Raw genomic sequence first — 72,089 nt, 5'->3', positions numbered from 1 at the left:
CCAATTTCTAATGATATTACGTGACAAGAACTAATTGTCTAAAAAATAGAAATAATAAGAAAGCAAATAAAGAATCAATTGCCTAAACGATTATAATCTTAGTGATTAAGTTATATAAAATCAACATTCAATATTAAAAAGTATTTGTTATCATCGTTATTTTAATTTCCATTTCTTGTATAAAAAAATGGTATTTTTTGAATTATTTATCCAAACGCTACAACTTTAAAATAAGTACTCCTATAACTAAAAATTCAAATACAAAATAACTTATTTAAGCTGCTATTAATAAAAATCTTTATGTTATAGGCTCTTTTTCCAAAAGAACTTATTTAAGTTGTTTATCTAAATTAAATTAAGCCTTAGTATATTTGGGTTTATGCTGATAAGAAATGAAAAATCCTATGATCATGCATGTAAATCTATTTATCTCTTCAAGATTTTCATGCAAGAAAAATCTCTGATTTTACAACATATCTTCCTATATATTCCAAAAATTCAAATATTAACATCTTCCTTAACAATCAACTTAGAAAAACTATATATATTTAAGGTTAACCAGTATTAGTATTAGCAATGGTATTTCACCGTTTCCGGCCCGAAACGGTTTTCTTCACAGCCCCAACCGAAACTAAGAACTGATCGAGGGACGATAAGGTCCTCATGTCGTCCGGAGGGAAATAGCTGGCAGCTTTTCCCATGACTGAAGAGAATAGAAGGGAAAGTGATGGCCAAGTGGGGTTGGTATCGACCAAGAACTCGTCCAAGAATGCGAACGCCGCCCGGAAATCGGACCGGCTTGCATTTATTGGAGCTGCAAAATGAGCAGGGATAATTCTCTTGAACCTCCAATCTCGCGAGATTCTATCAACCCACTCTCTAACCTGGACAACAGTGAACACAAATTCTGAATCCAAAACTCGAAAACACCAACAAACACATCTCTTAGGCTTACTTGTCTTACAAGTCACAACAACAAACGTGTCGGAGTTTGAATGCAAGGGTGTAAAAAGGAGGTGGAAATGCTTATATTCACACAAAGATGTCTTTATGTGAAAATGATAGTTGAAAACTAATAGATAGTTTGTTATATTTGACTAAACTGCTTAATATAATACGTGTCAACATCTTAACTATCATCTTTACATAAATACATCTTCATGTGAGTAGTCACCTTTTTCCCGGTAAAAGATACTTTTGAAACATCAAGACTACTCAATTTATGTGTCTATCATAATCATAACCACCTATAGAAAATAACACAAGGTTGAGCAGCTTATAAATTGGTAGCTATATATCAGGTAACAAGATTAAGAATTTAGGATATTCAAATAAAACAAATGATACTTCAGAAAGAGGATTACCTTTTCAGGAACTTTGCTGAAGACCAGTGTCTTCACAATTGGTGAAACAATCAGTTTCTGCGACATCTGTGCAAAGCTAGCATTAGGTTCTAAAAGATTCGATGGACCAAGAAACAAGATTTGTAGAACCATTCTTTCCCATCCTGCAGAGTAAAGCTATAGGATTTAAATTCAACCTCAAATGAAAGTAGTATGCATTCTGCAAGTGTGGGAGGGAAAAGATGCCGACCTTTTTGCCTGTTCGTCTTGTTGTCAACTACGGGTTCGTTCGGTACCTCTTTCCCTTTACTAAGAATTTTTACAGCCAAACCATTTTTAGCAGATGCTAACAGTGATTCTTTGCTTATACACTCCGGTGGCTGTCTCGGAACGAAAATAACAGCATCTGTCACCAATAGTGTTCTTGAAGGCTTGTGATAGAAAGCTACTTCGACGTAAGGACCAATTCCTGATAGATAAGAGAGGAAATGAAAAAACTTGTGGATTTATAAAGAGAATGTCTAGAAAACATGCGACAGCAGATGATCATTACCAACTTCTGGTGAGCTTAGAACTTTTTGCTCTATTTCACCAGCCCAAGGAGCGGATGAATCCTCGTCTTTCAATGTTTTAGCACGAAAAATGCCCAAGAATTCCAGTGGCAAGTTCAACGGCCAACTCCATTGCCTCGGCGCCACCCATACCTGAGCACGGGGGAATTTCCGAGAAAACGGACCAACAAATATTTTGTGTTCATAAGCAAAAGTAGGGAGGATAATATATTCAACTGGAGCTCCCAATTCCTTAATGAGCTGCGGGCGTGCGCACACACACACGCACAAAAAGGTTCACATGTTAAGAAAGCATAATTCCAAAAAGGTTCAAAAGCCATGAACCAAATGAACTCAAGCTAGTTCCACACAAGCAATATGTTGGATCAAAGTAAGAGAATTGGAAATGAACATGAACCTGAATACATTCATCAGTTGGAGCTATTGGTGCATGGATCCATAAGCCACCAGATTTGAGTTTGATAACCGTCATTCTTATGTTTGTGGAAACACTGCTGAAGCCTAATGCCTGCTCTTGTTCAAATAGCCATATACAACCCTTCACAGCCTACAACCATGATTTAAACAAAGGGAGAAATAATCATAAAGTGTTTCAAAAACACATCTTCTAGCGAGACTCCAATATATACCAACATGATTGAGCATTAATTACATGAGACTCCAAATTGAAACAATAAAATGTAGAAGCCATAGTGGTTTGCACATTCAGACCGTATCCAAATGCAACTTAAAAGAATTGCACAATAACTGCATAGAAATTAAACAGGATGATTTTTAGTTTATTCATGAAAAAGATCAAAAGCAAATGAAATTCAGAGAAAGCAAAGATGATAGACCTCAGTCCTAATAGTGCGCCTGTTGAGGAATGGACCAAGTGGGAAAGGGAAGCCAGTGAAGTTGAAGTAAAACCTGCCACTACTTCCATTACTGTTGCTTTTTGTTACAGTACTAGTAGGGGTGGCTGTGGAAGCCACAACCAAATTGGTTAACTCTCTTCTTTGTTGTTGTTGTTGGCTTGGTTTCACATGATGCAAGAATAGACCCTTCAAAGATCCTCTATAAAAACTTGAACTTGAGTCTCCAAGGTAGATGGGGTTCTGCAAAATGGTTGATTTCGGAGAAGAGACAGCAATGGTGGCTGCCACCATTTTTTTGGTTTCCAAGGTTTGATTGATGCGTTAACAGTGTACTTGTTTTTGTTGGGTGCTCTTGTCTTGTTTGGATGTGTTCCGAATTGGAGATGCTGTTGGCTTTGCTTTTGCCACGTGGATGTTTATGAGCCTCAGATTTAATTGTGGAAACGGTGAACTAAACTATGCAAGTCTTACTTATGGAGGGAAAATGAACTAGAATTGTGTTTTATTTTTTGGTGACTAAGTAGAATTGTGTTTGACCTTTGATAGAATTCCTTGTTCTAGAACAATGTAGGCTTTTTCTTTCTTTTGCTTATTTATTTAGAATTTCTGTTTTATTTGCTCCAAATTAAAGGGCTCTACAATATTCCCATTGGCAACTATAATTGAAATTTTTGTTATTAAAATAAAATTTTATCATGTAAAAAATTTAATATAATAATTTAACCATATTCATAATTTTAAAATTAGTAATTTTGTTTAACGTTACAATATGCAATTAGTTGTCTGTATTTTTAAATTTATCAAAATGTTACAGCCATACATGAAATGTAAATCTCTCATAATTATGCAATAAATCTCTTAGAGAATGTTCACTTATGAGACCAATAAATTGCTTTTTCTGTGAAAAGTGAAAATACAAAAGATGCAAAAATAAACATCCGCTTTAGCTTTTCTTTCATTGTAAAGGGATTCTGACTTTAAGATCGACCATCCAGCACAGCCAAGCGCAGGAAGATCACTAATTTTAATATTAACAAAATAATGCTTCCAGATATAAGCAACACAACTGATATAACTACAACTTACAAACATAAAAGTTTAACAGTATAGAAAGGACTATCCATTTGTCCGTACAAAGTATAAGTTGTATTGATAAATCACTATTAGCCACCAAAATGGGGCCTAAACATTTTTATCACACCTACAAATGAACCAAGCTCTACCAGAGCTAAAATCAATACTCAATTATACTGAGGCTCTATATGGAAAAGAGAAAAGATGCAACCTGTAAAAGGAATTGGCTAATTACAAAGTAAAAGATATCAGATAAAGGGTGCCACTGGGGGAAGCAAACATTAGTCATAATGCTTGCGAAATTGGCACTTTCTGCTTCACGGTTTCAAGTGACAATTTCTCTGATAAGCCAATCCAAACTAGGATATGAGAAGTATAAGATGAGAAATGACGGGAGAGCAAAGAGAATCGTAACTAGTATATACAGAGCCAAGATGGCAGCACTAGCTGGTATCGCATATAAGATGATCAAAAGAAATATAATGACCAATGGGAACTTAGCTGTCAATTGGACAACAAAAACCAGCGACTTCCGAAGAGAAGCATGCAGCCTTTCCATACTGAGATAGTCGCCGGTATTGCCATGATAAGGGCCAGAACCAGATGTCTCTGGGTGGTGAACTTGGCTCCTCCGGGCATTTCCATGGCTTACATAGCTTCCCATGGTTAAATTGTCTTTAATTGGCCAATGTTGTTGATTATCACCACCACAATTTGAGTGCGATTTCCCTCTATCACCATTCATGCTCTCAACCATCCAAAGAAGAAAGTAGTTCTTGCGAGGGAATTTAATATTCCCTTGATAAACCAGACGGAAAGATAGAAGGTTGCACCACGGGCAGGAGATAAAGAGAGGAAGTTGAATTGGCAGCGTTGGGAACTTCACAACAGCCCATTGCAGTCCCAGGATACAATTTTTACAAAGGGTGTGGCCACACCACAATACATAGGGCACATTTTCAACAATGTTGAAAGATTCCCAGCATATTGGGCATTCCAACCCTTCTTCTCTCCCAACAACCGAATTCTCATCATCAGAACATTCCGATGCAGAATGAGTTGGCTTTGTGGAATCATTTTTCTGCCGCACACTTCCAGCAATACAGTTTGAAGCAAAGTTCCACATTCTCAATCACAATAGGTAAAATGACCAAGCATAACGGATCATTTGGACTTCAATGGGATCATTAGTGGTCCACTCTAGGCATCCAATCTGAAAAAGCCAAACAGGATAGAGTCACATAAGTGTAGCCAGGTAAAACCTAGAAAAGTTATTTTCAGGGAGAAAAGAAAAACAAAAAACAAAAGAAAGAACATTAACCACAATAACATCTTCCCTCAAAACTAAATCATGTTGGAAGAATAGAAAACCAAACATACATTAGAAGTAAATATTATATACGCATCTTGCTAAGCAATGATCATATGCAATACACCAATAATATTAATCTAATTCATGCATCTGATACACATTCTATTAGCTATAAAAGATGCTCATAATACATGTCTTCCTCTCTTCAATTTGACTATAAATAACAAAACAAACATGTAAAAAAAGTCCTTTCTAATTCATTTTCAAGCAAGGGGCCGTGTTCTTCCATAGTGAAAGATCCTAGTACATGCATTTTTTTAGTACACCACAATAGGTATCATCCATATGTGCCACTCTGTCAGTTGTCAAAACACCAACCCCCCCCCCCCCCCCCCCCGACTTTTCCTTTGGGAGTGATAGGTCAACACACAGTTCATCATAGGCTCACTCATTCATTTGATTAGTAACTTCTCTAAACATTATGATTAAAAAAAGAGCTAAATACTATAATCCGCATTTATTTTCCCTAAATACAAGATAGAATGGTTCAATTATTTTTATGTTGGATCACAGAGATAACAATCAAACAAGATGATGGCCTATGAATTCAATACTTGTAGCATTGTGCTTAAATAACTCCACCATGATTGAACGAGAGCTTTCAGCATAATCAGGATTTAATTAAGACTGCTGAAAATCGTTCCTTAATCCTACATACATAACAACCAAGGGAACAGAGGAACTCAATCAAATTGTCTCAGAAAAGCATCAAGTAAGGTAGAAAAGTTCCAGACAGCAAGAATGCCTAATTACGCACAGATTATTCACTATTCAAAACTGGAGTATGATTATGGAGCTTGCTCAAATAAAAGAACATCAAGTTGATGGAAGAGAACTAAAAATAGCTCAACTACTCAATCCAATTAACAACTAGAAATGTGAATAAATATGTTTGACAAGCATTCACATCTGAATGGACTCAACTGTCGAACATAACCAGTAGCCATGGTAGCGTCAGAAATCAATCACCACTTAACTGGCCATCCACACCAAAGGATGGAGGGTATTAGCGGAAAGGGAAGGGAAGAGAGCAATAACGTTTCATATATCAGCTAGTTCAATTAGTTTTTTGATATAAGTTTGAATACATCATCGAAAGTATAGGAACATCTGAATGCAAAGCCTGATAGATATTGAAGGCCAATGCCAGAATCTCAGCTCTCAATTGTTATTGGCAACGTACAGCACTGAAAGCACCATGGAAATAGGTGAATAAGAGACTCTAATTTGTTGCCTTTCCATCTCAATTACTAACAAGTAGAAACATACATCCGTTCCTTTTTATTTGATCAAAGGATGTACCAGATTTTTGCGGTGTTGTGGAGGGAGTATTTGAGTAGCTGGCACACTCCTAAGTCCTAAGCATCAGAAGACACAAACCACCACCTAGAAAAGAAGATACTAGAAGCAAAGCATGAAGAGACCAAACCAAACCAAACTAATCCAATCAAATCAAATCAAAGCAATCGATTCCTCAATTAGCTAACAGTTAAGTCCAACCTACTAACCAATAACTTCATAGCAGAAAACGTAATTTTGCCCCCTCTTCAAACTATTTCTTATGAACTCCCTTATACAAATTAGATTCGTGTATCAAATTTCAGCTTTTTAACCAAACCAGTGCAACTATCAACGATGTGATGAAAAAAAAAAACATACAAAAAAAAGGAACTTATTTAAACTTGGAAACTGAATTAGTCCATTAACTGATCAATTAACAAAATGAATCGCAAATTGTAAAAGAACAAACAAACAAAAAAGAAAGGCGTAATCAAAATAAGATAGGGTAAATTAAAAAAAAAAAATCAAATTGGATTTGAAGGAAAAGAAGATACCGTATCAGGCGCAAAAGTAGAGAAAGAGGAAATCAGAGCAGAGAGCAGAAGAGAAAGGAGTGGCAGTGAGCGGAAGGAGGTGAGAAACGTGATTTGATTCAATTCGATTCCAACCTACTCGCAATTACACCGCGTCGTGTTCGTAGGCCCCGTTTGCTTCTAATTCATCTCAAATTCTCACTTCTCAACCCTTTCTTTTATTTTTATTTTATTTTATTTATTTTTTGTCAATGGCCGGTTGGACCATTAATTTGTGTCACTGGTCTAGCTGATGTCATCTGAATCTGATTAAGCTTAGATGGCAAGAAAGTGTAATATCGTAATATAAAAAGAATTAAATTGTTCAAACTCGTTATTTTGAAAATAATCAGCATAACTCTAATTAAGTAATCATGTAAAGGATAAATTACTTACAACAAAATTATTTGAAAAAAAAAATCGGTAAATTTCTTTATTTCAATTTAGTTATATTTTTGTCTCATTTTGTTTTCATATAAATCGTTATAAATTGACACGATTTATAATTTTTATATAAATTATTGCACTTTGATACGATTTTGTAGATGGTCTCATTTTTAGAGTTATCACCACCTTTGGTCATTGACATTTAGTAAAGACATACATTAAACGTATTATTTTTGTATTTTTTTTAATAAGATCAAAATAATGCCAAAAAAATTAAATAAAAAAAATTATTGAATAATTGAATTTAACTCATTTTGATAGTTCTCCAATAACCAACCGCCCAAATAAAAATAAAATTCTAAGTCGAGAATCACTCAATTCAAAAGAAAATAATAATGTAGAGAAATCAAAATCAAAATTAGAATTAAAAATTGGATCAATTCAAGAGAAAGGAACCCAAAAAGATTAGAGCTAAGAAAAAGCTCAATTGGATGAAAGATTCTGTTGTAGATAAAGGAGTAGTTGTGTATGAAAAACATGAGATCACATCTGACGTGAAGAGTTTGTTACGGAAATAAGAGAATTTAGAGCAAGAAGATTATTTTTTAGTAGAGAAGAATTTTAAAAGAGTTTTTTAAGAGTTTTTCTAACTCGAATAAAGGATTTTACATCGTTTGTAATACTCAAATTCGTCCCTGAAAGAGCACGCGGTCTTTATTTTCGTCCCCGAATGATTTTTTTAATCAAATTAGTCCCTAAAAGAATTATTTTAAATCACGTTCGTCCTTCCGTTAACCAGGTAACATCGCCGTTAGAAATCTGCTGACGTGGAATGTGAGCTGGCAATACGAGTAACACTTGGCATGGTGTATATGTTGCTGACGAGATATGTTTAGGGTATTGCATCAATTTGGTCCCTAAGTGTCAACTTTCTAAACTGCTTGATGCATTGCTTCAAGCTCGCCGTGACTGACAGAAGGGTTCCTACACCCTTCTCACTTATGATCTTACCACCGGTGGCAGTGTACCTAAGAGTCGGATAAACAACTTCCTACATAACACATGGTCAAGAAACATTATACCTTTAGTTATATGTTCTATGGGAAGGCTCTCATTGTCGAGCTTGAGCATGTACTTCTGATCACAAAACTCAATCAACTGCTTCCTCAGCGAGGCTGCATCAGCCCTAGGCCCTCTAACACCAACCAAGATATGACCACCATATCTTATATAATCCATCTTCCTTGTTTTATAAAAACGTTAACCAGAAGCGGGCTAAGAATCCCACAATGCCCCCAATTAGGAACCTTCTCGGCCTCCTCGGGCGCAAACCCGAAGAATGTATCCAACCAATAAGGATCAGGCTTAGGCTCATCCTCAGCCAACACCCTCTTCTTCTGGTACTTCCTCTTCTTTTTCTTCTGGGGCTTCTCAACCTCGGTCTTCACCACCGGAGTAACTAATGCGTCCTTTATCAAATCAACCACAAGCATATCCCTCACATCCCTCATCACAGAACCGACCACCATTCCAACCTTCATTCCATCCAAAAGGGTACTCAAATCACCTTTCATATACCATAAATACCCTGCAAAACTCCTCCTAATAACCCTCAACACAGTGTGAGGAGTCCTACCGGGGCGAAAGGCAAAACTCTTGCTCGAAAACCGAGCCTCATAAATTGGCTCCAAGATCATCAGCAACACCTCCTGAACAATCTTGTCATGAAAAGGGGTCGGTTGTGTGGTGGTTAATATGGCTTTGATTTTTCTCTTCGATAGGGATTCATAATCGGTGGTGTCTTTGGGGGACTTAATGAAGAACTTGAGGCACTGGCCCTATCGGAATTGGCGGTCAAGGACGGCGTTACGGAGGGAGAGGAGGTCGTTGAGGGCGGAAGAGGGGACGGAGGAGCGAGGAAGGTAGGAGACGGTGTCGTCGGCGATGACCTTCTGGTAGGCGAGGAGCCAGAGGTCGAGGCGGCAGAAGGAAGGGGAGAGGTTGGTGACGGTGGCGTTGGGGTGGTGGAAGTTGTCGATCCAGGAGTTGGAGAGGAATGCGATTGGGTCGCCCTTGAAGACGGAGGGGGTGGGATCAGGTGGATGCCGGTGTAGCGGAGAAATTAAAAGGGCGCGGTGGTGTTGGTGCAGGTGCAGGTGCAGGGAAGGGGTTATAGTGGGTAGTGTCCGCATGCGAGTATTGGTGCAAAAGAGGTTGAAGAAGTGGGTGATGCGTCGGTGATGATGCATATAGTTGTATGCATGCTATATCATGTATCCAAGATAAGAATGATAACGCATCAGTTGGGTCTGCTACAACGCTCAAGCAAGGCAATCGTGTTCTTCAGAGGTTGGGATTAGGGTTTATTTATTTAACACTTAGGGACCAAATTGATACAATATCTTAAACATATCTCGTCAGCAACACACACACCATGCCAGGTGTTACTCGTATTGCCAGCTCACATTCCACGTCAGCAGATTTCTAACGGCGACGTCACTTGGTTAATGGAAGGGCGAACATGATTTAAAATAATTCTTTCAGGGACTAATTTGATTAAAAAAATTATTCGGGGACAAAAATGAAGATCGCGTGATCTTTCAGGGACGAGTTTGAGTATTAACCCATAAAATTTCATTTGTTTCTTTCCAATTTTGCGAATACTATCATTTGGTGCTTTCATCGAGAGAATGGCAAGTCCCAATAAACTCAACCATCATGCTGAACTCGCAACTCTACAAAGAAGTCATGTGGAGATTTCTCACCAGTTTTCAATCACAATGAGAGGATGAATAACTTGGAGGGCTCATTACATAAGAGGCGTGCTCAAGGAAGCACTCAAAAAGAAGCAAGTGAAAGCCGAATCGGATGGAGAAGATACTCCCTACACCTTCTTCCACCATGCTGCAAGCTTTAATTACCAGTTTCGTCGAGGTATTAATGCTGAACTCTCTATTTTTTATGGTGAAAATGTTGAGGAATGGGTCTTTAAAGTGCATGAATATTTTGAATGATTGTTGGTAGCCGTTGACATGAGAGTGGGTATGATTTCTTTCCATTTAACTGGACTTGCATATTTTTGGTATCATTGGGGAGTCAACAACAAAATCAATTATACTTGGGAGTCTTTTCTAAATGTTTTATTGGTGCATTTTGGACACAATCATTTTTATGACCCTAAAATGGCTCTTAAAAAGCTGAAGCAAATGACTACGGTAGCCGAATACCAAAGTCAATTTGAGGAACTCAATAATCAAGTACCAGGATTAAGTGAGAATTGGGTGATTTCTTTATTTGTTGTTAGATTACAGGATTATTTGAAATGTGAATTGCTATTAGCTAAATCTTCTTATGTTACTACAGTATCCTTAGCTAAATTTTATGAGTAAAAATATGCTACACACTATCACCAAAAACCCACGATCATAAACATAAAATACCCCAACCATAGCACTAGCCCAACCTACGCAAATACCAATCCACAACCTACCCAATAGCCCAATCGAAACTCAAAACCCAACCTCATACCGTCTCATACAACCCACCACAAACTCAAAATAACAAAAACAAAAATACAAGCAACCCACCCTTCAATGAGCTCTCAGCAACAGAGATTAAATTTAAACGAGAAAAAGGATTGTGCTATTATTGTGAGGATAAGTGGTCCTCGGGCCATCGTTGCAAAACCTCGTGTTACTTGTTAATCGGGGAAGAAGATATGTATAAAACTCTCTAGAATCCAGATCCGACCATTGTTCAACTAAATGGAGAGGACAAGCCGGTGGTGGTGGATTTGGTGCAACTGAAAATTAGTTTCATCGCCATGTTGGGTCAATACCTACCCACAACCTTCTGGTTGAAAGGGACATACCTCGGAAATCCGATGATGGTCTTCATTGATAGGGTAGCTCCCATAATTTTGTGAAAGCAAGAGTTACAAAGAAGCTAAAAGATCCAATCCAACAAACGCACATCATTGCAAGTACTTGTTGGTAATGATGTTATTAGTTGCATGGCTCTTAGTGATGACATTCCTTTAGTGATGCAAGGATATCAATTCACAATTAGCACCTATGTGCTGGACCTTTAGGGAGCAGATATTGTTTTGGGGGTTCACTAGCTCATGTGTTTGGGCTATGTGACAACGTAATATGGACTCCTAACCATGAAATTTGTTGTCAATGACTTATCCATCAAGCTGCAAAGTGATATATTATTGCAGTCCGAAACTCTAAGTAATCAGATGCTGCAAAAGATGGTGAGTTCCGAGGTAGTGTCCATCTTGTATCATTTGAAGTTTGTGGAAGGAACGGCAAATCTTAGTCTAGTGGTTTCTATGGATGTGCAACAAGTTTTAGATGAGCACAATGAGGTGCTTGAAGAGTCGAGACAGCTCCCGCCTCACCGTAACGTCGACCACCAAATTAATCTTGTTCTAGACTCACAACTGGTGAGTGTGCGGCCGTATAAATATCTTCACTTCCAGAAGGAGATGGAAAGATTAGTGGCTGAAATACTTGACTCGAGGGTGATACGAGAGAGTCAAGGTGCCTTCTATAGCCCAGTTATACTTGTAAAAAAAAAGGATGGCAATTGACGTTTTTGTGTGGATTATTGGGCTTTGAATTCCATCACGGTCAAGGAAAAATTTCCTATCCTGACACTAGAAGAGATTTTAGACGAGATTTTTGGGGTTGAATACTTTTCGAAAATTGACTTATGCTCGGGTTATCATTAAATTCGAATGAATAAAAAGGCAATTCCGATGACCGCTTTTCGAACTCACCAAGGCCACTACGAGTTTGTGGTAATGCCGTTTGGGCTAACCAACGCACCATCCACCTTCCAAGCGACTATGAACAAGGTTTTCCAGCCCTATTTGCGCAAATTTATTGTTGTGTTCTTTGACGATATACTCGTCTACAGCAAAACATAGGAAGAGCATCTCACTGACCTCGGGATTACACTTGGTATATAGGGGTGGTAAACGGGAAAGCCCGTCCTGCCTAATGAGGCGGTCATAAAATATCACCCCGCCCCGCCTAACGGCGGGCTGGCGAGCTCTCTTTTTTTTACTATTAAATATTAAATAATACATATAATTTTATAACTATTTTAATAAATTTATAATTTCTAAAGACATAAAAAAATTATAATTTATAAATTCACAAACATTAAAGTCTTTGTAATTATAAATATGTAATAAACATAATCATAAACCAAGTTTTTTGAAATAAAATAAATAAAATCAACATTATCCAAAGCAAAATAAACATTGTCCAAAATATATAATTAAGCATCTATAAGTTTAAAACATAATCAATCAAACGTAAAATATAATCCAAAATATTAAATTAGAACATCTTAAATTCTCATCTTCATTCTCTTGTAGATTAATAACATCATTGGAACCAACTCCTGAAGAATAACCTCCTCTTTTTGCAATATCTTCCTCATCTAAATCTTTCTCTAGAAAAAAGTAAATAAATATATTAGAAAGATAATACATAATAATAAAAAAATCATTCAGGTAGGTATGTTATAAATATAATTATACCATAATCAGCATATCCACGTATCCAATTTCAAGTGTAAATTAGAGCTTCAACATTTTCTGGCAATAAATGACTTCTATACTTAATTAAAACATGAGAACCCATGCTAAATGCAGATTCTGAAGCCACGGTGATAATAGAAATGCTCAACAAATCTCGTGCCATTAGTGATAGTGTTAGAAAACGATGATGGTTGTCTTTCCATCATTACAAAATATCTCTACTTGCATCATTGCAAAACGATGTTGCCTCACTCAAATAAACATCAAGTTGGTTCTTTCTACTTTTCTCTTCAACTTCTTGATTACGGGACATCAAATTTTTTGAATCGCAAACAATATATGAATAAAAATAATATGAACAATAAAAATTACATATAACCAAGTAGAGTAAATATAAGAAAAAAAATACTTACACCAACAATTTTAATAAGCTGAGTTCCTATTGTAGAAGATGTCGCTTGAAAAACCATACTTGGAGTTTGAGAAGCACTTTCTATAATTGTAGAGGAATTGTGGTCATAAACTTCAAAGAGCTTCTATAACTTACTCTTCACATGCTCCACCTTGTCTTTAGCACTAATATGATCAATCTCATTATAGCAATGAACCAAAATGTTGAGTTTAAATCTAGGATCAAGAACTGTCCTAAATACAAGAACAACACTATATTCATCTCAATATTTCTTGAACTTGATCATCATTTGTTCTCTCATGGTCCTTATAAGCACTTTATCATTCTTCAGACTATTCATCAAAATAAGCTGAATTTGCCAAATTTGTAAAAAATACAAATCAGATATTGGGTAAGAAGTTCCAGACATCAACTTAGTAGTTCTGTAAAACGATAACAAGAAATTACATATCTTTTCAGTTTTTTTCACTCATATGATGAAGGATAAATATTCCTAAATCCAGCTTCTTTTCCTTTATACATTTCAAAAGCTTTCTTATATGAAATAACACTTGCAAGCATTGTATAAAGTGAATTCTACCTAGTAGGAACATCTAAACATAGTGCATTTGTAACTCAAGTCCCTCAATATCTGAAAAACATTCTTTAAATTTAACCCTCCGACTTTTAGATTTTCTTAAATACTGTCATGGTTCGATATTCTGGTGTCCTAGGCGTAGAGGAACCACACCAATCCATCCCGAACTTGGTAGTTAAACTCTACTGCGGTGACAATACTGTAGGGGAGGTCCTGCGGAAAAATAGCTCGGCGCCAGGATGATAAAAAGCTTAAGACCTCTCTTATTACTTTTTCAATATGAAAAAGTAATAAGAATTCAAAATGAAAAAGGTCGTCTTATTCAAAACCCCAATTATGAAATCCCTTCTCGCCCACTTCACACCTCGGAACGCACCGTTCTTATAGAGAGAGAGAGGCGCTTTCACATCTTCTTAAGCCGAAATGAAATGGCTGGGGAGAGGGAAGGTTCCCTTTTTATGCACTACATTACCATCTATTTTTATTCCATCTTGAACAATAAGATTTAAAATATGAACAGAGCAACAAACATGAAAGAATTCACCACCATATAACAACGAATCATGCACATCCAAAGTACTTTTCAAGTGATCAACATAAATATCATTAGAAGAAGCATTATCCAAAGTAATAGAAAAACTCTTTTTGTCAATTTTTCACTCATTCTAAAGTGTAAAAATTTTAGAAGACAACTCAAATCCTGTGTAGGAGAAGGCATATGACAAAAATTGAGAATTTTACTCTGTAATTTCCAGTTTTCATCAACAAAATGTGCAATCAAACATATAAACCCTTCATTGTTCATGGATGTCGAAAGATCAAATGTTAAGCAAATTCTATTTGGAATAGAAACTAAAATTTTTTTAAGTTTCGCAGCTTCTCTCTTGTGAACTTTCACTATGTCAGACTTAACTGTATTCCTAGTAGGAAGTTTCAAAGTTAGACTTATATATTTCACCCAATTTCTAACTCTCATATCATCAACCATATTGAATGGCTTATCCCCAGCAACTGCATAAGAAACAAGCATATCCCTAGTGACTCCTAAATCAATCTTAAGTAAACCCATTTTATTTTGCAATTCCGCTATAGTCTGACCAATATCTTCAAGCTTAATTTGAGTACAACTATCAAGATGTCGTTTTAGAGTAGATGTGTCATATCGGTTACCCCCAACTTTAAACACCTTCTTGCATTCTTTACACTTAGAACGTTCTACTCCATCCTTATCTGGACCGAATTTTTTGAAGAAATTCCAAACATCAGATGTTGCTGGTTTGGCCCTTTTCGAACTAAGTTCATCAACCTCGACCTGAGCTTTCTCAGAACCAGCTCCAGCAGTAACAAGATTACTCACAATTTCAGAATTCATATTTTCTGAAATAAAAGCAAATATTAAAACAAGTATTATACATTCTGATTTAATCAAACCATTATCAAACAAAACAAAACACAGCAAATAATAAAAAATCTGCATCCAATTTTAGATTTGTCAAAATAGTAAAATTTAATCAAAGCAAACAAACCTAAACTTATCTAAATCTTTGATCTGATACAAACCTAAACTTATGCTAATGTTTAATTTATTCATGCATACTATTTTGAAAAAAAGATAAAAAAATTCAAAACGTTAATCGAAAAACCAACATACCAAAAATCCAGAATAACAGTGGCGATGACTAAGACAGAGGAGGCGAGGAGCAACAGTGACGGCCAGACAACAGACCCAGAGATGACATAGGAGCAGCGTCGATGGCTAGGAGCCCAGGACTGAAACAAGGGGAACGATGGCTAGACGGAGCAAATGTAGTGGCTAGGACCCAAGAGGATCGAGGAGCGACGGTGGGAGCAGCCTATGACGAGGAGCATCGCGATTGTGGTGCCGGACTGCTAGGTGTGACTATGTGAGATTGGAAGCGTTAGTGTGAGTGTCAGAGAAGAGCAACGGGCCAACGACACCGGCGATGGCAACGACAAGGGTGCCAGTAGGGACATCGGATGATGGACGCGGCAGGGTTGGGAATGGCGGCTGGTGTGAGTGTGATTGTGGGAGAGGCTCAGTGTGTTGTGAGTATGAGCGAGTGAGTCTGAGGGAGTAAGGGAAAGTCAATTAGGGTGGGTAGGGTTTTATTGGGTCGGGTCGGGTTGGGAAAGGTGGGTTTTGGATCGAAAAAATTGCAAAAGAAGCCCCTGGTAAAAAAAAATACACTAAGCCCACCTTGCTAAATCCCACAATTTAAGCGGTGCAGGTTAGACGGGTTTTTAATGTGTGGTGGTCTCAATTTTCCAACTCGATCTGTCTTTTTTAGTGGGTTACGTGGGCTGGCCCAGCGGGTTTAGACCCGTTTGCCACCCCTATTTGTATATTGGCACAACAGCAGTTATTTGCCAAGAGATCCAAGTGTCTCTTTTGTAAAAAATAGGTGGACTACCTTGGCCACATTGTGTGTGCTGAAAAGGTGAAGATTGATCCGTCCAAGATAGAAGCTATCGTCGCTTAGCCAAAGCCTACTTCTCTTAAACAACTTTGTGGGTTTCTTGGCTTGACTGGGTATTATTGAAAATTTATTGCAAGGTATGCTTAGATAGCTTATCCACTAACTTAGTTGCTTAAAAAAAACAACTTTCATTAGGGTGTGGAAGCGGACCAGGCATTTTCAAGCCTCAAGTCAGCCATGATGCAAACCCATATTTTAGCCCTCTTAAATTTTGCTGAACCTTTTACGGTTGAAACTGATGCGTCACATCGGAGAATCAATGCAGTTTTGACATAGCAGGATCATCCTCTTGCTTATTTCAGCAAAAAACTAAGCCCAAAGATGACACTTGCCTCGATCTATATTAGGAAACTCTACGCGATTACTCAAGCGGTGGCTAAGTGGAGACACTACCTCTTAGAGAGGAAGTTCGTTATTAAGATTGATCACCAAGGGCTTAAAGAGCTTATGTCACATGTTGTTTTGACTCAGGAACAATAGTATTACCTAGGGCTGACAATGGGTAGGATAGGGTAACCATACCCGTGGGTTGAAAATTTTATTAAAACTCTACCCAACCCTATACGCGGGTTGAAAATTTCTCAACCCTAATTCTACCCGCACCTTAAAGTTCTAAACCCTATCCTACCCGCAGAAACATCAAATTTTTTCAAAGCAAATATAAAATTTAATCATTCCGAATTTCATACATATTAATAAAATAAAAAAAAACTAAATTAAAATTAAAATTAAAAATAATAAATCTTAAAGAAATCCAACATAAAATTACAAATATACATATTATTATAAATATACAAATGCTCTAAATTATTAAATTAATTAAGTATTTTAGTGGTTGCTCACTTATTGCAAATTATTACATGAGGGAGGTTGTGGGTTCAACTCTCACCTCCTTCACTATATACCTAATTTTTATAAAATGTGTGTTATATATGAGATGCGGATAAGGTAGGATAGGGTACACCCTAAATCCGTACCCTGCCCTACCAGCAGGCATTCCCGGACCGATCTCTACCATACCCACAACACTTTGGCATGAGAAGGACTACCATACCCACAACACTTGTGGCATGAGAAGGACTATTGTTGTATCAAGACATAGTTTGGGTTCTAAATCATTTTGGATTGTGCGAATTATTGTTGCAAGAGTTTCATTCGTCCTTAAGAAGGGGTCATGGTGGAGTGCTTAAAATGTACAAAGCCTTGGGTGACCTACTTTTTCGGCCTGGGATGCAGACTGATGTTCAACAATTTACTGAACAGTGTTTGAATTGCCAAGTCACTAGATACACCTTTGCACGAGCGCAAGGTTTGCTGCAACCCCTACCAATTTTGACAAGACCGTAGGCTAAGATCTCGTTGAATTTTATTGTCCAAGCTTCACTACTAAAGATTCTACCAAAACTTTTTATCAGTTCGGTGGTTAAACTACATGGCTTTCCTATTGCCATGGTGTCTGACAGAGACTCTATTTTTTTGAGTAAATTTTAGAAAAATCTGTTTGGATTTAGTGGTACTAAGTTACATTATAGCATTGTTTACCATCCGCAAAGTGATGGCCAGACGGAGGTGGTGAATCGGACATTGGAATAATATTTGAGGGTCTTTACACACTCTTATCCTAATCAATGATCATCCTATTTGGTGTGGGCAGAGCTCTGCTATAACAATTCTTATCACTCTTCTCTCACTATGTCACCATATGAAGCACTTTACGGCTTTCCAATGCGCACGTTGTCTAGGTGCACACCAGGTTCTACCATAGTACTCGCAGTGGATGACCTTCTTAGGGTCAAGGATGCTCTTGACAGAGAACTTTGCCACTCTCTCCAGGGAGCCCAAGAGAAGCCGCGAGAAACAATTCGAGGTGGGAGATTGAATTTGGCTTAAACTGAAGCCTTATAGGAAGCAGTCTCTCACTCATCAGACATATAACAAATTGCAAAAATACTTCTATGAACCTTATCAAGTTATTCAAAAAATTGGAAGGGTGGCTTACCGCTTGAAATTACCGTCCTCCTGTGTCCTGCATTTTGTCTTCTATGTCTTAGTTTTGAAGGAGTTCTAGGGACACCACCATGGAACCGCCACCTGTGCCTGATCTACCATCCAATCTCGTCCCATTGCCATTCTTAAAATATAGAATTATAACTTCTTAAAAATATATTTTTTACTTTTTTAATACTTTTAACTTCAAGAAATTGTCAAAACACACTAAAATTTTATTGTAAAAAATTATAGTTTAATCCCATTTAATCACATATTAGAAGCCATTTTGGTGTAACCCTATTCATAAATTATTCTTTAAATTAAGAATGTGTAAATCTAAACAAATACAAATAAAAGCGCTTCTCTAATTTAATTTAAGTTTAAAATTAATTAAAATCACATTAATTTGGAATATATTAAATTTTATTTTTGACAAACTATTGAATTTCGAATTCACTTCTTAAAATAAAATCAATACAATTGTACTAAAAAATTGGTATATAATATTATTATTTTATTATTAAATTTAAATTTTATATATAATATATTTAATTTGTAACATATTTTTATACCATTCATATATTATTATTATTATTCCGTGAATGTTTTGTGAATATAAGTTTAGATTTATTAATTTATTTATTTTACTAACCTAAAGTAATTAATATTTTTTAATAATAAAATATAATTTTTTAAAAAATTAAATAAACTAATATTATTCAAACCATTGTGGTTTTAATAAGGATTAATGGTCAAATTAGTTCCTAAAAAATGAATTGTTTGTCAAATTTGTCCACAAATAATTTTTTTAATCAAATTAGTCCTATAAAAATTTAAAACTAATCATGTTTGTCCTTCGATAATAAAATTATAATTTTTGTTAAATTTTAAAATTATTCTTGATCGAGATCCCAACCTCCCTCTTGGATTAGATTTGATAGGATAAATTAGGGTACAACAATAACAAGGGTGACTTAATTAGATCCATGTGCAGAAAATTAAGAACATGGATTCTTCTTCTTCAACTTCTTTTAAAGTTATCTTTTCCAATTCTGATTGGAGCTTTTGAGAGAACTCATGAACGATCTCAAACTTACTCGTTAGTCTTCCACTACCATCGTACTTTTGTCAAATCCGAATTTTCTTTTGTAAAATCTCTATTTGGTGTCCTCTTTTTTAAATTATCACACAATGCAATCCATTCTCTTCTTATCTACTTCTCTCCCCACTCTCCACCCGTTGCATCATCCTCTTATTCTCCATCAGAGCCTCCTAATCCCTTCCCTCCATCATAACCTAACCCAAGTCTCAAAGGTTGTACTTTATGGCGTAGACCTATTGGGGGATGACATGAACAACTTTCAAATTGGCCTCTATTTTGTTTGATACAAAGATAACACATGCAACATGCACCTTTTGGAACTTTCTGAAGCCATTATAAAAGGTGTAAGAAAACCAGCATAATTCTCTCTTTAAGTTTGAAACCACTGGTGTCAACGACGTCATTTCTATGGGCATGAAGGGCATGTGTTACAACTGTCTTCTATATCACAACTATCACCGTCAACAATATCTCTATTCTTATCTTCCACCACCAAACCAATAATCTCCAGACCAACTTCAGATTTATATCTAATCCTATCTCTATTACTACAACAGCATTGCCTCCATCACCATTACAGACAGAATTTGCCTTTAATAATCACATAAAACGATGTCGTCTTGTGTCAATTCAACCTTATGAATCAACATGCCTCGTTTTAAGGGTGATGATCTGCTATTTAATATTTTACATGGCAAATTATAAACGAAAAATATAAATCTATTTACGAAATTATGCAATTAACTTTTAATTTTTAGAGATTATTTAATTAAAAAAATATTTTGATAACGAATTTGACAAACAATTTATATTTCGAAGACTAATTTAATTATTACCGTATTTGGATAAGATTTTATTGAATTTAAAAATAAAATTAAACTAATTTAAATCAAATCACAACAAATTATATATTTTAAATCGAGTTTATTTTTTCTTAAATGATATTAAAACAAATTTGATAACTAATGAAAAAAAAAAAGAAAACAAGTTTGATAATTTGGCATCGGACTATCTCCTAATCTTATTTTTATTTACTTTCGAATAAAATATTTATACAATCATAAAATAAATATTAACATTAAAAAGTTCAAAAGATAACTTGTAATAATGTTGAAAAAAATATTCAATTTGGTCTAGGAAATTACATTCTAACTTTAATTTAGTTTTTAAAATTTTAATTGATTTAATTTAGTTTTTAAACTTTTTAATTGATTTTGTGACAGAAATTATCGCAGGGATTAACGTGATTAAAATTTAAAAACTAAATTGAAACAATTGAAATTTTAAGAAACAAATTAAGAGAAAGTATAAAGAGTCAATGAAATATTTGCACAATATATACAATGAAAGTTTAAAGATGTTCGATTCAGTAGGATATCAGATGTTTATTATCCTTAGCATCCGGATGATTATTCTAAATAGTATGGATGTATTGTGTTTGAAAAATTAGTAGTATTTTATCTTTGATATTTATTTTTTAACTCATATTGAGCCAAATAAATAAGAGACCTGCTACACATACAAGCTTTTTTGGCTTACAAGTCTTACAAGTTGGCACAAGCCCAACAAAACACACGCGCATTACACTCCCACATTCAAGAGTAAATACACGCATGTTATTCAACCATTTTCTATTTCCAAAGCGCGCTACTCACCATACATTATGAACGACTCTTCTTTTTCTTCCTCCATGAAAACGAGTTTCTTGCCAAATTTGTTCTATCTCCTTCGTGTGTTACTCTCTTCGCCTTTTCATTCGTTGTTTTACCCACGTTTACCACTTGTATTCTTGCTTCGTTTTTTTTCGATTTTTATGGTTTCTGAAATCAAGCTTTGAAATCGTTTTAAAGATAATGGAATTTCAGAAATACACCCAAAGGATTACAAAAATACACCAAAACGGTTACATAAATTCACCCAAACGGTTATAGAAATACACCTAAAGGATTATAGAAATACACACAAAGAATTTAAAAAATACACCCAAAATTCATTGAAGTATACCTTATGTATAATTCAGAACTCTTCCTCTTTCTTCTCCTCACTGCTTCATTTTCTTATTTCATATTTTCATAATTCTTTTTTGGAGGAAAAAATCAAACAAACAAGGAAAGAGTACATAATGTTGCAAAATCAAAAGAAGAACGAGGAGAAACACGACGATGAAGATGAAACACTTCAAAAACGATTTCAGAACTTGATGTCAAAAAACAATGAAAATCGAGAATAATGAAGAAAGATAATAGAGAGAAAAGCACGTAAATGAAGAAAGAGAAAGAGATAACAAGAAATTCGAAAAAGAAAATAGAATTCTTTCAAAAATTAAAAATATGTTAGAGGCGCATTTGAACGTAATATCAATTAGAGATTAATCCAATAAATAATCTATTATATACATTATTCAATTACTCTGTTGGCTCATAAATTAAAACTCGAATGTTCAAAGACTAAACTGAATTTTTTTCTCGATAATGTTTTATTAACATTTAAGAAGTGTTTTTAAGCTTAAGCTCAAAACAATCCCAATTTGATTGAACTCAGCAACAGCATTCCCCGGACACGAAGGTTCCTTTCTCCAAAACCATGCTAAGTTGCTAACCTCTTCCCTTCTCACTTTCACTTAATCTCATTCACTTCCCTCATTCTGAATAATCTCTCTCTCTCTCTCTCTTTTTTATTTTTCGTTTGTTTCTCGAGAAAATAAAAACCCTCTCCCATCTCTTTTTTCCAATTTTATCGAAGAAAACTCTTGAACTCAAACTCAAATTCGATCGACCATGGCTGCCGCAAAACCTCAGAGGACTCCACAGGAAGTGGAGGACATAATCATCCGCAAAATCTTTCTCGTGTCGATCACCGATTCCGCCGCGACTAACGCCGATTCCAGAAACGTCTATTTGGAGCTCACAGCGGCGGAGATTCTTAGCGAAGGCAAGGACCTCCGCCTCTCGCGCGATTTGATGGAGCGAGTCCTCATTGATCGACTATCCGGCGACTTTCCCGGCGTCGGAGAATCCCCGTTCCAGTACCTCACCGGTTGCTACCACCGCGCGCATGAGGAGGCAAAGAAAATCGCCAACATGAAGGACAAAACCCTCAGGTCGGAGATGGAGGCGGTGGTGAAACAGGCCAAGAAACTGTGCGTCTCATACTGCAGGATTCACCTCGGCAATCCGGAGCTGTTTCAGAACCGGAATCAAAGTTCCGGTTCGGGAACCGCGTCGCCTCTGCTGCCGCTGATATTCGCGGAGGTTGGCGGTGGCATCGACGCGTTCGGAGGTAGCAGTGGCGGCGGAGGGCCAAAGAGTCCACCGGGGTTTCTTGAGGAGTTCTTTAGGGACTCGGATTTTGACAGCCTGGACCCAATCTTGAAAGGACTGTATGAGGAGCTGAGAGGAAGTGTGATGAAGGTTTCTGCTCTTGGGAACTTTCAGGACTCTTTGAGGGCTTTGTTGTTCTTGGTGAGATTCCCTGTTGGTGCAAAGTCACTTGTGAGCCACGAGTGGTGGATTCCCAAAGGGGTTTATATGAATGGCCGTGCCATTGAGATGACCAGCATTTTGGGTCCCTTCTTTCACATTAGTGCTCTTCCTGATCAAACCTTTTTCAGGAGCCAGCCTGACGTTGGGTGAGTCTTGATTCTTGTTTGTGTGTTTTTCGTATCTTTCTAAGTTCAGTAGGGAACAAAAACAAACGCAGCCTAGGGGATTATGTTGTAGGCTTGCTTTTCTCATAGTTAGAAAACAATGGAGAGTAGCACTAACTAGTTTTGACAGTTCAACTATTTGGAGAAGACAACTGATAGAATGTTTACTAAGTAATAAATAACCTTTTAGTAGTGCTTGATGGATTAGATGAAAATGTATATCCCCGTTGAGAAAAGACCAAGATGTTCGGTAAACACAATGCCAAAGCGTTACGGAGCCCCCTACTCACTTGTCGCTTCCAATCTGTTAGGTGTTGATCTTTATTTTCAGCCATACTCTAGGTTTCACTATATTATCTTTCATTTTGAAGTCTATCTATTTATCCAAGTACCATAGTTTGGATCTCTTTCAGTTTTCAGATGGGGTATTGAATTGAGTTCGTATATTTTAACAATTTCTTTTAACCTCCTTTAAAATCCAGACAACAGTGCTTTTCTGATGCATCAACTCGACGACCAGCAGATTTATTATCTTCATTCTCGACTATCAAAACTGTCATGAATAATTTGTATGATGGCCTATATGAAGTTCTCTTCATTCTCCTTAAGAGTAAAGATACTCGTGATAGTGTACTTGAGTATCTTGCCGAGGTGATCAATATAAATGCATCCAGGGCTCATATACAGGTAAATTTCTTCCTTAATTTATGTTTTATGTATTGTGGGAATACTTATGCCTTTCTTATTCCTTTGAAAAACAGGTTGACCCTATAACTTGTGCAAGTTCAGGCATGTTTGTAAATCTCAGTGCTGTCATGCTTCATCTTTGTGAGCCATTTTTGGATGCAAATTTAACCAAAAGGAATAAAATTGATCCAAAATATGTACACTACTCCAACCGTTTGAAGCTAAGGTGAGGCTCATATATAGTAAATGCTAAGTTCCTTGTGGAAGTTTCATGTCACCCTCTTTAAATAACTTTTGGTATAATCCTATTTAGTGGGTTGACTGCTCTACATGCATCATCGGAAGAAGTTACTGAATGGCTTAATAGCAATAAACGGGCTAATGGAAACAATCAAAATAATGATGGCCAGAAACGCTTGGAGCAATCTCAAGAAGCAAGTAGTTCTGGTAGTAATGCTGGTGAGCTTTCAAATGAAATTTCTGGACATGGTGAAAAGACGGAATATCATTTCATTTGTGAATGCTTCTTTATGACTGCAAGAGTGCTCAACTTGGGCCTTTTAAAAGCATTTTCTGATTTCAAACACTTAGTTCAGGTAACACATGTTGGGGAATTACTATTGTTTTATGGACTCTTTTAACTTTAAATATTAAATATTCCCCTATTTCTTATTTGCTTTGAACTGTAAACCTTTGAATGATTACATCCAAGTTTGTAAAATCTAAAGTCAGGAGTCATATTCTTTCCAGGATATTTCTAGATGTGAAGATGCTCTTTCAACACTAAAAGCCATGCAAGAGCAATCTCCCACCCCCCAATTGCAATTGGATATAACTAGACTTGAGAAAGAATTGGAATCGTACTCACAGGAAAAGCTTTGTTATGAAGCTCAAATATTGCGGGTAAATCTTATTTTTTTCTCCATTTGTTGTTACATGTTTCTTATCTTTGTAAATAGAATTACAAGTAATATTTTACCAAAATGAAATAAGTTGCTCCTCTGCTTCCTGGTTCCTGCCTCTCTCTTCTTCTTCCTAGGTGTTTCAGTTATTTCATAATGTTGAATAGCTTTCTAGTTCTAGATGTAATACTTGATAATGGATCCAAGAACTTTAGGAAATTTTTTTGAATTGCTTTAATATGAATTACATTGTATGCGGACTAATTATATACACCCACTTATGAATTATGATTGCATTAATGATTTAAATTGGATAATTATTATATACGCTATGACCTGATCTATTCCTTGGTGCAATCAGTGTATTTTACAAACTTTTCTATCACTACTCCCATGTGTGTCAAAATCATGGATGATTGATAACTTGATCCAACATAGGGATTTTTTATTGGTTCTGACAATAGCATGGAAAATGGAAGAAAATATGTATTATTGCTAATGAGTACGAAACCCTTGCTTAGCGACTCATTATATTATTTTCTTACAAGTTGTTAAAGTCCTTTTAGCTTAAAAGATTCAATATATTCATCTCAATTTTATTTCCTCAGGATAACACGCTTATTCAGAATGCACTATCCTTCTACCGTTTGATGATTGTTTGGTTGGTTAGCTTGGTTGGTGGATTTAAGATGCCTCTACCATTGACTTGCCCAATGGAATTTGCCACTATGCCTGAGCATTTTGTAGAAGATGCCATGGAACTTCTAATATTTGCTTCCCGGATTCCCAAGGCCTTGGATGGAGTTGTGCTGGTATACTTCACCTCCAAGTGCTTTTTCTAAGATTAATCATTTGTCTCCCAACTTCTTTTACTTATGCATGATAATGTATCTATTCTGGATTCTGCAGGATGAGTTTATGAACTTCATAATTATGTTTATGGCTAGCCCTGAATTCATCAAAAACCCATATTTAAGAGCAAAGATGGTCGAAGTCTTGAACTGTTGGATGCCCCGTAGGAGGTAATTTGGTGTCTGTGTTGTGTAGAGTTAGAAATCTAGGTTGTTACTAATATTTTCATATTGCTAAGTATTTGCTTGACTTCATAAAGCTAATAATAGGCAATGTGTTCCCTATTCCCTTTTCACAGCGGTTCATCTGCCACAGCTACTTTATTTGAAGGCCACCAACTGTCTCTGGAGTATCTTGTGAGGAATCTTCTAAAACTCTATGTTGACATTGAGTTCACCGGGTCTCACACGCAGGTCAGTCTGCATTTTGATTCAAGGCTATCTTGTTAGGTTGATATTTGAATAGCTAACTGTTTGCAAATGTAATCCTAAATATGGTATTGGCAGTATCAGGGGGGAACCTTATGAATTTAATTTCAAACTGTTTCCTATACAAAACACTTGTTGATATAATGATATACATAAATTATATAACACTCCAAGCGCCACCATAAATTGAAACAATTGATCTTTCCGTGCTGTTAAGTACAAGAATGCCTGGCCAAGTTTCTCACTTGTCCCTTGTTCACTGCAGTTCTATGACAAATTTAATATCCGCCATAATATAGCCGAACTCCTTGAATACCTATGGCAGGTCCCTAGTCATCGTAATGCTTGGAGACAGGTAGTTGATGAGACACATCTTGAGGGATTCTTTTCATCAATTCTTAATCTCAATTCATACACCAATGTTCCTCATTTTTTCCCCCTGAATTTAATTTCTTTCAGATTGCTAAGGAAGAGGAAAAGGGTGTTTATCTGAATTTCTTAAACTTCCTGATTAATGATAGTATTTATCTTCTTGATGAAAGTCTGAACAAAATTCTTGAGCTAAAAGAGTTGGAGGCTGAAATGTCAAATACAGCTGAATGGGAACGACGGCCACTTCAAGAGAGGCAGGAGAGGACACGGTTATTCCATTCTCAAGAAAATGTCTGTCATACATTTCGGGCTAATTGATATCTTCCTTTTTCCTTTTTTCAAAAATAATTTACAAATAAAAATGTACTACCTAATGAAACTTATAATATTGGAGAATGTTGTAGATTATTCGGATAGATATGAAGTTGGCAAATGAAGATGTGAGTATGCTTGCGTTTACATCAGAGCAGATTACTGCTCCATTCCTACTTCCAGAGATGGTATTCTCTCCTTTCGACCTTTTTCTGTTATTCATCTTTTCGCCTCCTGAAACAGTTTTAGTGGCTAGATAATATATTTGCTATTGTCAGCTTAATTCTCATTCCTCCTCTTTTATCTTTCAAAGGTTGAAAGAGTGGCTAGTATGCTCAATTACTTTCTGCTGCAACTAGTGGGTCCCCAAAGAAAATCCCTTAGTCTGAAAGATCCTGAGAAATATGAATTTCGTCCAAAGCATTTGCTTAAACAGGTTGGAGTTAACTCTTCTGAAAAAAGAAATTATTAAACACATTATGTTGTATCAAAATTGTGATTGTAATAGAAAAGTAAACGGCTAAACTTTAAATTATTCATTTGAAGATTGTGCACGTATATGTTCACCTGGCAAGAGGTGATTCAAATTCCATATTCCCAGCTGCCATCTCCAAGGATGGTCGATCATACAATGATCAGGTAAGTTTCATGAGACTTCTAATATCTAGCAGACTGTTCTTCAAAAATTATCTTTGTTCCAGATTACCAAAAGCCTTGCAATCTGAATAAGAATTCACTGCAGTTGTTTAGTGCTGCAGCAGAGGTTCTTCATAGAATAGGTGAGGATGGGAGAATCATACAAGAATTCATTCAACTCGGTGCTAAGGCAAAAGTTGCAGCTTCTGAAGCCATGGATACTGAAGCTACCTTGGGAGAAATTCCAGATGAATTCCTTGATCCAATTCAAGTAACGATTCTAAAACTTTGATTAACAAAGAATTACTATTTTAAGTGTTATGATAACTAGGGTTAAAGAAGCTTCATTATTATTTTGCAGTACACTTTAATGAAGGATCCTGTCATCTTACCTTCTTCAAGAATTGTAGTTGATCGACCTGTCATACAGAGGCACCTTCTTAGTGATAGCGTACGAAGCCTCTTGTTCTCATTATTTTGATGTTCTTATCAGATTACAGGTTCTCGGGTTTATGCTTTTTCTATTTGGTTTTTTGTGTGCAGTCGGACCCATTCAACCGATCCCATCTTACCGCCGACATGCTGATTCCTGACACTGAACTCAAAGCAAGAATAGAGGAGTTTGTCAAGTCCCAGGAAATGAAGAAACGTAGTGAAGGTATAAGCATACAGAGCACCAAGGACACAATTCAGACAACAAATGGGGAAATGTTGATCGACTAGGTAAATAAATATTCAACTTTCATAAATTTCCGATAATGTAAGGTGGCCAGATTGATTAATATGATGTATCTTATTTCATACAAGTTTTAGGTGTATCCTATTTGTAGGAAATTGAATCTTTATCGTTTCAATGAGCTTCTTCGTATAATGGCAGCATAGAGCTTCAAACTACAAGTTGCAGTGTGTGTTTGGTATCTCAAACGTTTAGATAATATTTGGTTAGAGTGGATCGAGTTTTCTGTCTAACATGTTTTTTAAGTGGGTATAATATATTAATTACCTATTTTTCTCAATTTTCCGCGAATACATAATAGCAAGAATTTTGTTAAGATAGTGCCAACAAGAAACATATATTCTTTGGAGTACAAAATAACTTTGAAAAAAAAATAAAAATACTAATAATAAATTACTTAAGCATCATGTTTCAAATTCCATCTTTAGGGCCAGTGTATATATACTTATATAGTCAGTTTTATGATCAATTTTTTTACTCACCAATACATGACTCCAATAAGATTAAGAATTAGTCATTGACAGTTGGTTGATTGATACTTACGAATCAAATAACTAAAAATAGTTGTCTAATAATCAATGGAACTTTGCTCTAATAAAATTTTTAGAGTTGCACTTTGTTCACTTTTTTATTTTTGAATAATATGTACGTATTATTTTTGTGTTTATCTTTCACTTTTAATATTAAAAATAATTAATAAAATATAAAATAATCATAAAGAGATTGTTTCACACTAAAAAGAAGAGTGTACACAAGATCATTGGTTCTTTTTTATTTTTCGGTCAGAATACCTTCGTAAATCTCCAATTCTCCATCTCTAACTCTAAGCATGTACAGAGAGGGAAAAAGAAAATGTGCCAATGTGAAAAACCAAAACCATTTCGAAGCAAGTTATGCCTTAATTACATCTCTACCACTACAAGTAATAAAGAAGAGAAGAAAACAGATTAAGAATTACAAGCGGCTGCTGCGATGGTTTGAGTTGATGTCAGGGCTCAGTATCAACTTCGAAAAGTCCAGTTTGATTTCAATTAATTGTGAAGAGCAATGGGTATAAAGTATGTGTAGACTGTGGGGTTGTAAGGAAGATACTCTCCCTATTAAATACCTTGGAGTCCCTTTAGGAGCTAATTCGAAGCTGGTTAAAACTTGAAAGTCTATCATCGACAAGATAGAAGAGAAACTAAGCCTTTGGAAAGCCAAGGTGCTAAGCAAAGCGGGGAAATTGGTGCTCATCAAATCAGTCTTGAACAGCTTGCGAGTGTATTATTTGAGCTTATATAAGATGCCGCAAGCAGTTGCTAAGAAGTTGATTTCTTTATAGAGAAAATTTCTATGGAGTAAGAAGGATGTGAGGAATGGTATGGTATTGGTGAGATGGGAGTTGGTGCAGGCCCCTAAGAAGTTAGGTGGGTTAGAATTGGAGATGCTATGATTAGAAACACTGCACTGTTGTTTAAGTGGTGGTGGCGTTTTGCTAAGGAAGAGTGCTCGTTGTAGAAGAAAGTGGTCTATTCCTGCAATGATTTGAGGCCAGATGTGTTACTGTCCACTCAAGTGCTGCCTTTTAGAGGAGGTCTATAGAAGGATATTTGCCATCTACAAATTAAGGAGCAACATATAAGGGATAAGATGATTACAAGCTTGGCTATGGAGCTTGGTGATGGACGACGGACTCAGTTTTGGGAGGATGTTTGGTTACATTGTGGATCCTTGAAAGATCGGTTTCCAAGGCTCTTCTCTGTTTCAAACCAATGTGGTTCGGCTATTGGGGATTATGGGTTTTGAGATGGATTAGAGTGGGTTTGAAACTTCCAATAAAGAGAAGAACTTTTTCAGTGGGAGTCAGTTACATGAGGTGTTGAGACCGGTCAGACTAGTGAATAATAGAGAGGATAGAGTTGTGTGAAAATATGATAGACTTGGTATTTTTTCGACTAACTCCTTTGTGCAGGTGCTACAAGAAGGAATGCTACTAGAAGATGTAACCAGCTACAGTTTTATGAAGTCTATCTGGAAAGATTTGGTTCCTCTAAGAGTGGAGCTGTTTGCTTGATTTGTCTTGGTAGGCAGGGTGAATACCAAGGAACGGCTCAGTCGGTTCGGGATTATTAGCCAATATGATAAGAGTTATGTATTATGCTCTAAGGATGTTGAGCAGGTCCATCACTTGTTTTTTGGCTGTGATTTTGCTTGGCAGGTGTGGAGTGTATAGTTATCTGGTGTTTGGCCAGCTCTGATCTTTTTCGGGATTGATGAAGGACCATTTCCTAAGTTAGACGGATAAACCGTGTAGGAAAGAGGATCGAAAGCAGCGTTTGAGGTACTTCTGTGCGATCATTTGGCACATTTAGTTGGAAAGGAATAGGAGGATATTTCAGAATCAAAGCAGAGGCGTAGAATACATCATCCACATGACCATGCTTAGCTGCGACGAGTGGAGAGGTGCCCAGTCCTAGTGTTGTTGATAGTTATGCCGGAGATGACATGGAGACTTCCTTTCTTTTGGTTTTGGTACTTTCTTGGAGTTGCCTGTTTAGTTGTGTTGTTTGACGCTATATGCTCCATCTTAGTGTGTTGAACTCTTTTGTTTTCATAAAAAAAAAAAAAAATCGAAGAGGAAGAAATCAGAACAAAAAATTGGTAAAGCTCTTCAATTTTTCAACATATTAGAGGGGGAAATCACTTTAGGGGAAAAAAAAAGTTTTACAACAAAGAGAAGCAAATGTCACAAAGCTAAAAGTCTGTGTGACTCTGCTGTTCAAACCAAATACACCAAATATTGTCATAGACTACAAATCACAAAGATTTAGCCTTCTTCCTCTTTACATATCGACAAAAACTAGTTTTCAGACCAAGACAACAAAGCCTTATTCCACCTTATGGCGGCTACATAAATTAGAAAAACTAATTTTGAGCAAATGTTCTACAGTTCTAAGACACCCAGCAGTAGCCAAAAGAAAAATTCAAACAGCTCCACAAAGATTCAGTCAGTCTCACAAATAAGTGCAATAGTAGGATCGAAACAGAACTCACCCCAGATATAAACTCAAATAACTCAGTCTGCTACAATTCAGTTTTCTGATCCATCCAGTATTCTTTTCCAACCAAAAAGGATATGACTATTATGAATCAAGAAGAAAGTTTGCTTTTCGTGATGACATCAAATGACAATCCATTTTGTTGAAGTCTATCCCTAAGATCAGTTGCACCAAACACAATCCCTGGGGTGTAAACTCCTCCCTTTGGTAGGTTGTCTCGTTGGCTTAGAAGAACGAGTGCACACTGAATGAGAATTATTGGGGTGGTTACATAACCCATTTCAGGTCCCATTACTCTTGTTATGATTTCCATGTCAGGTTTTCTGTTTCTCTCTGTGGCAACATTCTTCTTGCTATATCCATGTCCAACAAACCACATCTTGAACGAGGCGCTTTCCACCTCCTCTTCCGACGGACCATTCTTACTGAACCCACCGAATGTAAATACAGAAGGATATTTCAAAAGAAGCCATCTTCCGAATGATGTTTTTCCTAAAAGGCCAATGAAAATTCCAATGGTAATATACACAAAAATGCTCAATAAATGTTTTGAGCCGAGTTTTACTTCGAAATGAGTAGGCTTCACAGATGACCAGAAGGCTTTCCTTTTCTCAACCATATCAGCACTCTCATTTCTCCCAGGGAGACCGTAAGGGTTTTCAGTTAGAGTTGAAAATGTTCGTCCGACGAGGGTTGAATCCGCTGATGGTAGCACTACTCCCCAGAGGCCAATTTTCTTCTGGTGTTCTATTAGTGCTCCTTTAGGAGGTGGTCCAGGAATCTGCAACCATGCAAAAGCAACAAGTTTATAACATAACATTGAATCCAAAAAATATAAAGCTCAAGAAAGTAAGCACAACAAAAATACTGATTATCAGTTTAACTTAGTTTCAATTGAAGAGATTTGTCTGCCATTTAAGGAATGAGGACTATTCCATGATAATAGACGTGTTAATGGAAACATCAGAATTGCGTCTTAACAAACTTTGAACATATGAGATGTTAGATTCTCTTACCGCGGGCCTGGTTCTCGCGGGCCTGGACCGTCTCAAGTTCTCCAAATCCTTAACACTCTCCACCGCAAGAACAGCAGATTCGAAGGTTCCGAAGTTCCCAACGATTCTCCTCTCCGACTCCGCGGTAAGGTAACCAACCACCCTGTACGGCGAGCTCTCACCAACCCACTGCACCGAGTTGAACAGCACTCCCAACTCAGCCGGCACCGAGTCAAACCCGCACGCGCACACCACCAGTGACCCGGACTCCACGGCACTCTCGTGGTACCTCGCCTCCATCCGCTCCATGAACTCCGCCTCGCCGGTGATGTCCAGGTAGTCGCACCCGGAGGCGGCGCATGCCGCCACGACGGGATCCCCGTGGCGGCGGAAGGGACCAACGCAGTTGAGGAGGAGGCGGGTGCGGGAACAGACTGCGCGGAGGGAGTCCGGGTCGGAGGTGTCGGCCGTGAGGAGGGGGATGTCGGTGGGCGGGGAGTTGGGCCCGGAAGCCCATTGGAGGGCCCGGGAGAGGTTAGATGGGCTTCGGCCCGCTAAGGCTATGGAGCGGAGTGGGGAGGATGGGGCTTTGAGGAATTTGAGGGCTTGTTTGAGGACGTGCTTGCCTGTGAAGCCTGATGCTCCAAGGATTACGAGGTCGAAGAGTTGTGGGTTTTGTGGCATTGGAGTTGAAGATGAAGAAGCCATAGCTATTGCCCTATGCTGGAGCTTGTGGAAGGAGTATTAGTGGTATCCCAAGTTACGACGTCGTTTTATTGGCTTACATAAAACCCTCTCTTAATGTTAATCCAACCTAAGGCTAAGGGTGTGCATGGATCGGGTGAAACTGGGTTTGATGTGATCCAGACTCGACCCAAAATATATACGGGCTTATTTGTTAGATCCGAACTCGGCCCTAAATTCGATGAAACCTATACACTTTCGGGCCACGATTATACCGGGTGAAAATCGGGTCGTTAACATTATATTACCTTAATACCTTCTTGTAAGTTAGCATGTAAAAATATCCAAATTTTCAAGACTCAAACTATTATTTGATATGGTAAAATTCACTTAGAAAAATATAACAAGAATCAACTCTTCTCTAAAATTAAAGCATAACCATAATTAATACTAATATTGTCTAATAACACCAAATATTTAAATCAATACAAATAACACAATATTATGCATTAGTCTAAAATCTTATGCATTTTAAACATAAAACATTAACTTATAGTCTTATATATAATGACTAATAATACAAAATATTAAAATTTAAAATACTTAAATTCCACATAATAATAGTCACTATCCATCACTAATAACACAAAATATTAAGAGTCTAAGGGACCGTTAGGAAGACTTAATTATTAAAAAAGACCTTTAATACCAAAATTATTAAGAAGGACCAAATCTTTTTATAATACTTAAGAAGAAGAATTAAATCTTTTTATAAGAAGATAAGTATATTCTTAACTATTTTTTTATTTATTTTGTATAATCTTTAATATATGCTATTTGATTTACAACGTTAAATAGATATTTAAAAATATTCACTTGAGATTAATTAGTTAATTAATTTAAAAAGAATTACTATAAAAAATTGTCAGGGAAATTTAATTATTAAAATATTAATTTTTAACTATTTATTTATTTATTTTTTATAATTTTTATATTAAAAATTTTTATTTTTTTTAAATTTTGGTAATTTTTATTATTTATTTATTTATTTATTACTTTTATGATCTTTTGTCTTTTTTTCGTTAGGTAAAGACCATAAAAATAAAAAATAAATAAAAATAAATAAATAATTAATAAAATTTACTAAAATTTTAAGAAAAATAAAATTTATCAACATAAAAATTATAAAAAATAAATAAAAATATATTTATCTCCTTTTAAAAAAATTTGATTCGTTTTTTTAAATATTATAAAAAGATTTAATTCGTTTTCTTAAATATTATAAAAAGATTGGGTTCTTCTTAATAATTTTAGTATTAAAGGTCCTTTTTAATAATTAAATCCTCCTAACGGTCCTTTAAAATAATTTTTCTAAATATTAATTGTGTATAATGATTGGGTCACCGGGCCAATTTTGGATGACTCGAATTATGACCTGAATCCGACCCGAAATAATGACCGAGTCCGAATCTATTTTTGAGACCCTTACTCGACCCTAAACCCAATAAAATCACACCAAATTAACTCTTAAAGTGTTCGAAATTGAACCGAATCTTCGAGTGAGGCCGGCCATGCACACCCCTAGTCCAACCTTTGAGAGACTCTTTCTTTTCATTGTTACTCTTCAAAGGCGCTGCTCTAAATGCTCTCGTTGGAGCGACTCTCTTTAAAAAGGACTAATCTCCACCGTCGGCTTTGTTATCATCATCGTTGAGAGTGTGTTCAAAGAAAATTTTTTCTAACAAAGGTAAGCAAAAAGGATTTGTCTAGTCATAGGAGATGCTTTGGTTTTTTTTATTAATCTTGTTAATTTACTTTTTTAAGTAGTTAAATAGGATTATTTGTGGTTTATTATGTGGGCATGCATATCATTGTTCTCCACTTTGTGCTAGGGTTTGATGGGAATTAAATTTTTTAGTGGCTAAAGTAAAAATATTTCTTTGATTATGGGTGGTTTGTATAGTTGATTCTTGTTTCAACATTTCTAGAATTTGATTCTGATGTGTTAATGGTAATGTCGTTTAGAGTTGAAATGTTGAATGCATTTACTGTTGAATAAAGAGGTTTATATTTTATTTGTTGATGTTAAAGATTTAATTATTCTGTTGGTTTTTATAGCTTTATAAAAATTTTAATTAGATTCTTATATTTTTTTAATTAAATTTTTGCACTAATTTTTTTTAATTAAGTCATTCTTAGTAGTAATTGGCTTAATTTTATAAGGATCCAACTAAAAAAAAGAATTGGTATAGGGACCTAAATAAAAAAAAATGTAGGGACTCAATTAAAAAAAAATTAATGCAAGAACTCGATCAAAAAAAAAGTATAAGAATCTAATTAAAAATTTTACAAAATTATAAAAATTAATAGAATAATTAAATATAAAGATACTAAATTTAATCATTCATTTTTTTATTTATAGATAAATGTTCCTCTCATTACTGTCATATAGACATATATTATTATGGAGAATCAATTAGCATAAAGTAAGATGGAACTATGGAAGTATGTCTTACAAAAATGGACAAATTTTTGAATTATCTGAAAGTGACGTAGATATACATATTTTCTCATATTCAAACTATCACAAGTATATTGGCTATTGCTTATGACAAACTGACTCAATGATAGTGGTTGGCTTCTAATAGATCTTTGAAAAGTGCCCTCCAAATTATTACACATGATAAAGTGATGATGAAAATGTATTTTCATGCTCAAAAGAACTTGTTTTTAATATAAAGTCTATGACTTGTTTTTAACAAAGAAGAAGAACCAATATCCAAAAAGTAAAGAGTTGATGGTCTTAGAGGATAACTTAGTGACAAAGAAAAAATTTATAATTGTCTATTTTCAACTCACGCTTGAGTAGCTTCACCTTAAAATTAATCTTACAACAAAGTCTAGTAGTAAATTCAATCTAGAATCTATATTAAACCTATACTAATAGGTCTAATTCATTACAATTTTTACTAATAGGTCTAATTCATTGCAAAACCTGTTAGTAGGTCCAACTCCAAAGGAGTCAAGAAGTCTGATCCACCAAAAAAATATTTAGGTAGAAAAAATATAGTAAAAAAAAAAGGATGTCAGCAATGATTAAATTGGACTTTTAAAAAGTCTATGACAAAGTCAAATAAAACTTTGTTGATATTGTACTAAAAAAGATGGAGTTTAGTAGAAGATGGAGGATATAGGTTACAGAGTGTATCAAGTCAGCATCTATTTCTATAATGATTAATGGGTCATCTTTAAAACCGTTCAAGATGGAAAGGGAGTTGCGGCAAGACGATTCCTTATCACCGTTTTTGTTCGTTCTTATTGTAGATGTGTTGAATAGGATTCCAAAGGAGTCAAGAAGTCTGATCCACCAAAAAAAATATTTAGATAAAAAAATGTAGTAGAAAAAAAGGACGTCAGCAATTATCAAATTGGACTTCTAAAAAGCTTATGACAGAGTCAAGTAAAACTTTGTTGATATTGTACTAAAAAGATGGAGTTTAGTAGAAGATGGAGGACATGAGTTACAGAGTGTATCAAGTCAGCATCTATCTCTATAATGGTTAACGGGTCACCTTCAAAATCGTTCAAGATGGAAAGGGAGTTGCGGCAAGGTGATCCCTTATCACCGTTTTTGTTCATTCTTATTGTAGATGTGTTGAATAGGATGATTGGGGAGACGGTTAGAAATAGGAGAATAGCTCCTCTTTTAGTCGGTAGGGATAATATAGAGTTATCACACATGCAATTTGCTGATGACACTATATTGTTCTGTCCACCAGAGGAAGAAACAGTGAGAAATTATAAGAGACTATTGCGGTATTTTGAAGTGATGTCCGGATTAAGCATTAATTTTGAAAAGTCCAGCTTGATATCGATAAATTGCAGTCAGGAGTGGGTGGATCGGATGTGCAGACTACTAGGGTGCCGGGTGACAACTCTACTGGTGAAGTATCTGGGTATTAATCTTGGAGTAAACCCAAGACTGGTAAAAACATGGAAGCCGCTAATAGATAAGGTGGAGGAAAAACTTAGTTTGTGGAAAGCAAAAGTTCTCAGTAAAGCAGGAAAGCTGGTCCTCATCAAGTCAGTTATCAATAGTCTACCTATTTATTATCTCAACTTGTATAAAATGCCAACTGCGGAGGCGAAAAATTAATTTTACTACAGCGGAAGTTCTTTTGGGAGAAGGAGGATGGAAGACCTGGGTTGATTCTTGTAAAGTGGGAGATGATACAGACACCGAAGAAACTAGAAGGGCTAGGTGTGGGAGATGCAATGGTTCGTAACACCGCCTTAATGTTCAAGTAGTGGTTGAGATTTTCTAAGGAAGAGTGTCCACTGTGGAAGAAAATTGCGTGCTCCTGCAATAATCTGAACCCTAGCCAGTTACTGTCTACTCAAGCTTTACCAGTAAAAAGGGGTCCGTGGAAAGATATATGTAACCTGCAAATAAAAGAACAAATTGTCAGACAGAAAATGATTGATGGACTTGCTATGCAAGTAGGTGATGGTAGATCAACCAGATTTTGGGAGGATACATGGCTATAGTTGGAGAAGTTGAAAGACTCTTTTCCAAAGCTTTTTTTAGTTTCAAATAACAAAGGATCCGTAATTGGGGACTTCGCGTTTTGGGATGAGATAGAGTGGGTGTGGAACTTCCAATGGAGGAAGAAACTCCGCCAATGGGAGATTGACATCCTGAATCGAATGCTTGATATCTTGCACGTTGTGAGATTGATAGCAGGTGTACAAGATAGAGTGGTGTGGAAGTTTGACAAAAAAATCATTTATACTACTAACTTATTTGTGCAAGTTTTGCAGGAACAGACTCTGACAGATGACATCCTTAGCTACAAGTTCACCAATGGTATTTGAAAAGGACTGGTACCCCCTAGAGTTGAGTTGTTTAATTAGTTTGTACTAGTAGGTCAAGTTAATACAAAGGATCGCTTGAGTAGATTTGGCATCATTGCTCAGAATGATAATGTTTGTGTGATGTGCAATAAGGAAGTTGAAACTGTGCAACACTTGTTTATTACGTGTGAGTTTGCTTGGCAGGTATAGTGCGCATGGATCGCTTATGTGGGTCGGGCCTGGTGCATCTCGGGGTCCATAAGAGAACATTTTGAAAGTTGGAGGACGATGCCTATGAGAAAAGATGAGCGTAAAAGATGGTTAGTGGGGTTCTTCTCAGTTATATGGAATATCTTGCTGTGTAGAAATAAATTCATTTTCTAAAATAAGACAACAGTCGTAGTGAAATGCATTGCTAGATTATTTTGTAGCTCCAAAAAATAGTGTGAAACTAATTGATAACTATGTCAAAAATGACATACGAATTGCTTCGAATCTATTATCTGTTTATATTTCACCAAATATATTGAGCTTGTTTTAACTTTAAACAAAAAAAAGTAGTAACACATGTTAGGAAACTCTTAACAAAAATAGTTGCTAATGACACTCTGAAAAGATCATTTATTAATGGTAAAGAGGCTCAAGTCATGACGGTGACAATGTGACATTGTCTAATTTAGATGAATTATTAGACCTTCATAATAGTTATGATAGTGTAGAGAATTAATCACATAAGCCTAAATATGGTAAGATAACCAACTTAACTATGAGATAAAAAAAATAATGCCAATAACTGGTAACTAAACAAACTCAATTACTCGCAAATATTTTTTAAAAATGAGAATGGTTTTAATTTTAAGAAAAAAATTTAACCAAAATGACATTTTATCTTTAAAAAAAGTATATGAAAGAAAAGCATAACTTAGTTAGATAAAATTTAATTTTTAGTATTTAAAATAATTTATAAAATTTAACTTTTAAAATATAATTTTTTAAAATTTACCGTATTTATATTTCGTAGATCAAATTAAAAATAATTTTTAACAATATAAATAACAATAATTACGTTTGATAAATAATTTTTAAATTTAAAAATATTATAATAAGATAAATTATAAAGTACATATTTAAATATAAATTCTACATATTCTTTTAAGTCACATTTTAAGTGACATGTGTACATGATGCTGCAGAGATGACGTAAGATAAAGAAGATATCTTGTCAAGTGATTTATATGGAGGAAAATTCTATGGTACTTACATTCAAAATCATCATGTGATGCTGATAATAGGTGATGCATTATAAAACTGCCACGTGTGTGAAATTTGTGCTACTTCTGGTACGCCGTTCATAGCGGCATTATGATGGAAGGCCAAGGAGTCCTGTTTCTATTATTTTAATGGTAATTAATTACCGTGAAAATTAGGGCTTTTGTTTCTTGATGGAAGGTATATTAGATAATTTGCATAAAATTTTAACTGGACCTTTGAATTACCACCATGACAAATATATATATATATATATATATATATATATATATATATATAGTACTAATATAATCAATTAGTCGAAAGAAGGGAATAACATTTGAAAAAAGGTTTGGAGTTGGAAGGGACTACAAAGAGCTAAAGTTTTTCTTTGGACAGCTATGCACAGGAGAATCATGACAAACTAAAGAAAGGCAAAGATATTTGGTGGTACAGAAAACTGCTCTCTCTGCAATAGTGGAATAGAAGATACTTTACATACTCTAAGAAATTGTCCCAAAGCATCCGCCATATGGGTCAATTTGCTGAAAAGTAATGAAATTCCAGGCTTTTTTCAATCAAACTGGGAGGACTGGATTGGAGTGAATTTACAGAAGCAATTAGGGAAGAATGATAACCTAAATTGGCTAGATACCTTCATAACAACTTGTTGGAGAATTTGGTATTGGAGAAATAAAGAAATGCATGATACTAGTTACAACAGACCACGACAACCACATCAAAAAATCTACAGACAGGTGCAAGATATTAAAGAAGCATTAGAGAAGGATTACCTAGTCAGAAAGTGGACAGGAAGAACTGAGAGAAACATTGGCTGGCATCCTCCTCCGAGGGGTTGGATCAAATTGAACACTGACGACACAGCGCAAGGGAACCCGGTTGTTATTGGGTGTGGCGGGCTCCTCAGGAATGAAGAAGGAAAGTGGATCGCAGGCTTCACCCACAGGATAGGGGCTGGAATGGCATTTCTGGCAGAATTCTGGGGAGTGAAGAATGGCCTCAATGTAGCGTGGACCATGGGCTTCAAGAGAGTGGTGGTGGAAATTGATTCTGCAGCAGTGATAAGCCTTTTGAATGGAGAAAATAAGCTGAAAAGTCATCCCAATGCAAATGTTAGAAAGATAAATGACATGAGAAAGAAAGATTGGAACATATTTTTTGTACAAAATTATAGAGAAGGTAATAGATGTGCAGATTACCTTGCAAAAATGAGCTTAAAGATAGAATCAGAGTTTGTTTTTTGGGGTATGCCCCCTGAGGTAGTGAGAATCTTGAGTGAAGATGATAAAGAGGTTACCTTACTCCGTTTAGTTTGTAATTAGGTTTTTTTTTCTCTGGGCTTTTGCCCTTTTATAATATTAAAAAAAAAATCTCCAAAATCTTTTTTTTTTAATTCTTAATATATATGTTTAACCATTAGATATTATGTGAGTATCTAACCGAAAACCATATAGCAATAATATTAATATAGAGATTGTTATTATTATGGAGAGAGATCAAGTGATATAGTTACTAAATTTTATTATGAATTAGACAAAAATCAACCACAAAAATTTAACATTTTCACATTGGAAAATTCTTAATGCATGGATATGTTTATAAATTTTTTTTTTTTGCAGTGAATGAAATAGTTGAACACTTTATTATTGCAACAGGTTAAAAAGGAAGTCAATGTGATTGGGGTCACACACCACAACATATGTTCACCTTAATGTTCGTAAGTTTAAATTCCTGTTTTGTGTACAGTCCATCATATTTTTTTTAATTTTATGCATCGAGGATATTTATTTGTAGGATTATGTTAAGGATATACTAAAATTAGTCATCAAAATCAGTCACTAATATAAAATACATGTTGTGGTATAAATATACGTTGAAAATAAATATGTCAAAATTAATTTTTTTCACACCAAAATTCAATTTTTGTAAGTCAAAATTAGTATAATCTAGTTAAAAATTCATATTTTATGTTTTACATTTTTTATTTAATTAATAATTTATAAGTCAAAATTAATATAGTATGAGTTAATGTCTGTATTTTGTATTTTGCAATTTTTTTTTTGGTTTACTCAAACGGTATCCCCCAACCCGACAGGTTAAAGACTAATCCGTCGCGGATTTGAGCTCCATTTAAGGGTCTGCCGCTGGCCAGTATTTTGCAATTTTACTACACAGACTACTCATTACTCAATATGCTACCACCAAAAAAGCCTCAATTTCTTCAGCTTTCTGCGACCCAATCCACTTCCATTAGACAACCATTTAATTATATCTAATTAATTACCATCAAAATAACGGAAGAGAGAATCCTTTGGCCCTCATCCTTCTATAAATGGCATATTTTTCACACACGTGACAATCTTATAATGTATCACTTATTATCAGCATCGCATAATGATTTTGAGTATAAGTACCATAGAATTTTTCATATATGGATACAAAATTGACTAGAGGAATGGGGTAGATGGAATTTCCTAAGGCGTGAGAATGATAAAGGAAGATTTTTACCTTTGCTAAAAATTAAAATAGGTTGGCATTTGTTTACATCGTGGACATGTAAATTTTGAGGAATTTAATACACAAATAACATTATTAATTGATTAATACTAATTTAGATACGTATAACTAATGAGTAAAATTTTTTATTTTAGATTAAATTATAAAATGATATTATCCCTTTTTCTCAATTAGCAACCACACTTTTAAAAGTATTTTTATAACAATATTTATGATTTTTTATTATTTAAATTACATTAGAACACATAATAATCAAATTAATTTAATTATAATAGGGTTGCTATTAATTTGGATAACTTATATAATATTAATATATCTATTATCTAATATATATAATTAAACTTTCTAATTTAAATCTTGTTAAAATCTTATTTTTTTTTTCTAAGTTTAACATAAAAAATCCATCTAAAAGGGGTCACAAAAGATATTTGTTAGTAAATATATTACTAATGATAAATTTTGTAATTTCTTTAACAATTGTATGTAATTTCATAAAAAGTATAAAGTTTTTAACTTTTCAATAAGAACTTTTTAAATTAAACAACTTATCAAGTGCTCTATGGTATCAAATAGATAGGATTACTATATAAATCTCAAAAAACAAACACACCCTCAAAGACATTTGTGAGAATCGTTTATGATTTGTCATAAATTGAGAAGATACACGCCGTTTATCACCCTGAATTCTTATATAAATCAACACGATTAAGTTATATAACTAAAGTTTTTTTTTTTTTTTGAAACAAAAGAAACTCAACAGAAAAGTGAATTGGAGAACTTTTTTTTCTTTTACTTGTATTGAATTGAATAAAAATCAAAGTTTTTTTTGTTTTGTTTTTTTGTTTTTGACAATATCTTCTAATTCAGTAGATTAAGTATTAATTTGTCGCAAATTTAATTAGATGAATATCAATAGGATAATTGCCTTGAAGATCTATGAAATACGGATATTTTGTTGAGTTGCCGTATCCGCGTGTCGGACACATTTTAGACATAACACTCATCGACATTTGTCCGACACGCGTGTTTGTCGTGTCCAACCGTGTCTTAATAAAAAAAAAAATTCTTCTCTAGACACACTTGGACACACCTAAATACCATCACATATCCAGCCTTATTCTTAAACATATATTATTGAAATGAGTTTAGAAATAATATATATATATTATTATTTATTAAAACAAAAAATATTTTTGATACTTTTATATAGTTAAAAAAAGACATTAAAAAATAGTTAAAAAATTATTTTATATTTTAACAGCAATAAAATATCAAAAATTCATTGTAATTTATCTAAAAAATACTTTATATTCTATATATATGCCGTGTCTCCGTGTCTTATAAAATTTTAAAATTCGTGTGTCCACGTGTCTCGTGTCATGTCGTGTCCCGTGTCCGTGTCAGTGTCCGTGCATCATAGTTGAAGACTAATGGATCAATATAATTTAATTGACATTAATAATATTTTGCTTTCTTTTTAAATTCGTCATAAGTTTATTTTCAACATTGATAATAATAAAAGTATATTCCATATTTATTGTGTACGTTGATTTTATTCTAGAGTATATAATTTGTTCATTCTACATTTTTTCTAAAATAGTTTTTAATATACCTCTCAAAGAGCACAAGACGGTTTTTTTAATGGAAAAATTTTTTATTCATCTCAATTTTATAAGTGTTTAATTTCTATTCACGTATAATATTTTTTTTTATAAATATTGTCTTTATTTTTTATATATTATTTTATATTTTTAATATTTTTCTTTTTTATTACAATACTCGTTAAGTATCAACTGTTTCGTTATTTTTTTTAATATTTTCCCTTTTTCTTTCTATTTTATGGCATTCAGTTATCCAAACCAACCCAACGATGGAGAAAAAAAAACGCCAATAAAAACAAACTCAATTACTCGCAAATATTTTTTAAAAAATGAGAATGACTTTAATTAAAAAAAATCTTAACCAAAATAATATTTTACTTTGAAAAAAATATATGAAAGAAAAGCATGATTTAGTTTGATAAAATGTTTTAGTTTTTGAATTTTTTTTTATAAAAATTAACTTTTAAAATATATATTTTTTAAAATTATAATATCTTTGTTGAGATAATCAAATTAAAAATAATTTTAACCATAAGATAATTTTTAAAATTTTAAAATATTATAATAGACATAAATATAAGAGTTAAATTTAAAATTTTATTAATTTTATTTATAAAATTATATTAAATTTTTTAATCTTGATAAATATAAAATGACTTTGAAAAGTTTCACTTTAAATAGTTTTAAAAAAGCATTTATATCTTAAAAATCTAGTTCGCAAAGAAAATTCCAAATTTTCAACTAGTATAATTCAAACTTCTGGTCTCTAAAGTACAGAGTGTTGCTATTCAATTAATATATAATAAAAAATACAGTTAAATTATTTTATACTATTTAATTTTATATTTATTTATATTTAAATTAATTATATTTTTTAATTATGAATAATTATTATTATAAATATAAATTTTATTAAATATTTACCAAGAAATAACAAATATCTTTTTTAATTATAACATAATTTTTTATTATTATATCATATTTATTAAAGTTATTTTTTCAATAATTGCACATAGTATATAACAATATAATAGGTATAGAATAATCGATTAGTTATTAAAATTTAAAAAATAATAATTATTTTGGTATAAAAATAAAATTAAAAAATATTTATTGTGAAAAAGAAAATATTAAAATTTTATATAATTATTTAATAATAACTATATTAATCAGTTCAACTTTGTCCCATTGGTTGAACTACTGAACTAATAAACCAATAGTATGACCAATTTGATCACCTGTTCGATTCTGACAATTATGTACATACAGTGTCATCTATTATTTATTATATATTATTAAAATCGAATTTCTACAATTAATAGTATAGCTGACGTGGTATGTTCTAAAAAGGGGTTAAGTATGATTTTGGTCCCTAAGTAGGAGTTGAAAATTTTTTTTATCCCCAACTTTTTTTTACTTACAAAATCGTCCCTAAAGTTTAACTTAATTTTAAAATCGTCTTTTTTACCAAAATTTTAATTTTTATTACCAAATTATTTCTAACTAAAAAAATATAAAAAAAAGAAAAAAAGAAAAACGGGTTAAAAGGAGAAGGGGGGAAGGGAATCACGCGAAGCAGGGGTTGCTAAGGGAAGAAGAGGGAAAAGGGAAGGTGGGGAAAGAGGAGGGGAAGGAAATCTGTCGTCGCTGCTCCTCGCCGCCACCACTGTTGCTTGTCGTTCGGTCTTCGCCTCTGGATCTCACTGCCAGATCTCGCCGCTCTTCTTCTTCGCTTGACGTCGACGCCAGCAGCTTTGTGAGGGTGGACATCGTGTGCTGCTCGCCGTTTCTGCTCCTCCTCCTCGCTCGGTCGCCCGTCGTTGCTGCTCCTCGCCGGTCACTCGCCACTGTGCTTCGCATCCTCGCCGCTGTGCTTTCTAGGGTTTCAATTTTTTGTTTCTTTTGTTAATTATATTGTTAAATTTTTTTTATTTATGAATTTGGTGATGCTTCTGGTTGCTTCTGCTTTTGTTTTTTTGTTGTCGTTATTTTTCTAATTTCATTATTCATTGTTATTGTTATTTTTTGTTGTTATTGATCTTCTGCTTCTAGTTACTTTTTTTTTAATTTTTATTACATTGTTTCATTATTGTTGTATTTGCTTCAGTTTCTGGTTCTGCTTCTGCTTCTGGTTGATTTTGGTTCGAAGGACGATTTTAAAACTAAGTTAAACTTTAAGACGATTTTATAAGCAAAAAAAGATTGGGGACGAAAAAAATTTTCAGCCCCTATCTTAGGGACCAAAATCGTACTTAACCCTTCTAAAAAGTATTTCTTGATTTATTTTATTTTATTTATTTAGATGTGTTAATTAATTATTTATTTAATTTGACTGGAATAAATAAATTAATTTTTTTTTATGTTGCATTCATTATTTTATCTTATTTATTTTGATTAATAATTTTTTAAAGTGTCAAAATTAATTATTTAATCGACTTGATTGAAACAAATATCAAATTACTTAATATTTTGTTTGACCACATTAATTATAATCAATCTATTATATTTATTATTTGATTTGACTAAAATAGATGAATTAATTTTGTTTTAATTTGTATTGCTTTTTTTTCTTATGCATTTTGGTTAATGATTTTTAAAAGTGTTATCATTTTTACATAGAATATTTGTAAAATCTTAGTAATTAGTAAATAATTAATCAATAAATTAATTATTTATCAAGCAATTAGAAAATAAAATTTTTATAGTTTAATGAGATAAAGAAAATTAAAACAAGAATTTTGACACTAATTTTAAAGAATTTGGTCCAAAATTAGGCCGAACGGATCAAATCAGACAAATTGGATCCGTATTGGGCCCAAGGCCCAGCCCAATCTATTTAAAACATGAGCTTCAGCTCATTACCCTTCTTCTTCATCAATTTCATGCTGCAAAATGAAAAGGGAGAAGGAAGGAGATTCTCAAACCCTAGCTTGATCTTTAAACCAAGATAACTTTTGATCCAGAGTTTTGATCGCGGTACTGTTTACGGCTACGCATCTGCAGTGACGAGCTCTACAAAGCCCGATACCTTTCAAGGTGAAGAAATCACATTTTCAGCTCTTATTCCCTCTTCTTTAGTTTGAAAATGTTAGGGTTTGGGATATTGAGATTTTGGTTAATTTGATGTTTTAGGATCAAATTGACTTGAAGAATTGATAGATTTTGGCTTAATTGAAGCACATATACGGTAAGAATCTTCAAGCCTAGTCAAACCCTTGATTATATGACTTTTGGGTATTGAAATTTGTATATATATGTGGTAATATGTATTAGGTGTGTGTATTTGTAAATTGGAGCTTGAATTATGGACACTTGAGACTTGGTGGAGTTTAGGTGATATTGTTTTAGAAACTTTGGATCCTTGGGGCTGTGTTTAAAGCCTTTTGGTGGTGTCTCAGATTACACGTGGAAATCGGCCAAGATATGATTTAGATTTCACGTATTTAATATATAATGTTCTGTGAAAATTTAGGTTAGATGACCATAGAATAGGTTGGAACGTATGAGTGTGTTTGATGTTTAGTAACCTTGATTAAAAATTGTGATATGGATTTGGTGTTTGTTGGATGAGTGTTGAGTTAATGATTATTGACTTGATGACATGAATGTATAGGTCTAAGATAGGTGGATTATGATTTTATTGAGGTATTTGAGAAATTGATGCATGATATTGATGAATTGAGATATGATAAGACATTGTGGTTGATGGTGATTTAGTGAGGATTTGTGAATATAAAATTGTTATTGTTGTTTCATTGATATCTCATGATTGCTTTGGATATGGATTTATTGGTTTTGAGTAGTTGAACGATGTGTTGAATGTTTTGGAAAGAATGAGAATGTGAAAAAAGGTGAATTGAGTTGTGTAATATTGTGTAGAACCTTGCAGTTATGAAAGAGAATCTTGTTTTGGTAAAAATTTAAGGTTTGAGGTTTGTGAAAAATTGGTTTTAGGCCAAATTTCGGTGAGACATAACTTGGCTTCTGAATCCTCAAAGTGTTTTAAACTTATTTCAAATAAAAATTGGGTTCGTGAAGCTTACGCCATTCAAAGAACGGATGAAAAATGTTTTAAAACAAAAAATTTATGCGCGTCGGAAGTTTAGGGTTCGAAAGTGAAATTCTGTAATTTTTTCAGACTTAGCAAATTTTTGGAAAAACGTATGCCCACGCGTACGCGTGACCTGGGATTTGCGTACGCGTCCAGCTGCTCGCGACGCGACCAACCCTTTCGGGTTGAGATTCACACGTACGCGTGGCCCCTGTTTCAGCAAAAATAGATTTTGTATTTTAAAGCTCAAACTCGAATCTCTAAATTTCTATTTTTATTCCTTTAGCCTAAATATTGTTAGTAAGCCTAGTCATAGGATGAAGTTAAGAAATTATGGTAACTTGGAGGTGAAGAAAAATTCTTTTTAAAGGTAATAAGTGATTAGAGGAGATGGTATTTGATCGATAAAGATGATGAAAATGGTATGTGAAATAATTAAGAGAGTAAAGTGACATTGAAAATGATGTGTGAGACACTTAATGATGTTAAATAATTGAGAATGATGAGATGAGATATGAATCACTCTGAGATTTAAAATCATAAATTGTAAGAAACGATTGAATAACTTGAGCTTGGGATGCTGTCTTTTCCATGTCAGCCGGGATTTTTTCTGTGGTTATTATTGAGTTTGGGGTGTTATTTCTCCCATGTCAGCTTAGAATTCTTCCTATGGTCAATCTTTGAGCTTGGAGTGTTATCTCTTCTTCCCATGTTAGCTTGGGACTCTTCTCATGGATGTTATTGAGTTTGGGGTGTTCTCTTTTCCATGTCAACTTGGGAATTCTCCCTATGGTGAGTGTTGAGCTTGAGGACATGTCGGGCTGGCTATGTAACCGACAGTTGATATCAACAACCATAGGGTAGGCATACATCATGTACATATTGTATGATTTGCTTGCTTGTGAACTATTTGAGATTGCCTACGCGATTATAATCTGCTATTTGTTATAATTGTTATCTGTATTACTTGTGAACTACTTGTGTTTGCTTTGTTTGCTTGTTTGTCTGTGCAACCCATAGGAGGCTAAGGAACAGAGAAAGGTGTAAAAGATTAGTGTGCATGTTAAGTTTGGTTAGGTTGAGAACCTTTAGACGACTACCTATTTATAGCTTCTGTTTTTAGTCCCTTAAAATTTATAATCTGAGTGTCGGTGTTTTAGGATTGTCTCTGGCATTCCAAGGACCTTATATCTTATATGCGTGGCACCTTTACCATGCTGAGAACCTCCGGTTCTCATTCTATAATGTGTTGTTGTATTTCAAATGCAAGTCGAGAGGCACCTCGTTAAGCGTCTGGAACTTCTACAGCAAAGTGGTTTCTTTTGGGGTTTCTTTTGATCTTTGATATATGTATATATAGATTCCCTCTTATATACTTGTTTATTTTGCTCCTCCTAGAGGATTACGGAGAACTAGGATTTTGTTTAGGTATTTGAGATTTTGGGCAGTGTATATATGTATGTAAATATTCTCCGACCAGCCTTAGTTTCGCAGGCTGAGTTAGGAGCTTGTTATTATGTACTTTTTGGTTCTCTATTCCTAGTTCTGTTATCCTATTCTTGTTAACTTTAGATTTCTTCACACGCAAATTTTCTGTTTACGTGAGCATTACGATTCTTGTTTTAAACTTTTCTTCACAGGCTCCTCGATATAAATTCCTTTCAACTATTATTATTATTATTATTATTATTATTATTATTATTATATATACTTTTACTTTTACTTGTCGTGATACCTTGCCACCTCAACTTTATAATTTAAGCATAAGACTCCGTGTGGTAGGGTGTTACAATATTCATAAGATATTTTTTATTTATTTAACTTACTTTATTAAATTAATTTAATATAGAAATTATTCAATTTATTGTCATGTTATTAAATCGTTGTTTATCAAAAGTTCATCTTTAAATCCTTTCTTAATCTTAAATATTTTAATTTTAAATTTTAGTTTTTTATTTTTTATTTTAATATCAAATCTAATATTCCTATTTATATTTTCTTATAATTTATTGTTTAATATATAGTTATATGTCTACCATTAATTATATGGCACTAAATATTTTTTTAATTTGTTAAAAAATATAATTTCATTCCTTTCTTTTTTTTATTTGACCTAATTCCATAATTCATAATGTATTTACTATATAAAGTCATATATATTATAAGAGAATTTAATTTTTTTACCATTGCTCTTTTATTTGATAAAACTTTTTTTTCTCTCGTATAATATATTGTTTCTACTCTTTAATTTTTTTTTATAAATTATAAAATATTATTATCCATTATTGTACTCTATCTCTTTTATTTTTTTATTTTGCTCCTATTTATTTAAGTTTTTATAATTTTTTTATCTTAAATTTTATTATTTTTATACTATACGAATTGATTTATTTATTTTGCTCCTATTTATTTAAGTTTTTATAATTTTTTTATCTTAAATTTTATTATTTTTATACCATACGAATTGATTTATTTATTTAGAACTTGTTTGGATGTTATTAAGTTGTTAAACTTTTTTTTATCAATTAATACTTTTTAATAATAAAATTAAAAACATTAGAAAAGTAAAAAATATATATCTTTTTTAGAAGCTACAAAAAGCACTACAAAAATATCAAAACAAAATATCTTTTTTTAAAAAATAAAATATAAAAAATACTTTTCACATGATAAATAAACAAAAAAATACTTTTATATTGTTGTTGTAACACCCTAACCTTTAGCACGTCATGATCGTACCAAAAGTAAGGAGTTACTAACCTGTTCTCCTTATTTACTATTTAATATTGAGCCTTTAGATCGATATCACGTTTCAGTTTATAAGAAAATACCAGAAAATTATTTGTAGTAATTCAAATCACACAATTATTAATAATAATAAATGCTATACAAATGAATTCAATATAAAACTCAAATAATTTAATTTTCCAAAACCAAATCTTTTAAAATAACTTTTCAAATAAAACCTCAGATTTTTATAAAATTTTGGCAGCACTTCCCCTAAAACTCGGGGTTAGCCACCCTTTTTCGGGTCCCAACTGAACCATTTTTAACCTCTTTTCAATCGAGAAATCAAATACATATTCATCAAATTCAGTCACAAACACAACTCAAACTCATTATTCAGTCTTTTCAAACAATCATAAATTATTTACAAATACCCACTATACTTCCATGGCATTCATAGTTTAAAAACAGTTAATTTTCAAACAAAATCTCTTACCTCCGTATGAAATCAAAATCTTCGAAAATTCCAGAAAAGCTTTCTGACTGAGCTGCTGAAGAGAAAGCGTCAGAAGTCGTCTGTGCTTCCTAGAAGTCCAGTTAGCCGAACTCAAGAGAAAGAGGAGCTACGTCACCGTCAACTTCTACCAAATAAAAATAACGCTAATGTGTAGAGGATAAAGATACGAACATTTTTATCGAATTATATTTTTTATTGGAGTTACAGATCGTAAGAAATTAAAACCAAAAGCTCTCGGGTTCCATAGAGCTTACGTCCCTCTCTCTTTATTTCTTTTTCAAGTGCAGTTCGGTGATAAAGGAAGGGAAAATAAAGATGGGTAAAGGGTAATAGTGAAACTTGAGGATTTGTGGCATTAAGGTGTTATTAGGTGTCAAGGTTGGATATATACCTATTGCATTAAAGCCACGTTTCATGATTATAAGGGAATGGTTATATGTATTAAAGGGTCACAAGCCACGTTCCCTTATAATGATGATAATGAATTATTATAAGTAAATAGATATATATTATGTATATATGTAACAAATCTTTCTTTGTTTCTTACCAAAATTAAATGAATAATAATAATAATAATAATAATAATAATAATAATAATAATAATAATAATAATAATAATAAAAACTACGTCTTAATATAATATATTTGCTCATAAATAATTAATTATTTAATTTTTAAAAATCTGGGGTCTTACATCTTATCCCACTTATAAAAATTTTCGTTCTCGAAAATTGATATAAGATAGAAAAGATTTGCATCAACTTCACTTTCAAAACGTCAAAGAAAAGAAAGAAAAAGGTTTGGAATGTCCAGTTCATGTGAAGGAAATCACACGATATGGTCTGGAGTTATTCAAAACATATCTCAAGAAAGAAGTTTGAAACAAAAATTTTTCTGCAAGCAATCAAGGAAGAGATGACTTCAAACTACTTTAGCACAAATAAGGATTATACGTTGAAACGAAGCTTACCCCTAAAACTTAACCTCTAACGTTCCAAACCCCGTAATTTACGTTACTTATTACTTCTATTGCGTCTATGATAACCCGTTAGTACTCTCATATACATAAATCATTAGTATTAAGTTGGCCAGACTTATTACCATGAGGTATGCAATGGTAAGCTAACAGCATTGATCAACAGACAGTCATGCATCTCAAAACTCAAACTCTTATCATTAGGACAAGTCCTATTGCATGACAGACACTCAGAGTATGCAGTAAAGCATAGTCAGTCCATTCCCAAGGCTCTAACGGGAACGAACTGCTCTGATACCATAATGTAATAATGTAACACCCTAACATTTAGCACGTCATGATCGTACCAAAAGTAAGGAGTTACTAACCTGTTCTCCTTATTTACTATTTAATATTGAGCCTTTAGGTCGATATCGCATTTCAATTTATAAGAAAATACCAGAAAATTATTTGTAGTAATTCAAATCACACAATTATTAATAATAATAAATGCTATACAAATGAATTCAATATAAAACTCAAATAATTTAATTTTCCAATACCAAATCTTTTAAAATAACTTTTTAAATAAAACATCAGATTTTTATAAAATTTTGGCAGCACTTCCCCTAAAATTCGGGGTTAGCCACCTTTTTTCGGGTCCCAACTGAACCATTTTCAACCTCTTTTCAATCGAGAAATCAAATACATATTCATCAAATTCAGTCACAAACACAACTCAAACTCATTATTCAGTCTTTTCAAACAATCATAAATTATTTATAAATACCCACTAGACTTCCATGGCATTTATAGTTTAAAAACAGTTAATTTTCAAACAAAATCCCCTACCTTCGTATGAAATCAAAATCCTCAAAAATTCCGGAAAAGCTTTCTGACCGAGCTGCTAAAGAAAAAGCGTCAGAAGTCGTCTGTGCTTCTTAGAACTCCAGTTAGTCGAACTCAAGAGAAAAAGGAGCTACGTCACCGTCAACTTCTACCAGATAAAAATAACGCCAATGTGTAGAGGATGAAGATACGAACATTTTTATCGAATTATATTTTTTATTGGAGTTACGGATCATAAAAAATTAAAACCAAAAGCTCTCGGGTTCCATGGAGCTTACGTCCCTCTCTCTCTATTTCTTTTCCAAGTGCAGTTCGGTGACGAAGGAAGGGAAAATAAAGATGGGTAAAGGGTAATAGTGAAACTTGAGGATTTGTGGCATTAAGGTGTTATTAGGTGTCAAGGTTGGATATATACCTATTGCATTAAAGCCACGTTTCATGATTATAAGGGAATGGTTATATGTATTAAAGGGTCACAAGCCACGTTCCCTTATAATGATGATAATGAATTATTATAAGTAAATAGATATATATTATGTATATATGTAACAAATCTTTCTTTTTTTCTTACCAAAATTAAATGAATAATAATAATAATAATAATAATAATAATAATAATAATAATAATAATAATAATAATAATAATAATAGTTTAATATTATTAATAATAAAAACTACGTCTCAATATAATATATTTGTTCATAAATAATTAATTATTTAATTTTTAAAAATCTGAAATTTTACAGTTATATTCAAACATAATTAATAGATAAAAAAATTTTTTTATATTAGATAACCAAATATAAAATTACTTTAAATTTTCTGAAAGATCTTTTATTTGAAAAAGAATAACTAGAAAAAAGATATTTTCTTAAAAATTCTCTCAAATTAAACAAGCCTTGAGTATTCTTAATGTTTAAATTATATTCCTTACGTGCTCACTTTCATTTCTAATTTAAGGAATTACGTGATAAAATAACATCGATGAAAGCTGTTGTGCATCTTCTTATTCGTCTTTTTGGCTTATCTTTCTTTTTGTAGGGATCATGAGTAATTATATATAATGGTGCTTATGTATAAATGATAAGTATAAATTGTATCATATCTTTTTTTAGTAAAACTTTTGTTATCTATCTTGAAATAGAAAAACCATTGTAAATTATTTTAGACCAATAAATTTGTTATTGTTGTGACAATATATTTTGTATTTATCTTATATTTAGTAGTTTTAATAGGTGTTTACACTATTAAAAAAATTTAAAATTATTTTTGGGTTAAATACAGCAACTTCAACTTAAGAATAAACAAATTATGTTTATAAGTTTCAACAGGTAACGCTTGGTAATATTATTTTGATTCCAATAGTGAATATGATACTAGAATAATATAAAATAGTTATAAATAGATTTTAACAAAAACAATTCTTTGTATAATTTTTAGTATTATAATAAAGGAGACAATTCAACATGTTAGATTGTATTTGATCAAATCAATTTTAACATAAGAGAGTTTGAAAATTTTACTCATAAATCATAAAAAATTCTACAAATTCTACTACTAATATTATTTAATGAAAAATCTTTCAAAAGATACTATTCTACTAATAATTGTTATACTTTAAAAATAAGTAAAATTATTACTCATTAATTTTATTATTTTTAATATTAAAATTGTTAAACTTTAAATTTAATTAACTATATAAAATTTGTATAATAAAAATTAATTACTATGTGTAAATCTCGTATAATTAGCTAATAAATTAAATTTTAATAAAAAAATTAAAAATATGAATTTTATAGTAAAATAAGATAGAGCTAATCAAAATAAAAATTTTAACACTAATTTCAAAGAATTTGACCCAAGATTAGATCGAACAGGTCGAACTGGACAAATCGGACTCAAAATGGGTACAAGGCCCAATTCAGCCCAGCCATACTTAACCAAAACCCAGCTTCCCTTTCTCATTCCTCTTCATTCACACTGCAAACCTTTTGAAAAGGGAGGAAGAAAAACAAAAACCCTAACCTTGTGATCAAACCACCATATCTTCCCACTCCGAACTCCAATCATCACATCGTTTGCGGTTATATGACCACTGCGTCGAGCTCTATAAAACTATTGGAACAATTTCATAGGTAAGCCACTCTATCACCTTAGTTGCTCTACCCCTTTCTATTTTCGGAATTTATTAAAATGGTGGTGAGATTTTGCTTCTTTGATATTATTGGACTTGATTAGCTTGAGAAAAATATTCACTCTTGCTTATATGACGCTTGGGTAAGGTGAGGATACTAGAACTCTAGCTAATTTCTTGGATTGGTGTATTGGATATTGAATTTAGGTATATGTGTGTGATATATGTGAATTAGGTTTGTGGATATGTATATTGGAGCTTGATTGTATATATTGGAGGTTGGTGGAGGTTGAGTGTCTTTGCCTTGGTGATTTTAGACTTGTGGGGCTGTGTTTGGCTTTCGTGAATTGTCTTGGGTAATACGTAAAAATTGGCCAAGGTATGGTTTAGGTTTCACGTATTTAATATATAATGTTCTATGAAAACTTAGGCTAGATGACCATAGGATAGGAATTGAATGCATGTGTATGTTAAATTGTTTAGTGCCTTGAGAATAATTGTGAATTAAGCTGGGAGTTGGTTGTGGTTTGATATTGAGGATGAAGTATAAAATGTTATGTAAAGCTTTAATGATAATTGGTAAGGTGTTAAAGATTGAATGTATGTATATGATGAATGATTGATGACCTTGTTAGTTAGTTGCAAAAGTTTATGTATGAAATGATATAATAGTGAGGAATGGTTGATCTGGGTGATGATGGTGATGTATATGATAAATTGTGGTACTACTTGTATGAGTGGGATGGGGTTTTGAGTTTGGTTTTTGTAAAAGTTGAGGTTTGAGGTCTTGTGAAAAATTGATTTTTGGCCAAACTTCGGTAAGTCATAACTCGGTTTTTGGATCTCCAAATTGTTCCAAACTTATTTCAAATGAAAATTGGGTCTGTGAAGTTTACGCCGTTCGAAGAATGGATAAAAAAGTTTTAAAATAAAAAAGTTATGCGCGTCAGAAGTTTGGGGTTTAAAATGAGCATTCTGCAAGTTTCAGACTTAGCAAAAATTTTTATGAAACGTGCGTCCACGTGTACGCGTGACCTGGGATTTCTGCGTACGCATACCCCTCATTCGCATATGGTAGTCACTACCTTACGTATATGCATGCGCGAACGAGTCTATGCGTACGCGAAATGGGCCAAAATGTTCGCCCACGCGTATGTGTGACCCACGCGTACGTGTGACCCGGGGTATATGCGTACACGAAAATTCTCATACGCAACCATGCGCTTCTGTTTGGCGCACATGCGTGCGCGTGAAGAAGGGATGCGTATGCGAATTGGTCTGTTTGCACGCCCACGCGTACGCGTGGCCCCCTGTTTTCAGCAAAGGAGTTTTTGTGTTTTAAAGCTCAATTTTGAACCTCCAAATCTCTGTTTTTATCCTTTTAGCCCTAGAACATAATGATAAGCCTAGTAATAAGTTGGAGCTAGAAAATAGAGGTAACTTGGAGATGAAGTAAAGATTAAAAAGTGATGAGTTGTATGAGAAGAATGTGTATGCATGAAGGATATAAGTTGCCATGGCTATGACGACCGATTGGGTAATGAATATGAATGATTATAAATACTTATGAGACTTATGCATTCAATGTTATCTGAGATACGAATTTCCCTGCGTAAAATACCGTGGCTTGCCACCACGCGTTCTAGGTTGAGACCTGATACTCTGTTGACCCTACGTCGTAAGGGTGACCAGCCACGTATAAATTCCTGAGAATGGTAACCCCATTGAGTAAAGTTATACATATGAATGTATGAATTATGAATGAAAAGAGAAAAAGCTATTCATAGACTCATGAGGATGCGTGACGGGGGACAGTCCAGGGTTTAGCAGCCAGACTTGTCAGGTTGGCTTGATAATCGACAAATGAGACTTATCAGTCATAGGACAGGCATACATCATGTGCATATTGTCTGATTTGCTTGCTTGTGAACTATATAAGATTGCCTATGTGATTATAATCTGCTATTTGTTATAATTGTTATCCGTATTACTTGTGAACTACTTGTATTTGCCTTGTTTTGCTTGTTTGTCTGTGCAACTCATAGGAGACAGAGGAACGGAAGAAAGGTGGAGAAGTTTAGTGTATAGGTTAAGTTTAGTTAGGTTTGAGAACCTTTAGATGACCACCCACTTATGGCTTCTATTTTTAGTTTCTTAAGCTTTATATCTGAGTGTCAGCATTCTAGGATTGCCTTTGGCATTCCCAAGACCTTATATCATATATGCGTGGCACACCTTTACCATGCTGAGCAAGGTTTTGAAAACCGGACCGGTCATCAAATCGCTCTAGTCACTGGTTCTCTGGTTTATTGGTCTAACCGGTCCAATTGGTGGTTCAACTGAAAAAACCATTTTAGAATAAAATAATAAATAAATTATAAATAAACATCCTAAAATATCTTCCAAATTTAAAACACTACACAAAAAAATCATCAACCAAATTCATATGATCTTATCAAAATACAAACTCAAAAGTTAAATAGTAAAAAGAAATATCTAAATATTAAATTTTGACTTTGAGGGTTAACAGGATCACTTAACACCTCATATTCTAATTTAGAAATGTCAGAAGACAAAGGATTATCAATTTCAAAAGAATGTTGAGCTAGTTCAGTTAAAAAATGTTGATCATTCTGTGGTATTATGCTAACTGAACATGAACCTAAACCTTGCAAGATGACCTTTTCAGTTTAATCTTAGGCAGCGTTGCGTTCATCTATTGTAAGAGAACTCTCTTAGCAACAGATTCTTCTTGCTGAGCAAGCCATAAATGGGATCTAGTGTTGTTTCCAAGTTGATGTATCAACATAACAAGTAGTCATTGAATAAGAAAGCATAACATATCACCAACTACCTATACACTTTGACTCTCCTTCCATTACCATCATCATCATTCATTAGTTTATTTATATATGGCATTGGCAGGTAGCTACCCTACTCATTCAGCAACAACCAGCATTTGGTTTGATCTCCATTTTTAGCATTTAGCAACAACCATTGCAAAACAACAGCATAACAACAACAGTGCCATAACAAAACAGCAGCATAACAACAACAAGTTAACAAGTTATTAATAATACATTCCAAATTCAAAACACTGATCAGTGATCACACAATCACACACAATCACAATGCCATAACAAAACAGAAGCATAACAACAACATCAGCTTAACAATTCACTAATCAGAAATTCTAAATTCAAAACACTGTTCAGTGATCGCAGAATCACAGTGCCATAACAAAACAGCAGCATAACAACAACAATAGCACAACAAGGGGAAAAGAACAATGAAAGTCACAAAAGAAATTAGCAATCCTATTCCTATTTTGTGCATTTAATTACTTATAAACAAAACTCAACTCCACCTGAATTGTTAATTTAACCTTGTTCTTATGGAATCATAAATAGGAATACATTACATTGCTCTTTCTTTTAAAATTTAAGCAAAAACAAAAAGGAATGGTTTTAGTAGTTTAGTACATTCGAATAGTGTACATTGATTCAAAACTCATGTTATTCTATTGCATTGTTCTCTAAGGAATCCAGTGAACTTTAGGGCTCCCAACCCCACAACCTCCACACCCACTTTTCGCATCACTTTACCATTTAAAATCGTAAAACAAACATTTCAGATGAACATGTTACTGTGATGAAGGTCACTGTCGAGAAGGACTTGGAGAACTCCCATGACTGCGACGCACGAAGACTCGAGGAGACAAACCCCTGACTACGACAGATGGAGACAAACAACGGCGACAACATGATGGCCACCGAGCTCAAGGAAGAAGTGGTGTGCCTATGACTGGTGACTGCGAACAGATCGAAGACTTGGAGAACTTTCCTGACTGTGACGCACGAATACTTGAGGAGACAAGCCCCTGACTGCGACGGACGGCGACAAACACGGCTCCTCCCTATGGCGGTGGTGACTGCTAGGGTTTTTCCTGGGTTGAGGCAGGGCATGTTCTGCTCGAAGAAATAAGGAAGGAGATGGAGAAGCACGTTTTGTTTCTCCCCCCTTAAGCCTGAAACTGTGTTGTTTTATCCAAACCGGCCGATTTCGGTTCCGGTTTGACCGGTTGATTTCTGTTCGATTTAACGGTTTACATCCGATTTTATAATTTTCGGTTTTAGACATTAGACCAAACCGTTTATGTCTCCAGTTCGTGGTTGAACCGGTCAGACCGGTCGGTCCGGTCCGATTTTCTGAACATTGATGCTAAGAACCTCCGATTCTCACCCCACACTATGTTGTATTTTTCAGATGCAGGTCGAAAGGCACCTCGCCAGGCGTCTGGAGTTCTACCGCGAAGTAGTTCCATTTTAGGGCTTATTTATGATATTTTGATATGTATATGTATTAGACTCCCCTCTTGTGTATATTATTGCTTTATTTTTGTACCTCTTAGAGGTTTATGGAGAAATTGGCTTATATGTATGTATTTTTGGGCTTTGAGCTATGTATATATATATATGTAATTATCCTTCGGTCAGATTTAGCTTTGTAGGCTGGGTTAGGAGCTTGTTATTTTGTACTCTTAACCTTCTATAACTATTTCCTGTATCATTATGCTTATGAGCTTTAGTTTTCTTCTCACGCAAGTAATCCGTATCTTCAGAGCGTTACGCTTTTTATTTTGCGATTTCGTTTTACCGTTTTTCAAGGCTCCTCGTATACTATCTCTTTTTCATTATTAGTATTATATATACTTTACTAGTGTATGTTCCCATACCCTGTACATAATAATATATAAAATTATATAAAGACTTTAGTTAAAAAAGATTAAATAAAAATATATATAATAATAATTATTATAAATATTTTATAAAGTTATAATTAAAATCAAACTTTAAGGATTTTTAATATTAAAAATAATTAATATTTGCCTTAATCAATTTGAGTTTGTTGGGTGACCATCTCACTCATCCGCTTAAGCAAGTATTAGGATGTTCAAATCTCGTTTTGCGTGCGTAGCCATGCATTGGCAAGCGATTGACCCTTAATAAATGGAGTATTAATACGTGGTATTTATATGTATATACCTTGGGACGGGTACACCTTAAACCCGACCCCGTTCTTCCCCGCTCAAACACTCGCCCTGAATGAAACCTGCCTGGCCTCAGGTCGAGTTATTATTCATTTTGACCAGGTAGGGACGGGTCGGATTTAAGGTGTACCCCTCCCTAGGTATATACATATAAACACCTTTTATGGATTAGTCTGAGTCCATACTCCATAGCCACCCAGAATCTTCTTCTTCTCGGCTTCTCTACAGAAAATCTCACAGCTCTCATTGTCATCACAGCTTCCGTCGTCTCACTACTGAGCTCGTCACTGCCTACCTTTATAGTTCTTGTTGTCGCCGCTGCTGAGTCCGTCACCGTCGTTGTTGAGCCCGTCACTACCTTCCTGCTGAGCCCCTTTTTTTCTAGGTAAATTTTTTAAGTCCGTCACCACCTTCCTCCTGTTAAACCCCCTTTCTCTAGGTAAATTCCTCTCCCCCTCTCTCTCCCCCATCACATTGTGAGTCTATTAAGTTCTTCTTTTCTTCTTCCATAGACTCATCACTTGGTCGTCGCTGTAGCTTTGTGTGAGTGTGTTACCGGAGCCCTTTTCTCCTGAGCATGTCGCTGTCTTCCTCCTTTATTTATTTTTCCGCAGATAAGTTCCCCTCTCTCTCGCATTATGAATGACTGAATCTATATTTCATTGAATCTCTACTTGGTGAAATTGTGAGTTTGTGTTGTAATTTTATTGATGAAGTTGTGAATTTGTGTTGCAATTTTGTTTATATATGTGCAGTGGGTCTAATCTAGATTTCAATAATTTCTATCCATATTATGTACTAATATTTTTCATGATTGATTCTAAGATTATTTATATAAAAATAAATATGTTTTATGATTTATTCTTCATTGAAGTGTGAATGTTCTCATTATATACAGTTCATTTTTTATTTTTCATTTTAAATCGTTATTGACTTTGGGTTCTAATTACTGATGTTGGCATGTTGCAATAGTTTATATATGTTGATAGAGAATTAGAGCTTTTGTAATTTTGGTTGATTTATATATGTGCAATGAATCTAATTACTGATGTTGTAATAGTTTGCTCAGTTTTTTGAATAAGTACTTTATATATGGTTTGTTTAGATTTTTCAATTTTAATTAATATAGGTGCTTTAAGATTATTTCATGGCTAGTAATGTTAGAGAGGATGCACAAAACAATAGTGTTGCTCCTAATGATATTGAGATTGATATTTAGAATAATGTTAATACACTTCATGTTAAATTTGTAGTGATCAGACATTAATTTTCATTTTATTTTATGTTATTTGATATGATATGAATTTTATGCTTGCAGTTTAATTTATGTATAAATTTTAATTTTTTATCTTAATTTATGTATGAATATATAAATCTTAAAGTATTATTTAATTATTATAGGACGGATAAGAGTGGGGAGGGTACTCGCAGGAAAGGGTTAGGGTACAACATTTTACTACTCACAAGAAAGGGTTAGGGTACAATATTTTACTATCCGCATGTATAGGTGAAGCGAGTAGTTGAGAAGTTTAAGGACGTCGAGCAGGGCCGGGTAAGGCAAAAACCCACCTCACTACCAACCCTATACGTAGTGGATTAGTTCTCGATCTGTCCAGTTAAAAAAACACCATAGAAAAAAAAGATTCTTTTAAGTAGAATAATTTCTCATTGATAACAATATTTATGGAGATTTGTTTTTGGTTGAATTTACCAACGACAATTTTATTTGTTAGCATCATATTTATTCTTGAAGTCAAAATAATATCATCAATATTGTTACTTGTTAAAATTTTATATTTTATGACATGATTTTCAAGTTTTCAAACTCAGACTTATGCCATTACAAAATCTATTAAGTTAGTTAATATTCCTTAATAACATTACTGGAACACCATCGTTGAGTATTAGTTTGTAAGAAGAGAAACTAATAATAATTTTTGTTATTCAATATATAATTTATTTTATTGTAAAATAAATTATTATTTTACTAAATTACTAAATATATTTTCTTTTAATTTCTTACATCATTTTATTTGACAATGTTCTCATGCAATGTACATAATAATTAATAAAAAATATATGAAGTTTTTATTAAAAAAATTAAACAAAAAACAAATATAACAATCATTACTATAAATATTTTACAAAGTTATAATTAAAATCAAAGGTTAATGATTTTTAATGTTAAAAATATTAAAAATAATTAGTATTTATTTTAATTAATTTGAGTTGATTGAGTAGTTATCTCACTTGTCTATTTATAGAAGTATTTTTGAATTTCGCTTATGTATATAACAACTCATTAGCTAGCGACAGACCCTTAATAAATGGAGCTTCAATCCGTGGTGGATTAGTTCTCGGCGTGCCGAGTTGAAAAATGCAGTGAAAAAAATAGTATTTGTCTTGAAAGTAGAACAATTATCATTGATAGCAATACTTGTGGAGATTTGTCTTTGTTGAAATTTAAATGTGACAACTTTATTTATTGGCATCATATTCATTCATGAAGTCAAAACAATATGATCAACGTTGTTACTGGTTAATATTTCACATTTTATGACATGATTTTCAAGTTTTCAAACTTATATATAGATTTATTTCTTCACAAAAACTATTAGATTGATTAATATTCCTTAGTAATATTATTAAAACACTATAGTTGAGTATTAATTTGTATGAAAAAAACCATAATAACTTTGGTATTAAATATATATATATATATAATTTATTCTATTGAAAAAATTATTATTCCTAGATTGGTAAATTTATTTTTCTTCTATTTTTATACCAGTTTATTTGGTAATAATTACCATTAAAAAATGAATGACTATAAAATAAAAAATGAATGACTATACTATCTTATAATATGATGTATAAAATAACTTTTATTTTAAAATTAATTTTGGTCAATAAAATAAAATTAAAAATAATTTTTTACACAAATTTAAATTTGACTGTAAAATTGATTAACAACTTACCTTTTTTAAATTTTAATAACAAAAACAAAATTATTTAAGTGCAAAATATTCAGTATTTAATAATTTCAATCACTTAAATTTCAATTAACAAAAATTGAGTTAAAAATTAATTATAACTTGATAATCGATAATATATATATATATATATATATATATATTAGTATACAAATAATAATATCTAATGTATAATTTATTTGTTTTTTGGTAGGATTAATATATAATTTATTTATTTTTTAATAGGATTAATGTATAATTTATTAAAGAGTGATTTATTATCTAAATTTTTTTATAAACATTGTAGTATGTGAAAATAGTGGTCTTATTCTTTTATTATTATTTAAAAAATTATTCATAATTTTTTATTGAGTAATTAACTTAATTAATAACTTTTACTATTATTTTTCTACTAAAAAAAATCAAATTTCTACTATTTATATATATATTTTAATACTAATAAATAAGTGGATATTTATATTATATTTATTGTCCTAACTTGAGTTGTTTATTTTGTGTATTAATAATATAAATAGAAAAAAACATTATGTAATAAATCATATGTTATAAAAATTAGTTAATTTACACATAAATTAACTTTATTAAAAATAATTTTTTTATATATAATCATCTTTAATATATGTATTTAAGGTTGTCAAACTTGCGAGTCTACGTAAATTCTTGGAGCTGACCTAGACTCGACTCGTAGACTTGTACGAGTTTACCTGTTATACATTTTTTTAAAAAAAAAATATATATATATATCATGTATAATATATATATTTACTCAGATATAGACATTCAAACCCAACAATTTCAATATCAAAACACATAATAAATTAACCTAATACTAAAATTACAAGTTACAACAAGTACTTTGGATCACACATTTAAATCCTTCACAAGTATTTATCTAGTTCAACATAAAACACACAATTACACAATCAAAGGTTCATAAGACATAACCAAAACACAAAAGAAAAGAACAAAGCAACAATTAAATTTCTAATAAACTCTAAAACTCAAATCCTCCAATATCTTCATCTTCCATGGCATCAACATCATCATCTTCACCATCTTCATCAGAAACATCATTTCTTTTAGCCTCAGGTTCAACACGGCCAACAAAATCTTCATCATCATTCACATGTTCATCTTCTTCCTCTATTAAATTTTGTTGTGGATCCCCAATAAACTCATTCTCACCTCCCTCACCCATGTTGAATTCATTACTATTCATACCTGGAATAGCAAATTCATTACTATTTGGATCATCATTAGTATTGTCATTCGTTGGCAAGTGAGAATGCTCAACACTTTCAGTAATATTTTCATTAACATCCTCAGTTATCCACTCATCATCAGAATGCACTGCATCAAATTCAAGTTCTGGAGTTTTTCTAATTTGCTTGCCCTTTAACTTCAAATTATACATCACATACACTAAATCATTCATTTTCTTTTGATGCAACCGATTTCTTCTCTTTGTATGAACCTACAAACATATAGTGCCAATAGTTAATAAAAATACAAAAATTAAAATTAAAATAAATAATGAATAGTTCTAAGGAAGTAAGGAATAAGGAATTACCATTTCAAATGCACTCCAATTACGCTCACAACCAGATGAACTACAAGTTAAGCTTAGAACTCGGATAGCAAACTTCTTTAGTTCTGGACAACTATCTCCATAAAAGTCCCACCACTCAGCAGATAGTATGGTCTTCCTACTACTCTTTGCAGTTTCATTACCAAAGAGGCCTCTAGCATAATGAAAGTCAGGAAGCTGTAGACCAACCTTTTTCCTTTCTTCCTGGTTAGGAACCAGTTTTTTCAAACAACTATATAGACCAATCTTAATGTCAGCATCATCAACCATAAAATTTAGTTCATAGTGATAATAAGGATTAAGATAATATGCAGCTGCATGCAATGGTCTATGCAATTGACTTTCCCACCTTCCATCAATAATTTCCCATATAGGTTCATAACTAAAAATAACAATGCAAATGAATAAAAATAAGAAAATTAAATAAATAACTGAATATAAGAAGAAAACATGGTAACATGATACATTGATAATCAAATATTAAAGCTTTCAATTAGTCAAGACTCAAGATTACCTCTTTTTAACACAACTGAAGTTAGTCTTGATTGTTTCTTTGGCGTTTCTCATGCCTTCAAAGATGAAACCCATGGCTAGTTTTTCATCTGAATCAACCAAGCGAAGGACTGTAATGAGAAGAGCAGCAGCCTTGAGGCATATGACAATATTCTTCCATAGCCTACTATCCAAGGCCATATTTTGGACTCTTATTCCTTCAGGCATTGATGCAACCTTAGTTGTCTTCCAATCAGCAGAAGTAAACATAGTCATCAACGGTCCTTTATTATCATGAAGACAAGTGAGAGTCAAATAGGCAGTGGCGAATCTTGTGGCACCTGGCCGAACCAAGTCCTTTTCCTTTGTAAAATTCCTCAACATGCTAATGAGCATACTCCGAGAGTAGATAAAAGTGGTGATTTTTCTTCCCTTTTTTATGGTTGTTTCATGCACCTTTAGCTTCTTTTCAAAATCCTCCAATATCAAATCTATGCAGTGTGCAGCACATGGTGTCCAATACAAACTTTTTCTAGTCTCCATCATTCTTTCTCCAGCAGCCTTATAATTAGCAGCATTATCTGTAACAATTTGGACTACATTCTCTCACTACAATTCTACGGCATCTTCTAGCATTTTGACAACTTTATCCGTTGTTTTCGAGATGTCAGAAGTGTCCAATGAATAAAGAAAAACTGTTCCTTTAGGGCTGTTCACCAAGAAATTACAAATACTACGTCTTTTTTTATCAGTCCATCCATCCGACATGATTGAACAACCAGTTCTCTTCCACTCTGCTTTAAATTCAGTAAGCATTTCATCAACATTGTTCACTGCTTTTTTTAATTGGGTTTCTCTTAACTCATGGTAAAGGGGTTTGTAGCCAATTCCATATCTCCCAACCATCTCACAAACTTTAAAATTCGGGATTCTTAATAACATTGAAAGGAATAGCACTTGTATAGAAAAATATGGCACATTGTTGATCACATTGTTCCTTTAGATCCTTCTTCATCATTTGATTTATTGTTGATTGAACTTGAGCCCCTTTTCCTTTTGTGACAAAGTTGCGAATATCTTTCCCCTTTTGTTGAGAATTGTCCTTCTCCTTTTCTGTTTGTTCTGGATAATCCTCATCATCACCGAATCTTCTCTTCTTCAATGATATTTATTTAGCCTCCACACAGACTTTCAACATCACAACCTTCACTTCTTCAGATACTGAAGCACAAGGCTTTGAATCCTCTTTAGTACCGGCAAGATGATGCTTGAATCTATAAATCCCTCCGTTTATAGTCTTTGAGCAATAATTACACTTCACTTTTTTACCATTGCCTTGAACATCAATCCCATGTTTCCATCCTATATCACTTCTATTTCCAGTTGCATTTTTTCTCCTAGAAACAGCAGGTGTAGGTCTAGGAATACTAGGAAGCGAAGACCCTGTCCCTGAACCAACATTCTCAGACATTTTGTATTTTTATCCCTAAAAATCAACAACCCAAACAACAAATTCAGATTCAGATTATCCACTAACTAAATTTAGATTCAGATTATCTACTAACTAAATTTATAACTAACACTAGTTTAGCTACACTTACAACAATAATGTTTAAAAGATGAAAAATTTTTAGCATCATAAGACTTAATCAATAATCATCACTCCAAATGCAGTACAGCAAGCAATACTTTTGTGATTCGGAATAATATACCACCCAGTTATGAGTTAACCCAAAAGTCCATTCTCATTGTCATATGAACCCCCTTTGAGGTCATCAATATGATCAAGCACAAACAAATTAAAACAATGGCAACCAGAGTCAACCACCAATACTCCAATACTCACTTTATCACACAACAAATACATTTTCATTTAAACTAACAATTCAGACTTCAGACTTTCAATTAAACTAACACAGTAAGTCAGTAACACTAACTAACAATTTAGACTTGAGAGTTTTAATTCACTAATTTAGACTTCAGAATTTCAGTAAACTAAAGACTAAACATAACTACATAACAGAAGCAGAAAACAAAAGAAAAAAAATATATAGCAGAAGTACTATCCACACATTTAACCATGATTGAAGCATGAAGCATGAAGTACAGATTACAGAAGCAGGCAAGCAGCATCAATTTTTTTTCACACATTAATTTTTTTTCAACAGATCAAACGCAGATCAGGGCCTTAATAAATTTGCAGAATTGAATAATTGCAACCAAAATTGTTAGCATTTGAATTAGTTTAACAAAATTACCTTAGAGATGGGCAGACTTTATCACTTGAAGCAGATCGGCAGTGCTTCAGTGAAGAAAAATAGAACAAGGCCGACGAGGGCAGAACAGGGGAGGGGAGGCAAACGGCGTGGTGGACTGGTGGTGGGCTCTGGCGCTGTGCGACTCTGCGTGGTGATGGCCTGGTGGGCTCTACGAGACTGCGACTCTGCGTGGTGGTCCTTCACTGGGCTCTGCGACGCTGCGTGGGTGAGCGGTGGGGGACGAGGGATGAGGCGAGGGGAGGTGAGAAGGCGAGGGGTCCGTCTGGACTCTGGCGTCTGGCCTCTGCGTGGCGGCGCAGACAACGCCGCCGTTAGATGGTGGAGGGTGTGACGAGTGAGGCTGGCCATGAGGGTTTGGTTGAGGGAGTCACTAGGGTTTCAAACTTTAGTTCACTCCTTCATTAGTGGGTGTGGGTTTAGGTTGCGGGTTTGGGTTAGCCGCTTCTGTAGGATTTTTTTTTTTTGGGCCAAAACGACGCCGTTTTGGCGAAAATGGACAACGAAATTAAACTCGCTGACTCGCTAGCAAACTCGCGAGTTTGCACGATTTTATCCGAGTCTAGCCGAGTCAACCCGAGTCTACCCAGAAATGAGTTTATGTTCGAGTCAACTTGATTTCACTACCTAAACTCGTAAACTCGTACGAGTTTACGAGTTAACTCGCGAGTTTGACAACCATGTATGTATTATCATGTATATATTACAATGACTTTTTAATTATTATGTGATTATTACTATGAAGCGCGGATACTTTGTTAAGTTGTCGTGTCTGCGTGTCGGACACATTTCGGACACGACACTCACCGACACTCGTCCGACACACGTGTCTGCTGTGTCCAACCGTGTCTTAATAAAACATAAAAAATTCTTCTCTGGACACGCTTGGACACACCTAAATACCATCAGGTGTCAGCGTGTTCAAATTTATTCTTAACATATATTCTTGAAATAAATTTAGATATAGTATATATTATTATTATTAAAACAAAAAATATTTTAAATACTTGATATAATTAAAATAGGACATTATAAATAATTAAAAAAATTAATTTATATTTTAATATCAATAAAATATTAAAATATCATTACGATTTATGTAAAAAATACTATATATTTTATATGTATGCGTGTCCCGTGTCTTATAAGATTTTAAAATTTGCGTGTCGCCGTGTCCCATGTCATGTGGTGTCTCGTGTCCGTGTCAGCCTCCGTGCATCATAGGATTATTATTATTATTATTATTATTATTATTATTATTATTATTATTATTATTATTATTATTATTATTATTTGTTTGTTTGTTTGTTTGTTTTATTACGTTAGTAAATAATGTTTAGACTAAAAGAGAAAACATATAATTAAATTTTTTGTTGATTAAAAATCTCTGTAAGAATCTCTTTTTATATTTAAAAAAAATATTTAATAGTCCCTCTTTAATTATTCCCTTAAGGAATGTAGATACCCATAGTTATCTATAGATATTTTTTGAATTTTCTTTTAAATAAAAAAATCATAATATAATAATCATAAAATAATTAATTCAATATAATTCAATACAATTCATAATATATTCATTATAATAAATAATATTTCAAAAAAATATAAAAATATCTTCCAACAAATTACATATATAACATAATTTTTTAGAACGAAACTAAGTGATGTAGTGATAAATTTAAGAGATAAAGAAAGTGAGTAAGAGAGAGAGATGCAAAATCAAGACTAAGGATGTGTCTAGAAAAAAAGTGTTCGAATTGGAGGTAAGAATTAAGGTTACTAAATTAAAAAATATATATATTAGAAAAAATCGATAATTTTATATTCGCGTTGTTTTAACAGGTCTTATAGAAAGGGTAAATATATCCCCGTCGCCGTCCCTGTCCATTTCACGTGGATAGTTTCCCACAATTCCACCCATGAAAATTTGACATATTTCTATTAAGTCCCAAATTGCAATTAATTCCTATGAATATCTATTTAACTGTTTGTTTTTCTTTCTTATCATTCCAATTGTTAGCATTCGTCGGTTCATGACGTGGAATTATACCAGCCATTTAGTCAATTCTTAGATAACCAAAGTTCAGGTTATATCATTCTTATAAAGTTACATGTATTTTATTATAATAATATTAATCAAAAATAAAATATTAAAATACTAAACGAGTAACATTTTTCATATATATAACAATGACTAATATCACATTTTATAATTTGTGAAATTATATTATAAACTATTGATAAGTTTGGATTATAAATATAAATTGAAAAAAAATTAACTATAAATTTAAATGGCCTTACTTTTAACCGTATAATGACTAATATCACATTTTATAATTTGTGAAATTATATTATAAACTATTGATAAGTTTGGATTATAAATATAAATTGAAAAAAAATTAACTATAAATTTAAATGGCCTTACTTTTAAACCGTATAATTTTTTTTTTCAATTTCTATACTAATAATATTAATTCTTCTAATTTTTTTAGTCTATGTTTCCCAATATATTGTTCCTTTAGAAATATTCAATTACATAAATACTATCTACTTCGTTATACAACAGTCCAGAATCTTAATCATTTGGCTTCTAAGGCGAGGACCTCTACATTTTTAAAAATGTGATGAAATTTCTTTATCTATATCACCATGTTATAGCAAAATACACCAACATCTAAATGGAGATTGAAATCAATAACCAAATGAAAAAAAAGCCAAATACATGAATGTCTAACTACTATGATACATAAATAAATGTGGAAGTACAATTACACAAGAATTTTTCTAAGCCATAATTCAAAATTCACCTATCCATTCTATCAATTAAACAACATATTCGAGCGTCACAATTTCTGTAGGCCGCCACGTAGACTTTCAAACACCTAAAAAGTCCTCATTTTCTTTAGTGTATATTACGCAAACCTCCCAGTTCATAGACTTCACCATGCTCTCAAGCTCATTAATTACCTCAGCAGTGTCTCGAACAATAAGTATACTTTTGGGTCTCAGAATTTGATCAATCTCAGCCACAACAAGTTGAAAATTTCACCTAAGAGACCAATAAATATATTAACAAAATAACACAGATAATTGTTGTCTGTTGATGTAAACCCCGCTAAAAAGGTAAATAATTAGTTAATAAATTGCATTTTAATTAGGAAAGTTAAAAATACAAAACTAATATCAAAATAGGATAGAGCTCGTCGAAACGAGAATTTTGATAGCAATTTCAATAATTTGGCCTAAATTAGACCGAAAAGACCGAACCGGTTGAACCAGGGTCCAAATCGGACCCGTGGATCCAACCGGATCCATACTTAAAAAGGGGACAGAAGCTCTTCTTCCCCATTCTGCTTCAAACACGCCAAACAGGTTGGGGGAGGAAGAGAGCTCCCTAACCCTCACTTAAACTTCACCTCTCAATAACTTTTGATCCGGAGCTCTGATTGACGAACCGTTTACGACTACACATTTACCGCAACGAGCTCTACGAAACCCATGAAATAATTTGGTAGGTAACTCATTATTTTCTTCTCAGCTAGCTTTCCCTAATTTTGGAAATTCATGAACAATTAAGTTAAAAATTGTTCAATTCTTATGTTCTAGGTTCAAGTTAGCTTCTGGGACTTATGGGTTCAAGCTATTGAGCATATGGGTATGGTAAGGATACGCTAACCCTAGTTTAATCTTGTATTTATTATGAGAAAACTGAAATTGGAATATGTATATGTATTAGGTGTAGATTAAGTGGATATATATGCATTGGAATTTAATTGGGAATATTTGGAGGCTTGTTGGTGATCAAAGCTTAGTTTGTGGCTATTTTACTTGAGCTTGGAGGGGCTGTAATTTTGTGTTGAGAGGCTGCCTTGGGTGAATTAAGTGATCGGCCAAGGTATGGTTTAAGTGTCGCACGTTTAATATTTACGGTGTTGTGAAAACTTAGGTTAGAGGAACCATAGGATAAATTGAATTATTTGTTATATTTAATGATTAGCCTTGTAATGTTGTTGGAATAGATTTATTGGTGGATATATATTAGAATTATGAGGTGTGGAAGTTATTAATGGTGTGCTCTTATATTTATTTATGATGGATTAGGATTGGTGTTTGTTAATAAGAATGTAGACTTGTGTTGTGGTGGTATTACATATGCTGTAACTAATTATGTAATGATCAAAATTGCATGAGACTAAGTTTGGGCTAAACTTAGGAATATAAGGAACTAAATTGAAAAATTTGGGACCTTTTTGTTTAATATACAATTTATGACAAATTTTTAAAGTTAGGATGTTAAATCTGTCCAGCAGCAGAAAAGGTCAAACAGGGCAGCAACTTGTTTGTCTTGCTGCGACTTCTACGAGTTGAGTTTTGGAGCCAAACTAATTTTGTTATAAAATTTAATTAACTTGATTTATTTATCTAAATCTTAAGAATTTTAAGAGTTGAGGATTGGGAGTTGTGAATTTTTTATTATTGGTGGTCAAAGCTGAAAAGAAATAGATTTCAGCAAGTTATGCACCAACTTCCAATTCTTGTAACTCTTAGAATTGAATAGATATTGGGTTGCAATTAAGACACACTTGTTCCTGGATGAGCTAGGAGTTTCCAAACCAAAATTTAGCTTAATTGGAGTTTTGTAATAGAAGTTATTCAAATTGAAAGGTACTAAACTTGTTGGTTTCTAAAACAGATTTTGACTCATTTTTACTTAATTTCCAGGTAACGTAACTTCTTCATTAAAAATGGTATTAACTCAGAACCAATTGAGAAAGAAACTTGGATGAGTAAAGTTTAACTACATTAATTTTTAAAATCATTGGATTTAACTTGAATTTTATATTGAATTTTGAATATCACATGCTGCTGCTGTTTTTCTGGTTTTATGCACTGCAGAACAGTCATAGTTTTTTCTTTATTCCTGAGACTAGAGAAATCAGAAAATTATGATCTTTAATTTTTTAGAAATCTTATTTCAAGATGAACGCCTGAACATAAAGTTTGTGCAATTATGAGTTTATTTATTATATTAAAAACAAAAAAAGAAAATAGAGTGTCGAAGATGTTTTAGTGATAGTCATGGGTTCGAGAAGTTAAAAAGTTTAATCTTCATGTGATGTGATTGATTTAATGTTAGAGTTGCATTGATTTTAAGATTATTCGATATTAAGAAGGTTGAGAAGAGTTTGATAAATAATTTGGTCAGGACCCGAAAAGGGTAATCAAGATGAATTAAAAGGGAATGATGATGAAAAATGTGAAAGAGAGGTTGTTAATAAAAAGAGTTAACATGCCATGGCTTGATGAATGATTAAATAATGATTATGACTAT

At 33.4% G+C, this 72,089-nt stretch overlaps 5 protein-coding genes and 1 pseudogene across 9 annotated transcripts; 1 reads left to right on the top strand and 5 right to left on the bottom strand.

Moving 5' to 3' along the window:
- Window positions 1–415: 415 nt before the first annotated feature.
- LOC130954803 (uncharacterized) lies at window positions 416–3,128 on the bottom strand. The gene is made up of 6 exons (XM_057881570.1): window positions 2,752–3,128; window positions 2,313–2,462; window positions 1,897–2,155; window positions 1,594–1,812; window positions 1,365–1,507; window positions 416–884 (listed from the first exon to the last, which is right to left on the bottom strand). Exons 1-6 carry the CDS (start codon window positions 3,061–3,063, stop codon window positions 585–587), a joined length of 1,383 nt encoding a protein of 460 aa, XP_057737553.1. The 5' UTR covers window positions 3,064–3,128; the 3' UTR covers window positions 416–584.
- A 716-nt stretch (window positions 3,129–3,844) lies between these two features.
- Window positions 3,845–7,252, bottom strand: LOC130956473 (uncharacterized). 5 transcript variants are annotated; one of them, XM_057883522.1, is made up of 3 exons: window positions 7,054–7,244; window positions 6,521–6,619; window positions 3,845–5,059 (listed from the first exon to the last, which is right to left on the bottom strand). In XM_057883522.1, exon 3 carries the CDS (start codon window positions 4,970–4,972, stop codon window positions 4,172–4,174), a length of 801 nt encoding a protein of 266 aa, XP_057739505.1. In that variant the 5' UTR covers window positions 4,973–5,059; window positions 6,521–6,619; window positions 7,054–7,244; the 3' UTR covers window positions 3,845–4,171. The 5 variants fall into 5 exon arrangements, with proteins under 5 accessions (XP_057739505.1, XP_057739504.1, XP_057739503.1 ...); XM_057883521.1 differs by having other exon boundaries at window positions 6,521–6,604; window positions 7,054–7,243; XM_057883520.1 differs by lacking the exon at window positions 6,521–6,619 and adding an exon at window positions 5,773–5,868 and having other exon boundaries at window positions 7,054–7,243.
- A 1,098-nt stretch (window positions 7,253–8,350) lies between these two features.
- Window positions 8,351–9,650, bottom strand: LOC130957662 (nuclear intron maturase 2, mitochondrial-like; annotated as a pseudogene).
- Window positions 9,651–22,116: 12,466 nt separating this feature from the next.
- LOC130955433 (probable ubiquitin conjugation factor E4) lies at window positions 22,117–28,444 on the top strand. The gene is made up of 16 exons (XM_057882279.1): window positions 22,117–23,221; window positions 23,722–23,926; window positions 24,001–24,152; window positions 24,240–24,522; window positions 24,677–24,829; window positions 25,437–25,640; window positions 25,738–25,850; window positions 25,979–26,093; window positions 26,374–26,463; window positions 26,568–26,771; window positions 26,885–26,980; window positions 27,106–27,228; window positions 27,339–27,431; window positions 27,535–27,699; window positions 27,790–27,879; window positions 27,972–28,444. The coding sequence occupies exons 1-16, from the start codon at window positions 22,371–22,373 to the stop codon at window positions 28,149–28,151; spliced, it is 3,117 nt and encodes a 1,038-aa protein (XP_057738262.1). The 5' UTR covers window positions 22,117–22,370; the 3' UTR covers window positions 28,152–28,444.
- A 2,374-nt stretch (window positions 28,445–30,818) lies between these two features.
- On the bottom strand, window positions 30,819–32,954 carry LOC130954120 (probable mitochondrial saccharopine dehydrogenase-like oxidoreductase At5g39410). The gene is made up of 2 exons (XM_057880857.1): window positions 32,222–32,954; window positions 30,819–31,986 (listed from the first exon to the last, which is right to left on the bottom strand). Exons 1-2 carry the CDS (start codon window positions 32,906–32,908, stop codon window positions 31,297–31,299), a joined length of 1,377 nt encoding a protein of 458 aa, XP_057736840.1. The 5' UTR covers window positions 32,909–32,954; the 3' UTR covers window positions 30,819–31,296.
- A 30,282-nt stretch (window positions 32,955–63,236) lies between these two features.
- LOC130957661 (uncharacterized) lies at window positions 63,237–65,952 on the bottom strand. The gene is made up of 5 exons (XM_057884510.1): window positions 65,667–65,952; window positions 64,504–65,062; window positions 63,972–64,371; window positions 63,441–63,875; window positions 63,237–63,293 (listed from the first exon to the last, which is right to left on the bottom strand). The coding sequence occupies exons 1-5, from the start codon at window positions 65,950–65,952 to the stop codon at window positions 63,237–63,239; spliced, it is 1,737 nt and encodes a 578-aa protein (XP_057740493.1).
- Window positions 65,953–72,089: the final 6,137 nt, after the last annotated feature.

Source organism: Arachis stenosperma, chromosome 10 (genome assembly GCF_014773155.1).
Source record: "Arachis stenosperma cultivar V10309 chromosome 10, arast.V10309.gnm1.PFL2, whole genome shotgun sequence".
Lineage (NCBI taxonomy): Eukaryota > Viridiplantae > Streptophyta > Magnoliopsida > Fabales > Fabaceae > Arachis > Arachis stenosperma.
The sequence above is the reverse complement of the archived record's forward strand: the minus strand, read 5'-3'. Positions and strand labels throughout refer to the sequence as shown.

What these genes read in the sequence shown, in the direction of transcription:
- LOC130957661 (XM_057884510.1), bottom strand. Translation starts at nt 65,952, where the DNA reads ATGTCTGAGAATGTTGGTTCAGGGACAGGGTCTTCGCTTCCTAGTATT. An exon ending in TTCAGTTGTGTTAAAAAGAG is followed by an intron (nt 64,372 to 64,503) that starts GTAATCTTGAGT and finishes TGTTATTTTTAG; the next exon opens with TTATGAACCTATATGGGAAA. An exon ending in AAGATGGTGAAGATGATGAT is followed by an intron (nt 63,294 to 63,440) that starts GTTGATGCCATG and finishes ATGTTGAACTAG; the next exon opens with ATAAATACTTGTGAAGGATT.
- LOC130956473 (XM_057883519.1), bottom strand. Translation starts at nt 4,972, where the DNA reads ATGTGGAACTTTGCTTCAAACTGTATTGCTGGAAGTGTGCGGCAGAAA.
- LOC130954803 (XM_057881570.1), bottom strand. Translation starts at nt 3,063, where the DNA reads ATGGTGGCAGCCACCATTGCTGTCTCTTCTCCGAAATCAACCATTTTG. An exon ending in GGCGCACTATTAGGACTGAG is followed by an intron (nt 2,463 to 2,751) that starts GTCTATCATCTT and finishes TCATGGTTGTAG; the next exon opens with GCTGTGAAGGGTTGTATATG. An exon ending in CAACTGATGAATGTATTCAG is followed by an intron (nt 2,156 to 2,312) that starts GTTCATGTTCAT and finishes GCACGCCCGCAG; the next exon opens with CTCATTAAGGAATTGGGAGC.
- LOC130954120 (XM_057880857.1), bottom strand. Translation starts at nt 32,908, where the DNA reads ATGGCTTCTTCATCTTCAACTCCAATGCCACAAAACCCACAACTCTTC. An exon ending in CCGCGAGAACCAGGCCCGCG is followed by an intron (nt 31,987 to 32,221) that starts GTAAGAGAATCT and finishes GCATGGTTGCAG; the next exon opens with ATTCCTGGACCACCTCCTAA.
- LOC130955433 (XM_057882279.1), top strand. Translation starts at nt 22,371, where the DNA reads ATGGCTGCCGCAAAACCTCAGAGGACTCCACAGGAAGTGGAGGACATA. An exon ending in CATCCAGGGCTCATATACAG is followed by an intron (nt 23,927 to 24,000) that starts GTAAATTTCTTC and finishes TTTGAAAAACAG; the next exon opens with GTTGACCCTATAACTTGTGC. An exon ending in ATGAAGCTCAAATATTGCGG is followed by an intron (nt 24,830 to 25,436) that starts GTAAATCTTATT and finishes TTATTTCCTCAG; the next exon opens with GATAACACGCTTATTCAGAA.